Source organism: Rosa chinensis, chromosome 2 (genome assembly GCF_002994745.2).
Source record: "Rosa chinensis cultivar Old Blush chromosome 2, RchiOBHm-V2, whole genome shotgun sequence".
In the NCBI taxonomy this organism is placed as follows: domain Eukaryota; kingdom Viridiplantae; phylum Streptophyta; class Magnoliopsida; order Rosales; family Rosaceae; genus Rosa; species Rosa chinensis.
Genome location: NC_037089.1, coordinates 39,179,113 through 39,251,201, shown reverse-complemented (window position 1 = coordinate 39,251,201; position 72,089 = coordinate 39,179,113). Strand labels below are relative to the sequence as shown.

The 72,089-nt window shown below is 36.2% G+C and overlaps 2 protein-coding genes across 2 annotated transcripts; one reads left to right on the top strand and one right to left on the bottom strand.

The window, feature by feature from the left end:
• Positions 1–2,417: 2,417 nt before the first annotated feature.
• LOC112184854 lies at positions 2,418–6,933 on the bottom strand. The gene is made up of 7 exons (XM_024323081.2): positions 6,738–6,933; positions 4,270–4,350; positions 4,088–4,135; positions 3,197–3,388; positions 2,909–3,088; positions 2,776–2,826; positions 2,418–2,688 (listed from the first exon to the last, which is right to left on the bottom strand). Exons 4-7 carry the CDS (start codon positions 3,384–3,386, stop codon positions 2,543–2,545), a joined length of 567 nt encoding a protein of 188 aa, XP_024178849.1. The 5' UTR covers positions 3,387–3,388; positions 4,088–4,135; positions 4,270–4,350; positions 6,738–6,933; the 3' UTR covers positions 2,418–2,542.
• A 5,960-nt stretch (positions 6,934–12,893) lies between these two features.
• On the top strand, positions 12,894–40,330 carry LOC112188077 (ferredoxin-dependent glutamate synthase, chloroplastic). The gene is made up of 33 exons (XM_024327102.1): positions 12,894–13,151; positions 14,411–14,723; positions 16,352–16,794; positions 16,899–17,030; positions 17,787–17,885; positions 18,732–18,802; positions 19,156–19,252; positions 20,222–20,314; positions 21,973–22,118; positions 24,874–25,033; positions 25,891–26,001; positions 26,138–26,353; positions 27,018–27,175; positions 29,368–29,497; positions 30,420–30,478; positions 30,689–30,794; positions 32,094–32,190; positions 32,496–32,611; positions 32,780–32,977; positions 33,081–33,191; positions 33,531–33,770; positions 33,862–33,960; positions 34,688–34,783; positions 34,884–35,081; positions 35,495–35,569; positions 35,729–35,857; positions 35,947–36,045; positions 37,620–37,762; positions 37,867–37,960; positions 38,428–38,666; positions 38,760–38,838; positions 39,490–39,573; positions 39,742–40,330. The coding sequence occupies exons 1-33, from the start codon at positions 12,894–12,896 to the stop codon at positions 39,901–39,903; spliced, it is 4,851 nt and encodes a 1,616-aa protein (XP_024182870.1). The 3' UTR covers positions 39,904–40,330.
• The last annotated feature ends 31,759 nt before the right edge of the window (positions 40,331–72,089 follow it).

The following is a 72,089-nucleotide window of genomic DNA, read 5'->3' as shown; positions in this document are numbered from 1 at the left end:
CTGGTATAATTACATTTGGAGTTCCGAGTTTAGTTCGAGCCTTGTGTAAAATATCATCAGACATGTTTGACCAATGTGAATCTAATAGCATTTGGGGATTTGCAACATCACAGAACAAAATTATTGTAACAAAAAGTTGTCACATTTCTGAAGCTGTTGCAACATGTGAAGAATTAGTCAATGCTTCAATCCATTATTTGTCATCGCCCAATAAACCTAAAGCTCGGCAGGCTTCTTGATAAGATGGATGTGTGATACCATTAATCGTTTTTATTGAATCGAAATCACGACAACCTTTTTGGATATTTAATAGCATTCTCATGTAATATAATTCACTTAATGCAGGATTCACATTTGCTATTCTGCCGATGGTTTCACATCGTTTTCTGGGTTTCCAAGATTTGTTGCGATTGTCCCAAACAAATTTAGTTGGAAATTCTGTGTAAGTTAATCTGATTGCTTCAGGGTAAGTCTTATTTGCTTTAAACCATCCAGTGAGAGTAGTATCTTGCGTACTCCTATAATTTATTACTGATTCAAGAGATTGAGATTCGTTAAAAATGATATTTTGTTCTGAAGGCATATGAATTTGTAGATGTTCAACTGCAGGATGTCTAGAATGAATTGCATAGTTAAACAATCTCCACACATATTCATGGGGACTCAAATAAAGACAATTGAGATAGCTTTGAATTTCATCGTTTAGATTTTGATGTAACAAAACCCGAGCTCGATCTGAACCTTTATTAATATACTTGAATAGATATTTAATGAGCATAGATTGAGAGCATGATTCAACATTGATATGAGCGTTGTATCTTAATAATAAATTTGGATTGTAGGGTACAACAAAATTATTCCCGACATGCACACCATTTTTTATCACAAAGTTCGTGCCATCGTCACGTCGCCTATATGTTGGTGGCGCATTTGCTTCAAATCTAATATTTGTGTTGTATGCTTTTGGAAAAAATTTAGAACATCTTCCATCTCGCATGCAAGGAGATTTTGAATTTATTTGTCCGCAAGGTCCATGAATCATGAATTCACTAACTATTTTAAAAAGTTCGGGATTAACTTTTTTGTCTGGTAATTCTGCTGAAATAATAGAATCTATATCAGTAGCTGTATAACATTTGTAGTTTCTTTTCAACCAAAATAGCATATGGACATGAGGTAGTCCTCTTTTCTGAAACTCTATTGTGCAAACATCTGCATTAAAAATAAATAAATAAACAAATAAAAGGTTAGATGCAGTAAAATAAAATAAAAAAAAGAATAAAGTAGAATGATTTTTGAACAATTACCTGCTTCAATTTTTCCAAAAGGCTCTCCAGATTTAACATAAGCAATCATATCTTGCAATTTCATTTTAAAAATTCTTGAAATTATATCAGGCCTATCTTCTGGTTTATATCCAGGTATGTTTTCAAAGTATCTCACTATTTCGGGCCATTTAACATTGCAAGTAAAAGTTATAAATAGATCAGGATTGCCGTATTGTCTACAAATTGCCATGGCATCTTGATAATTATTTATCATATATCTAGGACTTCCATTATCGGAGCTTGGCAAAATAACTTTTTGTCCTAGATCACGACCGTCATTAATTCCAGTTGAAGCAACATTGCAAATATTTTTGTAAACTTCACTTCTGAAATTTTGTTGATTATTTCTAATCCAGTTCAAACGGTCTTCTTCAACAGTTGCATAAGAGTCAACTAAAAATTGTTGGAACAATCGCCCACCTTTTAATAAAGTGTTTTCTTCATTATTTCTATCTTGAATTTGATATGCAATATAACTACACATTGATATTCTCTCTCTTTTTTGTTTGTGATTTGCTGTATTTTGTTGCATTGGAATATCATGTTTATATCCATCTTCACCATATGGAAAAAGAATTGGATATTGTAATGACATGTACTTGGGATGTATTCTAGAAATCCGTTGTAATCTCCCATCATTGGATTCAACAATTATGTCTTTATTTGAGTTAAACTCTCCAATGTCACCGACAATTAAACCTCCAATTTCTTCATTTGTTGGCTCTTCATATTGTTTGCTATCAGTTGGTCGGCGACTGAGCATAGTCATATTGAATGAAGGCAAAGAACGATGTTCATATTTATCTCTAGCCATTCGATAAATTTGTACCAACTCATTAGTTTGATCAAACATCGTAATAAGTCCTTGCACAATCTCTGGTTTGATGTTTTCATTTTCATGAGTAGGATCAATAACATTGATATGATTTGAAACCTCATTTTTTGTATCATATACATATAATTGTGCATACTTAGGACATTCACCATCAGGAGGTAAGATAGATCCCATTAAATGATGTACCTGACCACTTATTTTGAAAACATAAGGACCTGATCCATTATTTCTACTTCGATCAATTGTTGCTCCCATTGATGTAAAAGAGAACATTGAATTATAAACTCTAATATTCTGTCTAAATAATGTACTTTCTGGAACATTTTGTGGATCTAAAATTTTCTGAAGAAAACTTGGTGCTGGATTGGATTGTTGAAGTTTAACTTGTCCATTTGCAACAATTGGTATAAATGAGATGTTGCTTTTTAGACAGTTGTTTGTTTGCTTCTTCTGACCAAAAACATGCGCTGCAATGATTACATGTGAAAACATTGTCACCCAAATCCTTATAGCTTAGATTCGATTCTGCAATTGTAATTAGATGTCATTGAATAATTTATGTCTAAAATTTTTCAAAGCAAATGGAAAAATGTGAAATAAATAATTTATAACCTTGTTTGCTTCTTTGATACAACGCCTGACCGAAAGTAGATGAGCCCTCGACTGTATCCAAATTAGAAAAAAGTTGCTTATAATATCAGTAAGATAAAATAATTTTATAAATATGAATAGAAATAAATTTTACCCATTGCACTTGTAGTGTCATTGTCTGAATTTATAGCAGCAAACAAATCTTGATTTCCAGTAACACCTTGGTTTGCAGCTATATTAACATTTTGTTGATTATTTCTAACTTGTTTGTCGTCATGTCCCAATCTGCCTACATTTTTCAAAACCCGTTTTCTTTTTGTTGTTGGCTGCACCACTGCATGTAAACAGAATTTACACAACGTAAATGCAAATTATATTGAATTTTGAAGTGGAATATAAATTTGGTTCAAACTATTGATGTAAAGTAACAATTTCTAATTACTTGTTCTGTCTTCATGAGAAAAAGGGCTTTCAGCTATAGAGGCAACAAAAGTTTGATCATTGCTCATTTCTCGCATATCTCCCCGAGTTGATAAACTTTTATCATGACTTTCAGCACAGTATAAATTAGCAGCACTGCAATCTCCTTCTAAGAACCTTTTTTTCCTTGTCGCCCGGGTCTTCGGAGCCATAACTGTATTTAAAATTTTTACACATTTTAGTACTGCTAAATGCTAATATGTACTCATACGTAAAGTTAATTTTGTTGATTGCATTATACATACTGTTCAGATGTACTGATAAGTAAAAACAGATTTTCCATTAGATTACACACAAAATATTACACTTACGGAACATAAGAAAAAAAAAATCAAAGCAATGAAGACCTCAAAAATCATGAAGATTATTGATTCTGGCCACAATTTTGAAACTGTGAGATGTAGACAGAACCAACGAAAAGCAAGAACTATTTACACTTTTAATAGGTATTCAAGTAACCATAGTCAGAAACTAAATAAATCAGATATCTCTAAAACTATCATATATCTAACAAACCGAAATTCCAAACCATATAAACATGCTGAACATAAAGGAAATAGTTTCAAACATGCTACAATTTGAGGCTTTGACAGTCATTTAGCAACCAATTAAGCATAAATCATTAAAAAAATAAAAAAAATAAAAAATCAACAAACTCTAGAAAGAATATTTAATCAACAAACTGTTAAAGCAGAATCATATGCTATAAGCGAAACATATTAGATTAAAAACATTATTTTCACCAAATAAAATCTTATGCTTAGTTTTAAAGGTACAACAATAACAAACATTCAACCTCAATTACTTATAACTCCAAAAATTGCTAACCAAAAAAGTTTAAATATGAGATTACCTGAATCCAAACCACTTGACGAATTCGACAGCACACTGTTATGAGCATCTACAAAATGGGAAACCAATATATAAAGAATTTGACATTATCATGTGTATATAAGTGTGATAAAGTAAACATAAAAGAAAATAACGAAGATAATGCACACAACCAAAATCAGTAACTGATATAATAAAACTCACCTAAATCACAATAACAGATGAAGATAGCACTAAACAACAGACAACAGAACAGTGGCGCCAAAACAACCAGTAAAATAGAATCTGCAAAAATCAAACAAAAGAACAATAAAATCCTCAAAACTAATCATAAAACTACCAAAACTAATTAAACATTGCTTCTAAATTGCTAGTAGCTTGATGAAGCAGGTTATCAGCAACCTAAGACGAAAGTAGCAGATCATTAATATTTTCAACAGTTTTGGGTTCAGGAATGAAGGCTCATAGTTTAGACTTCATTAACGCATTTGAAAAGGTCGAAAAAAAATTAAACGAAGCAAAATACAACCTATGTAAAAAAATAAGAAATAAACTACTTGACGACTTGTTACCAGAATACTTGTTCCTTCTATATACTCTCTCAATCCCAAAATGAATGTTCAAAGAATTCTGAACATAATGAAAGCTAAAGTGTGAGACCATATTATCTGACAGTTAAGAAAATAAACATGCACTCATCTTTCAGCATTCTTATAATTGGGAGTGACCATCTCTTATTAAGATGCATTAAAACTATCAAGATTGCAGCAAAGAACACACTTGCATTTGACGTCACAAAAATGCATCTTGTGAAAAATTTAAATTAAAAATGTAATTTGCACCTTGCATAATCCCAGTGTGAGCAACTAATTTTGCAAGCAACAGTAAAATCTCTTTTTTTCTTTTCTTTAGTGCTTAGTCCTTTTTTTTTTTTTCAATTTATAGCAAAAGTATGTTTCGATTTAAAAAAAAAAGTATAGCTCAATGTAAGCAATAAACTGAATAAAGACACATATAAACCATCAAAAGCCTCTTTAATCATGTTCACATCATTCAAAAATAGCATGTTGTTAATTGTACTAAAATTAAGCACCCTATTCAATACAAAGCATATAGATAAAAGATCTAAAGACTCTAGACGCGCTTGATTCAAGATTGCAGGGAGTCCATATGTGAATTTATAAAAAACAAAGACACAGGTCAGATTTAAGTTGTGCAGCACAAACACAAGAAAGCAAAACAGCATAACCAAAGCCTCACTCTTTATGATCAAATACTCAATTTTGAAGAAGGTAAATACGACATGTTCATAGGAATAGAATATAAATGAAAAAAAAAATAATGGACCTGGAAGTATCAAGAAATCATAGATATACATCCAGCAGTATAAATCTTCTCCTCAAACGAAGTACTATTTCTGTTGCTGCTCTTCTGGAGCAGAGCAAACAATTTCACCAATCTTATAAATGTTCTTAAAGAAATTATAAACAAAACCACTAATCTTTAACCCAATTTCAACAACCAAAACCAAATTGCTCACCTTTTAATGGTATTAATAAAGCCGCAGGAATACATATCTTTGAAAGTAACTAATCACAATACAAAAGTAAAAAAGTAAATCATCCTGGAGTCAACCTAGTAATCAAGCCAAACACAGTCCAACTAACTTCTACTATTGTAATGTGAATGCAAAGTAATGAAGAGAGAGAGAATAGAGTATTACCCAACAAAAGTGTAAATAGTACAACCAAGCTTTAATAATTTGACAATTCATTGAGTTCTAGAAACTCTTTAACTGATTCTACATGTAGTTGTCTAAGACTATATCCGAAATCTTACGCAAAAGACTCTCGATCTATCTTCATGGACAGAACCGTAGTTTCAATCATCTTCATAATATTCTTTTGACTTTAAGAGCAATATTTGGCTTTAATACGTGTTCTTGTCACAAAAAAAAAAAAAAAAAAACAACAACTCCAAAGATTGAAACAGATTCCTTAAGTTGCTATAAATCAATTGGAATTTATCTAACTTTGAAGACAAATGATGCCCAAAACAATCTCAGCTATGATAATCACCACCCAAAAGGAGGTTTAGCCTCAATGAGTACAAACAAATAAAGGTAACTATTGACAACTCCATCTTATCGATCTGTAGGCACACATCCAAAAATAGCTCTATCAAAGCATGTTTCTTTTTGCCAATGCTCTTAGTGCACATATTGTTGCCAGTAGAGTGAATTGTCATTAGGAATTGGCACATAGTCTTCCAGAACAGAAAAGGACCAATGTTAATTCAAACCCAGAAAAAATAAACAGATCAAACAGAGGTTACAGAGCACGAATTTGCTTTCCTTTGCAACACATACTTTTTAATAACGTCCCTAAACAGTAATATGCGTATAAACCCAAAAATCTAAACCTGTAAATTCAAATACAGTATAACTTTTGATACTCAAGAACTATCATTCTATCAAAACGCTCAATTTCCTCAACACAACAATGGACAAACTGATTCAAAGCCTCACTCTTTATGATTAAGTATTTAATTTTGAAGCATCCAATCCTTGACCCATCAAATACACGACTCATATAGAATTTCAATCAGAAAATTTGAGATCAAAAAAAGAAAAACAAGAAGAAGAAACCAACAGATTAGATTTTCACAAATACCTTCCACTCTCTCTCTCTCTCCTCCTTCTGCCGCTCTCTCTCTCTCTCTCCTCCTTCCTTTCCTTCTTCCCCTGTCCACAAATACCCACCAACGTTTTATCACTGATTCACTATTGACCTTGTAAGAGTTGATGTCGGTGTAGATAGGAAGCAAGGACCTGACACTTATGCTTATCCACCCAGCAAGAATGGCAAAGATGCAAATTATTACAAAATAAGGACAGAACCGTAGTTTCACATCTGCTCGGCTGGAGCCCCTACTGTTACTCGGCTTAGTAACAGTACCCCATTCCACCAACTTTAGTATATAGTATAATACCACTCAATATAAATCCCAACAAAATGGAGTAGCAGAAAGGAAGAGTAGAACATTTCTAAATATGGTTAGGAGTATGATATGCATTAGTGGTTTCACCTAAATTTTATGGGGTGAAACCTTAAAGACTGCAAATTATATTTGCAATAGAGCATGCAATAAAGCTGTAGAAAAGACACCATTTGAGACTTGGTGTGGTAGGCAGCCAAGTTTGCATCACTGCCATGTGTGGGGATGCAAAGCTGAGGCAAAAGTGCCAAGTGCATTGACACTGAAACTTAAGTCAAAAACAGTTAGTTGTAACTTCATTAGATATTGTGAAAAGTCTAAAGGTTTCAGATTTTATGCAGCTCATCACACTCCTAGGATTTTTGAGACAAATCAAGCAAAATTCCTAGATGACGTAGCGTGTAACTCAATCTTTGAAGATCTTTCTTTAGATTTTGAAGAAATCACAAGTGATGAAACTTTAGTACAATATCTACCCTTAATGCAAAACCAAACTACAACTGTTGAATTCACAAAAACTATAGCTTTAGATCAAAACACACCTTTTTCAGTAACTGAAGTACCACAAAACATATAGCAGCAGCTAAACAAATAGCAGAATTACCCCAAAACATAGATTTAGACCAAAATCTAGATTTGCAGCAAAATGCAGTACTTGAACCCCAAATTAGAAAATCTCAAAGACAAAGAAAACCTACTTATCATGAAAACAGTGATTATTTTGTGTATCTACAAGAAATTGATGATATTCTTGCAGAGAATAATGATTCAACAACCTACAAGCAAGCTGTTGGAAGTCTAAATTTAGAACAATGGCAATTGGCTATGGAAGCAGAGCTAGATTCCATGAGTTAAAATTCAGTGTGGGAGTTGGTCAATCCAGATCCAAAACACAAAGCTATAGGTTGTAAGTGGGTGTTCAAGACCAAAAAAAGATAAAAATGGAAACATTGAATGACATAAAGCTAGGCTTGTAGCTAAAGATTTCACACAAAAGGAAGAAATAGATTATACAAAAACCTTCTCTCCAGTCTCCACTAAAGACGTACTCTTTTAGAATCATAATGGCCCTAGTAGCACATTTTGATATTGAACTACATCAAATGGATGTAAAAACTGCATTCCTAAATGGAGAATTAGAAGAAACAATTTATATGAAACAACTTGAAGGATTTGTGAAAACTGGAAAAGAAAATCATGCATGTAGAATTAAGAAATCAATCTATGGACTTAAGCAAGCTTCCAAACAATGGTACAAGAAGTTTGATTCAGTAATTTCATGCTTTGGTTTTACAGAAAACATTGTAGATGAGTGTGTATACCTAAGAACAGCTGGGAGTAAATTTAGTTTTCTCTTACTGTATGTGGATGATATTCAGTTAGCTAGTACTAATATGAAATTGTTGAAAGATACTAAAGCTTTCCTGTCTAACAATTTTGATATGAAAGATCTAGGTGAATCATCTTATGTCTTGAGAATTGAAATAAAGAGGGACATAAAACAAGGTCTTTTAGGCTTATCTCAAAATGCTTACATATGTAAGGTTTTGAAAAGATTTGGCATAGAATCTTGTGCTTCTGGTGAAGTCCCTATGTCTAAAGGAGATAAATTTTCTAAAAATTTTAAAAATGGAGGGTAGAGTGGTGACATGGAAAGCAGACCATATGCTAGACTCATTGGTAGCTTAATGTATGCTCAGGTCTGTGCTAGACCTGATCTATCCTTTGTAGTACGCATCCTATCCAGATTTCAATCTAACCCCAATCATCAACATTGGGTTGTAGGAAAGAAAGTCCTTAGGTATTTGCAGAGAACAAAAGCTCACATGTTAGTTTATAAGAGAGTGCAAAACCTAGAGTTATATGGTTACACTAATTTTGCAGGTAACTATCCTAGCTCTATGAAATCCACCTATGGATATGTTTTTATGCTTGCTGGAGGTGCTGTGGCATAGAAAACCATGAAACAAAAACTGATTGCCACCTCTACAATGCAAGAAGTATTCATAGCTATTTATGAAGGGGTTTGTGAGGGTTTATGAATTAATAATTTTTTGATGCAAACTAAAGTTCTCAAAACTATACTTTCAGGAGCACTCAAAGTGTTCTGTGATAATGAAACTGTTGTTTTCTTTGCAAAGAACAGTAAAAGATCAAATAATTCTAAACACATTGATCTTAAATACTACAGTGTGAGACAAAGGGTAGACCTTGGTGACATTGAAGTTTTGAATATTAATACAGAAGCTCAGCTTGCTGATCCATTCACTAAAGGCTTACAAGTTGCATGCTTAATTTCGAAAGCACATTAAGAATCTGGAAATTTTATCACAATTAGATTCTTGACCTCAATGGGAGTCACCTCAGCTTATTTGTAAATTTCATTGTGTAATTTATTAATAAATTTAATTTTCCAGTTACAGTTTTATTTATGGTACCATTTTGATTCATTGGAACTTTTTTTTTTTTTTTTGAATAAAGGGCTGGTGCGGCTGCCCTCAAGCCTTGATTAATGAAACTGTCGAATACAAGGGGGGGGGGGACATTGAGCCTAAACCCCTGATTACAATAAGCATCTAGAATATTTTCCAAAATAATATCAGAAATCTCTACAGAAGACTTGTATTCTAACAAGCACCAACTAGCAAAGAGCGCACAAATAGCAACTCTATTTGCTTTAACATATCAGTGACATAGCGGAAAGATAACTCGATATGTACCCCGAGTACAACATAGTATAATTACCAGCGTTAACACAGCTTTCCTCTTATGTTGCCGCCGAAAAGTAAATCCGACGACACTTAGTCTCACCCTGCCACTAGGCGGTAGCACCCATTTGATGAAGCAAAAAGGTCACTGCCGACTTAGAGCAGACAAGGCACGTAGAGTGCATACCCAGGCATGTAGCCCGACTAGGCCTACACAATATATGTAGGATTTTATTGGTCGCATAAAGCGTATCCAACATAGACAACTTAACAAAATAAGAATTATTAAAAATAAACCAGCTTGGGCCGGACCCAAATAGCAATAAAATATAAATATAACAGTAAATAAAATTAAAACCAGAGCCCAAGCCCAGGCCCAACACGGAATATGCAGGGTTCCAGCCCAAACCAGCTACACCACAGCCATACCAACGCCGCCACCACAACGCCACCATCACCGCGCCTCTGCCGTGACCCGATCTCCGTCCAGAGCCCAGCCACTAGAACGGTCAGATCGGCGCCTAATCTGACCCCCACCGGTGAAGACAACGAACACCAGAGCCACAGAACGACGCCATGGCCACAACGACGCAAATCCTCCACCTCATTCCTCCAATCCGCCTATCCCCTGCCATCCCCTGCGAAGCCATGCGTCCTATTCCATCATCCAACACACTCAACCCCAGATCAGAACGGATCCGATTGGGATCGAGTGGATCCATCACCTCGACAACGGCCAACACTCGGTCAGCCCCATCCTCACCATATGAGAGAATCATTGCTCCGAAGGTTAGAGCCCGTCCGGCTGCACGCTCCACACACTGACGAGGCCAGAAGCCCGCGCCGACGAGGGTGCGCCGCCAGACGAGAGAACGTGGTAGCGAGGAGAAACCTAGCGTTTAATTCAACCCAGTAAAAAAATGGTTGATTGCATTCATTGGAACTATTGAAATTATTTTGTCTGTGTATTATCAAAGTGAATCTTTTCAGGTTAAGGGAGCAAGCAACAGATTCACTAATTTTCAGTGCTTGCTGATGAGATTTTGAGTTGTCAAAATCATTATGTTGGACTATGAGCAAGGAACCTTACAGGTAGACATATTATTTTTCCAATTGCTATTCTGTTTATCATTTTGAGCTTATGTGATGTACAACAATTAGTGTTAGTGGACTTTAACTGACTTGATCATGTTGATCAAAATCAGTTCTAGATTCTGCATCAGTTCTGTACATTGACCAAGCTGGATAAGTTATGAGTTTTGTCCTTGTATTTTAGTGCACACTTTATTTGTTGATTATTTTCTCATTATGGTTCAAATGCTATGCATAAAGATAATGTCAGTTCAAGTGGGAGAATGTTGAAAAATAATTTGAACTTGTCATTATCTAAATGTATTGAGATAATAGTTTTGATTTAATGCGAAACTAATGAACCTAAATATATATCTAGAACTCTATCCTATTATCAAATTGAAGTCTATGTCTCTCAATAGAAGTAGGAAACTTATCTGTTAATGAACCTGATTAACATGAAGCGTATGTACATGATAAACATCAAGTTTTTGTTGATAAAATCTTTAGGAAATCTTGGACTCCTTATGGGATGAGCACAAGGTTAATACTAGGCCTCTATATTTATCAGAATAAAGTCCTTGTGTTAACTACGTTTTTAGCATTGAGTTCAGTTCCATTCTGAAAGCTTAGAGTAGTATAACATATAAGGCTTTCTTTTGTTTTGTTTTTGGTTCTGTCTTGGTGCATTGGAGCTTTTGGAGTTTGTGGCTTCTGGAGTTGCTATGCAGACAAGGGACATTTGTGGCTGTCAAGTTGTTGCTGGGATCTTTGTTACTGAAGCTACAGAGAGATGGCTGGTCAATACGTTGAACCCTAGAATAATGGTAATCCTCAAATCCCACTATGAGACTTATATCCTTCAGTTATGCCTATTATTCTTTGTGTTCTTGTGTGATTTAGATTTGATGTATTGAATTTGTTTCATTGCATCATTTGGTCCTACATCAACTTCAACATGATCATCTCAAAGGATCAAACAAAGCTCAGGTACATGAGATGAAAAATAGTAGTGATATAGACCTCTTGGATTAGCATAGGCAACAATTGATTGTAGACATCTTTTTGTGCAACTATGTGCTGCGTCATTTAGTTGCTAGCACTAATATTTTGCTAAGATGATTAGAGCTAAATTACAGTCATACTTGAACAATTGATGAATGATGTAATGCTCTAATTTTTGTTTTTAGTAAATTAGAGCTTTTTCATAGCTTGTTGTAAATACTATGCCTTATTTTGAATGAAAGTGACTGCTTTTCATTGTATGAATTTTGGAGTTTATTGATGAATTGTGGTTTTTGTTGCTGTTGCCAATATATATATACACATACACCTTAGTTTGGAGGTATTTAGGGGTTTGGAGTGAAAATGTGAATCAATTTGGAAGGAATTTTGGGTGAAGAATGAGAGAAAATGCAAGGGGGTATATATTAGACAATTTACAAGTCACATGGCATGTAAATTGCTGAGGTAGCGTGGAATAGATTGCTATATCAGTAAATTAATGTAACAGAGTGTGACTTATATTAAGAGACTAATTCAACACAAAAATTTAGCCTACTTTATTTTCATTTGAAAAGGTGCGCTACGATATGCCAAAATATGCATTACGCACCGCTGCAGATTCGGTCTTGGTTATATAAAGTTGCAATTTTTTTTGTTTTTATTTTAAAATTTAAAATGGTCAGAGATACGTACGTAACAGATTCCTTTTGACCAACGAAAGCGTGAAGAGTGGGCGAATACGCCAAGAGTCAAGAATGGAGATGGAGGGAGATGAAGGGGGCGGTAACAAGAGAGTAGGGTGAGGCGCGAGACAGGGGATAAGAGAGTGAAAGAAAAGAAATAAGAAAAGAAAGCGAAGAAGAAGAAGAAGACGAAGACGATGAAGTAGACGCGAGAGGTGGGGCGGGTGGTTGGTTCCGAACCTCTCTCTCATCTCTTTTTATCTCTCTCTCTCTCTCTCTCACTCACACAAACTCAATCCTCAGTTCCTCACCACATTTCCACATTCTCCACAAACGCCTCTCTCAGCTGCTTCACTCTCCTCCAATGGCAGCGTTGCAGTCACTGGCTCCTGTTCCTCAGCTGCTTCACTCCTCCAATGGCCGCTCCCCGACGAAAGGACTCTTTCTCGTCGATTTCGTCGGCTACTGCAAATCAAAGAGGACTCGCCGTAAATTCAACGGAGCATCCCAGCCTCTACGGACAAGCTTCCCTCAATTCGTTTCCAAAGCCGTGCTCGACCTTGGACCCTCCTCTACCGATCACTCAACTCCTCCTCCTCCTACTACTACTTCCAAACCCCAGGTATTTTTCTGCTACGACGCCGTTTTAATCACTTCGTCTCTAAGCCACTCTTCCTTTGGCTCTCTACTTCTCTATCTTAAATGCACAACTGCTTCTAACTTTGTTCATAGAGCGCAAAACTATTCTATCACCTGTGTAGGAAATAGGAGTGTCATAGTCCAACAGTACTAATAATACAACACTTGCTCCCTTCCTCATGCTTAGATTGTTTTCTAAAGCCCCCAAGAAATGAGGATCAGTCATTTCAGATATCGGATTGCATTAGTTCTTAGTGTGTGAACTATTTATTTTTACGCCTTAGCTCTTTGGAGAAGGGGTTGAGCTGGGACAATTTGGATGGAGAGGAAGAAAGGAGTTTAGTTCAGAGAAGCAGCCTTATTTGATTAAGTTAAAGTGGAGAAGGAGTCCACAAAAATATAGAAGCTACCTGAGTTAGACCAACAAACCTGAGGTCTCAACTTTGTGAAACCTGCTTAGACAAAGAAAGAACCGTGAGTTACAACTGCTTTCCAATCTAAAACTATAGGTGAAATGATCAGTGGTGATTGTTACTGTTTCGACTTGTAAACCAGGTTGCCTGGTAGATCAGGCGACATCTTGTTCCCTGTACTGTGTTTCTTGAAAGATACAAAATAAGAGTAAGCATTTGTTAGAGACACAATATCACGTGTGGCAAAGGAATTGTAGAATCTTGGATTGCTGAGGCATGGTTCACCTTTACTTCAACTATGTTTCCACCATTGGGCTTTGGTGATCTTGTTTGTGTCTTTTATGGACTTCTTATCCATTACCTGCTATTTCTTAGTGTTTTCCGGTCATCTTGTTTGTGTCTTTTATGGACTTCTTATCCATTACCTGCTATTTCTTAGTGTTTTCCGGTGATCTTGTTTGTGTCTTTTGTGGACTTCTTATCCATTACCTGTTATTTCTTAGTGTTTTCCTAAAATCTGGACTGCTTGTAGATTTGAAATTTCTTAGTGTGTTCAGAAAATATGGATGAGTTTCAGTATAATTATTCTTTTTTTTTTGTTTCATACAAAACTCAGAAGAATTATGAAAAATTACTTCCACACGTATCAGAAATGCATTATAACTGTCTTTCAAGAAAGTTTGTCAGAAACTTGCAGTTTCTATTGCCTTCTTCTTTATTATTATTATTATTATTTTTCCATTTTTGGTTTAAGGTTTACTTGTCATGCATTTGAATGAGTTGTATTTTCAATCAGTTATCTGTAGAAATCTGATTCCATGTTCAACAGGTTGCGGACCTGAAAGATATAATATCAGAAAGAGGAGCTTGCGGAGTTGGATTCATTGCCAATCTGGACAACAAAGCATCTCATGGCATTGTTAAGGATGCTCTTACAGCTCTTGGCTGCATGGAACATCGTGGAGGCTGTGGAGCAGATAATGACTCTGGTGATGGTTCAGGATTGATGAGTTCAATCCCATGGGATCTATTTAACAATTGGGCTGACAAGCAAGGGATTGCATCATTTGACAAGTTACACACTGGTGTTGGAATGATTTTCCTCCCCAAAGAGGACAACCTTATGAAAGAAGCCAAAAAAGGTGATTACTGTCAATTACATTATTGACAATAACTTCCTTTTGTTTTAACGATGAATGATCTTATTCAATTTTGCATGAAATGTGCACCTGTCCTGACAATTTTTTATCTGATAGTTAGTATAAGAAAAGGAATCTCAAACAATAATCTGATTTCTGATTTGTCCATATTATGTGGTTATTTATTATTTGTCATAAGATCTTTATTATTCTATGTGAAGAGAATACCCAAAATACAAAGCAACTCAAGTCAACCACCCCAACCCTCAAACAAGATGAAACAGGAATTATCTCTAGAATGTTTAATAAAAAAAGATTTCCAAAGAGAAGCTAAAAGTTAATTCTATCCAGAACAAAATCCAGTCTCTCTTTCTTCATAAAAAAATCTTATGTTTCTTAAAAAAGAGTAGTTACCTCTAAATTGAAGAACTTTTCACCAACAAGAACCAACAACTGCTAGAATGTGAAGCACTGTCCCCTCTTAATGAAGCACTTAAAAGTGGGGATAAGCACATGTAAGGACTTCCTTGGATTGTATAGTATTAAGCTTCTCATGAATCCCCCCATCCAGGTAAAGATTGGCACTTAAATGGTCACACCAACCTTCCAAATTCAACAACCTGTCCTTCATAGTGTTGTTAGTATGTTCCAGTTCTTTTTGTGTATACAGTAATTAGTGTGTTTGGTAATTTATCGGCTTTAAAGATGGCTAATTCAGCCGTCTTGACAGAATTTTTTATCTGCTCTCTGGCCTCACGTTGAGTAAGCATGATGTGTGATCTGTGATCTGTGATCTCTTTCCAGATTGTTTTGCTTGCTGTAGTAGACACTGAAACAAACGTTTGTGCTCATGTTTTAGTAAGAGGGTACACTTCAAAGACTCTAACCTATCTTATGTACTATTAGTCTGGACGGCAGCTGTAGTCTAACGTTACAAACATGATTAGGTTGGTTAGTCTGCAACTTGCTAATTGCATGTGATTAGCTTTGTGGTGTCTGTCCACTTTTATTGTATCATTCTCTGTGACTGTGATTAATACATTTGTTCCTTTCCAGAAAAAAAAAAAAAGGAAAAGAAAGAATTTTTTTTTTCTAGCAAGAGGGGTAAGGAATAAAGAAACCGTCCTAACCTACAGTTTATTCTACCACATTGAGTAGTTTGTTCTCAAAACTGACTTGAGGCTTGATGGTAGTTTTCAAAAATTCTATTTCAAGACCTGTTTTTTCTTTTTTGCTCCATAATTTTTTACATTAATCGAATGACCAATATTGATCGATGTATTAAGAGCAGCAAAACTACAGGATGTGAGAGGAAAAAGGGTTTTCAATGCTTAACGGAAATCTTTGTCAATTACATTAAGAAATATTTATTTATAAGATTTGAGTTCTATTTATTGGGTTAAGTTTATTGTTCTCCTAATTTTTTCGAATCCCTTTCTCTTTGTGGAATGTGGACCTCTTGTCCCCATCTATTGTTTCATTCTACCATTTACCTTGTCTACCTTCACTTTTCGACTATTTGTCTGTTTATCCATTGCTTCAGTTTGTCAGTTGTGAGCAAAAGTTTGTTTCAATATAGTATGTGGTTTGACCGTAATATTATTTTGTTTTGTTTCTGTTTCTTTCTTTAGCTATTGTGAATATTTTTAAACAAGAGGGTCTTGAAGTGCTTGGGTGGAGACCTGTTCCAGTGAATACAGCTATAGTTGGTTTCTATGCAAAAGAAACAATGCCCAGCATACAACAGGTATTCGTCAAAGTTGTTAAAGAGGAAAAAGTTGAGGACATTGAGCGAGAACTGTACATATGCCGGAAGTTAATCGAAAGAGCAGCAAGCTCAGAAAGTTGGGGCAGTGATCTTTATTTCTGTTCTTTGTCCAATCAAACAATAGTTTACAAAGGAATGCTACGCTCAGAAGTTCTTGGTTTATTTTATTCTGACCTCCAAAGTGACCTTTATAAATCCGCTTTTGCCATCTATCATCGAAGGTATAGCACAAATACCACTCCTAGATGGCCCCTTGCACAACCAATGAGGTTACTTGGTCACAATGGAGAGATCAACACCATACAGGTTTGTATTTATAACTTGAAAAGTCATTTGAGATTTTAGGGTTTAAATTGGTTCTATGAGTTGCACTTACCTCTTTTTAAGATGACACCACATTTCTATTTCAGGGGAACTTGAACTGGATGCAATCACGTGAAGCCTCACTGAAGTCACCTGTATGGCATGATCGTGAAAATGAACTTCGTCCATATGGCAATCCAAAGGGTTCAGACTCTGCGAATCTTGACAGTGCGGCTGAAGTATGAGCTAAGCAATATAGCTGATTATCGATTATAATAAATTCAAAGAGTTCTGTTTATATAATGACCCATTGGAAATAAATCAGTAAAAAATTAAAACTAATAACTAACTCGTAAAAGACTTTTAAGTTGGCTTCCTATGTATTTATTTATTTATTTTTTTAAATTTTATTTTTCTGAAGTGGGTCCAGTATTTCCATTGCATTACAAACCTAAAGACTTTTAAGTTGGCTTCCTATGTAATTTTTTTTTTTTATAATTTTATTTTTCTGAAGTGGGTCTAGTATTTCCATTGCATGACAAACCTTGCTTTAACAACCAATGCTGTATTACTTATAACTTTCTTGATGCTTATTCTGGTATTGCTTGAATTATATATAAATGCAACTTGGTGGTTTATGTTTACGGAAATTCAAGCATTATGAGTGTGATAATTTGTTGTAGTATCTCTTTGCCAATTTTAATTGTTCATATTTGTTTGATGTTGGAAGATGAAACTAAATTCTAGTTGTTTCGAACTAATTAGAGACATTTAAAATGAGCCATGCTTGGAACCTTTTGTTTTTTGTTGCTATCTTTGACAACCATGCCTTTATTTCTGGACACCGACAATCTCACATTCCTACTGATGCTCCTACATTGTCTCGGTTATTAATAAATGGACCATCTTTATTTTTTATAGTTAAATAATTGCTTTTAAGTTAAAATATTCCCTTTACTTTGTTTTATTTATTATTATTTTCCTTCTGTTTGTAGTTCTTACTAAGAAGTGGCCGGACTGCTGAGGAGGCTCTGATGATTCTTGTCCCTGAGGGATACAAAAATCATCCAACTCTGATGATTAACTATCCAGAGGTACACTAAGATGATGCTTCACCATTTTGTTTAAAGTATAAATGGTGTTGTACTTGTATTGTACTACCATATTTTGTCTCCCCTCTCCTGATACATAGCTCTTGTGTGTTCGGGCAGCATTAATTCTTAGCACCCTAAATGTCTATGGTTTTTCTGATCACCCCCCAGCTTTTAGTTTCAATTTGATTTGTGTCACAGTTACATGCAATTGAGACAGTTACATCTCCCCAGGGTTGAATTTTACATCTTTTATTTATTTATTTATTTTTTTCCGAATCTCATTCATGGCTCAGAATTTAGGTCCAGCTCCCAGGTTATGAGCTGAGCATAAAACCGGGGAGCTACATGCTGAGCTGTAAATAGTGACTCTATGTCTCAAAATACTACCCAGATGTCCTTTGTGTCTTAAGGTCTGTTTAGTTTTAGAAGTATCCTTTTAATTCCCCAGTCTACGCGTTCTTATGTCTGTTTACTTTAGAAAGCCTTCATTATGAATAAAGCATCTGGTTGTATTAGTTTTCTTAGTTTTCACTGTTAACTCGTGAGATTCTATGGAAGTGATGTAGTCATATTACATGTTTTTTTTTTCCCTTTGTTTAACACATCATTTTTTGTTTGGTGGTGCAGTTAGATATTCATAAAAGATATTTTGATTTTCTCTATTTGCTTTGTTTAGCTGATAAATGTCGTTATTATTTTAATGAGTAGCAGAATTTGAGAATACAGAGACAGGAAAATATTTTTCACTCAACATCTAGATCTTGACCAGAATTCTTGTATTTAGAATAGTTATCCCACATTTTGAACATACTGTGTCTCTACTTAACTCTATTTATTTTCTTTTAGGTGGTTGATTTTTATGACTATTACAAGGGTCAGATGGAGGCTTGGGATGGACCTGCTTTATTGTTATTCAGGTAAAGCTTAAAGTCAACTCTCCATTGTAAAGGCAATAAAAACATCAACTCAATTTTTATTTTTGCGTATCTCTAAACTAGTAGTTGTGGCAAAGGTACGTATCTCTTTGATCAATCTGATTTACCCTATAGTTGAATTTCCTTGAATTGTTCAAAATTGTACATTTGGCTTAAGAGATGCTTGCAAATTCCGCATCAGAAACGTTAAGCCTTGCCTTAATAATTTATAATGCAACAGACTTGATTTCTGTGCAGGAAGTCACTTTTATTTGTTTATTATAGTTTATTTATTTATTTATTTTGGACTATACAGCTTTCTTCTGTTTGTTGCTAATATAAATTATGTGGTACAGTGATGGAAAAACAGTTGGGGCATGTCTTGATCGTAATGGACTTCGGCCTGCTAGATATTGGCGGACATCTGATAACGTTGTTTATGTCGCATCTGAGGTTCGTTTGGTGTTTTTTAGTTATTCTATTTGCATGAACCTTTTTAAAGTGTTAGATGAATTACTAGCTTTTGGGTGAGCACAAAATTGGCTCGTGCCAGTATGCCACTGGATTGAGATTAACTTTAGCCTGGAGAGTGATATATTTGTTAATTTTTATTGAATTTTTTTTTCCTATCCAAAAAAGAGAAGGACAGATAATTGGTAATACTGTTTACTGTTCCTGGTCATTAATGATTTCTAAAGGCGGTCACTAATAGTAGAAGTCGGATAGTGAGTTCAGAATCTGACGAAGTACGGAAAGTAACAATTTCATTTGAACTTAATGATGATGAGTTGGTGGATTTGTTTTGGAACAAAGCTAGATTTTGGTGTTGCCTTGGGTATCTGTGTTTTCCTTGGATACAAAAAACAGTCTAAGCTCCATTGGAAATGCCCTATCTCTTAGGAGGTTTTGTTTTTTCATGGCTATTGTTTGATTTATTTGCTGCTTTGTTCATTGTTGCTTCTGATGTTTGGGACTAGATTTTATTTTTTGACACATGAGTGTGATTGGATTCTTTTTATCTTACATCAACTGGTATAGAGCCAAATCATATCTTAGTTGTGCGGGTGCAAGTCTGGGCATGGAAATAACATAAGACAAATGAAAAGAACCTGAGGTACCTAATGAAGAAACAATAGAAAATGTGGCAAAGAAAGATGTGAAAAACCTTCCACAGCAAATTGTTTAGCTACTTGACCAAAAAGAAAAAAAACATACTAGGTTGGAGCAAGCCAAAATATAATCATGGATTGTATGATAGCAACAAACGGATGTCTAAAGAAGCACATCCAGGCTCTGAAAAGCATTTGAATAAATCGCTAGTTGGTTTCTCCAGTTATACATAACAAAAGAGATTTTAGGTTCCACTGCTGTTGCATAATATGTTGGATGTGATTAACATGGTATGTTCTTTATCTTGTCCAGGTTGGGGTTCTTCCAGTGGATGATTCAAAAGTTACAATGAAAGGTCGTCTAGGTCCTGGAATGATGATATCTGTTGACTTACTAAGTGGTCAGGTTTGTAAAACACTTTATTTATTTATTTTTTCTTTTTTCCTGTTGTATGTTTCCTCTATATTATTGTTGCTTGGATATGTTTGCGAGGATGGTAGTACAAAGTAACTAATAACTTAGGGTTTATTTATAGATCAAGTTTGCACGACTATATTTTGATTTATCTTGCTGCTGTTATTAGGTGGATTTTGGTTGTGAAGAAACTGTGAGTCAATAAAATCCAGAAATAAATTGAACTTGCCTATTTATATACTTCTAAAGTTTGGGAATATTTTTCCTAGAGAATTGTTTTCAAACTGCGAGTCATTGATAATTTTTTTTTTTTTTTTGGGGAGAAAATACAGTAGACACTCAATTATTAAGAGTTGGGTACTTTAAGAATATCAGAACATTTCATTCTGATCATTAACAAGTGCCACTAGATGCTTATGAGGCATTGGAGCCATCAGGAGTTAGTAGGTGATCCAACACCTGAAATAAAAGGCACAGCAGACTTTAGGTAAAATGGTTGTGGAAATCTCTGTTGGCATCAGATGCTATGTGGAATGGGCATCTTTTGTATGTTGTTGTGAGTTTGTGATGGGTGATGGGTAATGGGCAGAGGACTAGACTTCAAGAGGACAACTGGTTGGGGGGGTGATGTGTGTTGCAGGTGGTGCATTGATGTAGCACCTGTTGGAGAGAATTAAGTGGTTTTGATGCAGATAAGGGAATTAGGAATGTAATGAGGGATAGACCTGGTCAGTGGTGGTCATACTTGGTGTAATGGGAAAGCACCTGCCATTTTCTTTTACCGCCTGCTTTCCAGATTTGGAATTCGAAGGCACCCCAGACTTTTGGTGGCTTGCTTGAGTCAGTGTCAATACTTGCAATGGGGTACAAAAGAAAATGCTTTGTCTGGTCTTCCATACTCCTGTGCGTACTTTAATAAAGTAGGGGAGGAGATTGCGGATACAAAAGAATGCTTTAGTGCTTGGAATTATTGAGCATTCAGTTCAAGGCTTTGGGGAAGGGTACTCTGTAGAGGTGTTTGTTGTTGTATTGATGGAGTTTTGTAGGAGTATCTTTGAGATTTTCTAGTGGTTGTTATGGAGGAGCTTTGGATCAAGAGTCAAATTTTGGGCTGCTTTCTGGGCTTGTTTTTCTGCAGATGCTACTGAGGGTTTCTGTCTCAAGTAAAATTTTCAATTTGCTAGCTGTGGTGGAGTGAGTTTTGTTTGGTTTGTTTTTAGTCTAATGTATTTGGGTTGTTTCGTTTGCTTTTGATGTGGATTGCTTATCCACAATTGTACTGTTCCTTGAAAAGAAATAAAATTGTTTCTCTTATAATGTATCATTTACATTTTCAACTCTAGAAGTCCTTGACTGAAACGGTTTAGCTATTCCTATCATTTCTTTCAAATGTACAATGTCAATGCATGTGTTCATAATAAGAAATAGGAAGTGAGAACTGGATTTGGAATTGCATAATGCCTGTGTTTCAATCTGAGTGTTTCATATTCTTGGTCATGAGAATACACAGGTTGAAGATATTTGCTCTTCTCAGTTTTCTTCCAAAATATAATTTTTATCAAACATTCTCTTATTTTCAGCTGTAGAACTCATTATCTAGGATTGGCTCCTTTAGAGCTAATTTAAATTCTTAAGCTTTCAAATTGCAGGTTTATGAGAACACAGAAGTTAAGAAGCGAGTGGCTTTGTCAAATCCATATGGAAAGTGGGTGCAGGAAAACATGCGGACCTTAAAGACTGTGAACTTCCTTTCATCCACAATCGCGGACAATGATGCAATACTGAGACGACAACAGTGAGTCTTCTATTTCATTGGCAACAATGATCCATAGTTTCTGACATTCTACCATAGCAAAACTAAGGTAGAATTGGTGATTACAATGATAAAATGAGAATAAACTTCCGTGCGTTGGCTGTTATTTTTTTTTTGAGGGGAATGAAAGACTAATTCATTGATTGAGCATCATTACAATCCAAGATTAATATAGCCTCCACAGACAGAGGAATATTTGAAAAGAAATCTATCTGAAAATCAATATTCTTGGCTTCCTGAGCCAAGATGTGAGCCACACCATTAGCCTGTCTTCCAACCTTGAGGACACGAGCATCCAAAGCCTCATTCAACAGAGCTCGCAAGTCTTCTAGCAAAAAAAAGAGTTCCGAACAGTCCAGTGCAGCAGAAGATAATGCGGACACCAAATCCAAACAATCCGTCTCCACCATTAGGGGCGTAAGATGGTGTTCAATAGCCAGTTGCACCCCAAGAACCAATGCCAGCAGCTCCGCATGCCGAGCTGATTGAGCTATTGTTATGGAGTGCCGAAACCCATGAAGAAAAGCCCTGTCATGGTCTCTAAACACCCCACCTAAACCCGAGTGACCTGAAACTTGACTGAATGCAGCATCAACATTCAGTTTTACAAAACCCATTGGAGGCTTCTTCCACCTGGGAATCGGGCTAGCAGCCAAACCCGACCGGGTAGAAGAAAGAGCAGCTTTATATTCTTCCAACCAACCCAAAGTCAGTGGGACAATCTGTGAAGCTTGTTGAAAATCGCCCTCCCAAACCTTAGCATTTCTATTCCTCCAAGTAGCCCACAAAATCATCAAGAAAGAGGCAAAGATCTTGGGGTATGACGAAGAGATTAACAGGAGCCAATCTGCAACACTTGTAGGGGCCAAGAATAATGGGAGGTTGGCACCTTGAAACAAACTAGAAGCATGGGGACAATCACGAACCGCATGAAGAGGAGTCTCTATTTCTTCGTCACAGAGTGGGCATTGGGTATCCAAATCAATACCACGTTCACTAAGCCTACTCCGAGTAGGAAGAACATTGGAGGCTGCTTTCCATGCACAGATCTTGACACGACCTGGGACTGGCGCTTTCCACAGCTGACGCCAAAGTGCCGCACTTGGGTTAGGTGTGGAAGAATCCTCAAGAATCCGATCTCGAGCTATATGATAAGCCGATTTAACCGTGAACCGACCTCTTTTATCACCACCCCAAATCCACCTATCCTCATGGTTCCGGGGGCTAAGAGGAATGGAGAGGATCCTCTGAACAATATGAGCAGGAAATAACTCGGATAATAATGTAGAATTCCACACACCTGGAGAACTAAGCAGATCAGCCACAAGAGTCACTCGATTTGAGAAAAAAGCACTCAAATCCTCATCCATTAACCACGGGTCCAGCCATATATTGGTAGTCAAACCATTCCCAATATGTCGTTTAATACCAGCCTTTAGAATATCACGACCCTGCAAAATACTTCTCCAAGCGTAGGAAGGCTGTGTGCCTAAAGTAGCCTCCCAAAAATTACTATGGGGAAAATATAGAGCTTTGAAAAGCTGGCCAATCAAAGAGTTAGGACTTTGAAGTAACCTCCACCCTTGCTTAGCTAACATAGCCAAATTGAAAGCAAAAAGATGTCGGCAACCCATACCTCCCATGCTTTTGGGTTTACAAAGTTCATCCCAAGCCCTCCAGTGCATAGCCTTCTTCTCTTCTGTACTCCCCCACCAGAACTGGGCGCAGAGCTGATGAAGTTCCTGAATGAGATTCTGAGGCTGTTATTTGGGTTCTCTGGATAGAAAGAAAAGATCGTTTATTTCTTTAAAGGTGCATAGAGGTGCAGCTGTGTAGAGGAGTGCTGGTGCTGGCCTTGTGGCCCCTATGCTCTGGTGGATTTCCAAGTCTAGTTTTTTTTTTTTCTATATTTGCCAGGCAGCTGTAGGTTACGGTTTCTGTATTGAGTCTTGATAAGGGTGTTTTCTTTGGGGATTTACCAAAAATGGCACCCAAACATAAACCATGAGCACAGACGTTTCTTTGGACATTGCATAGAAATGACACTTGGCCTCAGAAAGACCACACTGCCTCTTAGGTCAGGTTACTGAAAGGTTTGATGTGTTTTTCTAATTGCTTATTTTGTGCTATGGACCAGAAGAGCACAATTTCTCTAACTGTAGAAGTAAATGTTCTCGTTTTGTGGGGTTTCTTTTACTATAATTGTTGAATCAAGATAATGGGGTCTGTAAATGTACTTAATCTCTGTTTTGCATATATGTGCAAGAAACAATACATACAGGAAAATACAATCACTTTAGCTTTGTTGAGTTCACCTTTTGTCCTGGTTTGGAACTGCTTTATCATCTTTTGGAACACAAATTCTGAGCATGTAATAAGTCTGATCTATTTCCACAGGAAAAGTAATACTTGCATATATAATGTCACATTTGGGCACTGGAACCTCAGAGAAAATTTTAAGGTTTAGTTTGCAGGAACTGGTAAGAACAAAAGCTTAGTAAACAAAATTGCATTTTGGAAAGTAGAGAGTGAAAACTTAGGAGATAATATTGCATTATGAAAATGGAAAATTAATTTCTATCTATTGTATCCTGTTGATGCTACTGGGTTGCTTGATTTCACTAGGTCTATTTGACCGTCATGTCCAGTGTTTTGTGATGGCCAAGATTTTACTTTGTAACGGTTAAATAATCATTTTCTTGAGTTGGCTTATATATTTTGTACTTCACGGGAGCAGGGCATTTGGTTACTCGAGTGAGGATGTCCAAATGGTTATCGAGACAATGGCTTCACAAGGGAAGGAGCCTACATTTTGCATGGGCGATGATATTCCATTGGCGATTTTATCTCAGAGACCACATATGCTATATGACTATTTCAAGCAACGGTTTGCGCAGGTTTGTTAATTTGTTTACATATGTAATTGAGTCTGGAAGCTGGCTGCCAATCTTACCTCTGCTGACAATAACTGCCTTTTTAATCTGAGCAGTCTTTTTTATTCTATATATAAACTTTCTTATCATTGATCTAAACAAACATCTTTGAGTTTAATTTGGTTATATAGATACTTAAAATAGCTTCTCGAATGCGTAGAACAGAATCAGTCTTTCATAAGTGTGGGGGTTGTAAATAATAATTACTGTTAAAGAAATGTACATAGTTTCATATGAAATTATTAAAATTAAACAGAGTAGGACTTCCAAATCAGATTAGGATTTATATTGTTTGCGGTAGGTTTGGTACTTAGCTTCATAGTTTTCTCTACTTTAGCATTGTATTGTATTCCCTTCTTCTTTTCCGTTTTAACATTTTCAAAGTGCCTCCTTGTCTGTTTAGGGATAAGAATACACTAATCTGGATGCAGTTACTATGTCTGTTCTGTTCAATATGTCCTCTTGCTAACCTTGGAGAACTATTTTGGTAGCATTTCGACACCAAAACAATTTTGGCTGACATCTCCTAGCAATTTTTGTGCTTTCAGGAGCAATAGTAACCTAAATAGATATGATAGCTTGGGTTTCTGTTTAGTTCTATGACTACACATGTTAGGCCCATTTTATTTATAGCATGAACCCACATCCTAATAACTTGAGTTTGAAAATCATGGTAAATCAACATAATTTTTATAATATACTACTCAAGTGCACACTGGAGTAGTACCATCTTGTATATTGCATCCCAAGACATATCTAACGACTTTGATTCTGTTTGGTGTTATGATCTAATAAAGTCGTGTATAATTTGTTCTTTGCAGGTTACAAATCCAGCCATTGATCCTCTAAGAGAAGGGTTAGTTATGTCTCTTGAAGTCAACATTGGAAAGCGACAAAATATTTTGGAGGTTGGACCTGAAAATGCATCGCAGGTTTGTTAAGCTCTTTCCTTAGTTATACTTTGATTGCAACCATAATATTGTTGAAGTGATTATAGCGAAAACTTCCCTTTTTATTTTTTGGATGTAGATCTAGCAAAGTAAATTTATTTATTATGTTTTGGACCAGGTTATCTTGTCCAGTCCTGTGCTCAATGAAGGAGAACTTGAGTCATTGCTTAAGGATGCTCAGCTAAAACCCCAAGTTTTACCTACATTTTTTGATATTCATAAAGGGGTCGATGGTTCCTTGGAAAAAACGCTGTATAAGCTTTGTGAAGCTGCTGATGATGCTGTTCAAAATGGTTGCCAATTGCTTGTTCTGTCTGACCGGTCTGATGAGTTGGTGAGGATCCAATTTAGGTTCACTGTATACTAATGCAAAACTTGTTCTGTAGTTCTTTATTCAACTTTTGCACGATCTATCCTGTACAATGAGAGTAAATTCATTTTATGATTGATAATATGTTTCAACTTGTTCTTTAGTTCTTTATTCAACTTTTGTATGATCTATCCTGTACAATAAGAGTAAATTCATTTTCTGATTGATAATATGTTCATATATCTTAGACTTTCCTGAAAGATGATTGCATTAAAGCTTTTTTTGTAATTTTTTGCTTTTCTTTTGCAGCACTCTGTTCTGTTACTTTTTCCTCTCTCTATTTCTATTTTTTTTTTGTTCGTTTGTTTTGTTTTTCATTTGAATTTTTTAATTTATCATTATTATTATTATTATTATTTATCTATTTTTTATTTATAGTTTTAAGGGAGTAAGACCTTGTTGTAATATGGGAAGTCTTTCTCTGAATGTGCAACCAAGGGACAAAACGTATGACTTTCTCTATTTTCTAAAATGTGGTGAGCTAGAATAGGTTGCTCATGTGTGAAGATTTTACTAAATAAATATGATTTCTTTATGTGATTAGCTTTTTTTCTTCATCAGATTGGCATTGCTCTCTATAGATATTAAAGCTTTTAATGATTCTGTGATGATTACCCTTTTACTTCAGGAAGCAACTCGTCCTGCCATTCCAATCCTTCTTGCTGTTGGTGCTGTTCATCAGCATCTTATTCAAAATGGGTTGAGAATGTCAGCTTCTATAATAGTGGATACTGCTCAGTGCTTTAGCACTCATCAATTTGCCTGTTTGATTGGATATGGTGCAAGGTCAGTTCTCCTTAAGTGAAATCTTTGTGAATGACTTCTGTGATGTTCCCATGCTTGTTTTGGTGGTGTCTGGGTCAATGGACATATATAGTTTTTTGTTGGAAGTTGGAATCCATAATCATATAGTGATTTGACAGCAATGTTATGTGAGTATTTTTATTAGGCATGTGATACCAATTAATCTGAACTCTCGTCTTTGTCATTTAATTGAGATTACAGATCTTTGCCAAAATTTTCTTAGTCCTATCACTCCTATGCAAAATTTTCTCTACTTTAATACTTTTTCTCTATTATTTGGTTCACATTACATCTTTGCATTATATGAAAAGTTTGTACCAAATAACTGTGCACCAGTTCTAATTGTAGGGAGTGTTTCCAGCATCGTATCTGCAACTCTTCCATATTCTAAAAGTTATATGAAACAAGGATTTACTTAAAAAAAAAAAAAAATCAGAAATGATACTTTCATTAAAAAACAAAAGGAACAATTTAGTTATAATGGATTTTACTATAAAACAGACCTTTGCAAAACATTGACAAATACAGCTCAACATAAGATAGACTAGGTGCCTGCATTTTTTCATTAGCTCTCCATCAAAAATGCATTTGTTCACTCTCTTTAATAACCTTGGGTGAGTATATGTGTTGATTATCATAGTATGCAAACATTTTCAGTACATTGATCTCTTGTTGATGTTCACTTTTAAGTTTGTTTTATATGTTTTTAGAGGTTAACTTTGTGATGGATTCAAAATTTTAGGAATTATTTTGACTCCAATAAGTACTGGATTTGAATACCTTAAATTGTCCTAGTGGTAAAATTGGTACGAAGAAACAGCAGGGCAGAGTTTTGGTGTTAGAGGTGAACTGAAGTTTTTGTTTTCCTAGTAGAAATGAAATTTCAAGAACTTGAAGAAAAATACAACTAGTGGGTGTTCACATCCAAAGAAAGAACGTGCAACTAGTCCTTTTTCAATTCAAATTTGGTGGAGATTTGTCAGTGACTCTAGTTTAAGTTGGGTTAATCCAAGTGGGTGCTGTGAATTATTAAGTGTTCGTTTTAAGTGTTTCAGAAGGGGTAAAAGGCTAAAATTATATGGAGATGCAGAATGTTGGCTGTCTTTTGGGTAAATTGGCAGGAGCAAAATAGGAGGACATTTGATGATTTTCCTGGTCTGTGTGGAAAAACTTTGGGAATGAGTGAGCTTCTGGTCTGCGCTATGGGCTTCAGTGACCTTAGAGTTAGGAGATTATTCCCTATCAGCCAGCCTTAATGCTAGATTGGGAAGCTGCTCTGACTTGATTAAGTCACTTGAAGCCTTTTTTCTGGATTTCTGATTCTCTTTTCTCAGTTTGAGGATTTCTTGTCCTCTACTGTACTGTGCTTAGTTCTGTTTCTTCTGGGATAAAAAAAAAATAAAAACATCCAAAGAAAGGAACAAGGAGTTAGCAGATCCTGCAAAGTAGTCATAAAGAAACCCTCCCCCAAACCCCAAATCTGCAGTAATGGAAGACCATAAACCTGACCGATCATTTAAACTGATCCCCAACCCAAGAGTCAGGTACTCTTGATCCAATTAACTTTAAAAACTGCTATCAACAAACAGCTCCACAATCTTTGAGCTTTTTGTCCTTTTCCGTAAGCTTTGAACGAATGCTCAGCAACTCGAAACATCTTTTTGAGTATATGATGCATATGAAGACAGAGGACTGGGGTTAAATCACCCCAATCTAATAGATAGCAGGCAAAGAGTAATCATTAAATTCTAAAGATGCAGCTGCCCAAATGGAACCGAAGAACAAACCCTTTCCCATAAATGATCCACCTCCATGCCCTTCACATTATCATATGCTTGTCTTCCTCTCCACCCACACAGCCCACAAAATATCTCTTTTCTTTCCAAGTTATCCAAACTTTTTCATTTGATAACACATTACATGAAAAGCTTAGCTGTGTAGGATTTCTACATTCTTAAAGGGTGTGTATATTTTATATCGTTGTAAGATTTTCTTGCTCTTGTCATCTACTTTATGCTGTGGATTTCTTCTCTACTATTACACATTGTTTTGTTTAATACTTAAATATTGCCGTTTCTTTTCAAAGAAAGCTTTTGTTTTGCTCGTCTTGTTGTCACTTTTTCCATATGTTAAGTTCATTGCCTGTACATTACACATTTTGATGATTTTCTCAGTGCTGTGTGTCCATACTTGGCATTGGAGACATGTCGGCAGTGGCGTCTGAGTAATAAAACAGTAAATCTAATGCGGAACGGGAAGATGCCTACTGTAACGATTGAACAGGCTCAAAAGAACTTCTGCAAGGTCAGTACATTATTGTACATGAAGTAAATTGTGTGAAAAGTGCACTTCTCTTTTTATATATAATTTCTATTCAAGTGAAGCCAATTCTTTGTATAGTTTGATTGTTACTTTGCTAAAGCAGCATCACAGGTGATGCTAATTTAAGGGGTAAATACTGGTTAATACCTTGTGGTTTAGGTCCCAAATCAATTCAGTCCCTAGAGTTCTAATTTCATCAAAAACACCCCTGCACTTTCAATTTTGATCTAATAGGTCCAATTCGTCAATATTATGTTATGGATTCAAGTTATAGTTGAATTATTTGTTGAAAAAACTATTTATTTTTAATAGTAGGACTCACTCCTAAATTGACTATGCAGGCCACCTCAACACCACATTATAAAACATAGGCCATATATGAGTCACGTTAACAAGTTAAATAACTCAATTGTCGGAAACTAACAAATTTGACGTATTAGATCAAAATTGAAAGTGCAGGGGTGTTTTTGATGATTAGAAGTTCAGAGACTGAAATGATTTTAGACCCAAAGTACAGGGTAGTAATTTGTATTTAGCCCTTCTATTTTATTGTAACTTTTCTTGTTCACATATTAATTTCCCAAGTTTTTGAGTTTATGCAAAAACGTTTCCAATAACTTCTGCAAACCATATTTTGGTCAATTTTTTATGCAAATTATGTTGGAAATAGTTTTAATTTTTTTCTTTTTATCTTATTTCTGTCTTGTTCTACATTCTGCACATTATTCAATAGCTGAGCCACAACTCATAAGTAAATTGATGATCATAATGTTCTTGTAGAAAATGCGATATATGCTCTTTCTTGTTTGCTGAACTTACTTATATCAAGATGACTATTAATTGCTAGTTTTTTGCATATGTAGATATTTTAAACTGATAAACTGGTTCTTTCTTACCATGTCAGGCTGTTACGGCTGGTCTTCTTAAAATTCTTTCCAAAATGGGGATCTCGTTGCTTTCAAGGTAAAATTAAGATAAACTATTTTCAATTGTGTTGTCTTCTTTGTATGGTATTAAATCAGTTTTATTTTTATTTTTTTGTTTTTTCCTTTTAATTGTAGTTTGTTTTTGTTCTGTCATCTTGAACTTGTCATCAGTTGTTTTACTATATGTTTCATCGTCAGTGTTATTGGTTATTTCTCAAATCCTTTAATACCTCTTTCCTGTCTATAGTTATTGCGGTGCACAGATTTTTGAGATTTATGGATTGGGGAAGGAGGTTGTTGATCTTGCATTTTGTGGGAGTATATCAAGTATTGGTGGATTAACTTTTGATGAGGTAAGAATCATAGAAAACAAAATATGGTTGCATATTAAACTATAATAAGATCATGCATGCATTTGTATAGATAAGAATTTTGTACTACTGTACATAAACACTGTACATGTATTGTTCTGTAAATTGTCAATACTTGTGTTGGACAAATTTAGTTCGTATCACAGTCGTTACTTATCGGTAAATCTTGATATTTACTTTAGTTGGGTTAAATGATTATATAATGGAACAAGGAAACTGAAAGAACATCCAAGTTGTAAACAGGCTTAAATACCAAAATTACATCCAACAAGCTGGCAATTCAGTGAAATTTTATTTCTTAAATGACCCTAAATCCCCATGTTCCACTGTCAAATCCTTTGAATACCATCCATACTTCCGTATACGTGAGGTTGCCTGTGTGGCACCCACTCACTCACTATTATGGCAAAAATCAAAATTAAAACGAAGTCACAAACCTTTTCCAACACCACTGCCTCATAGTTACACTTTGAACTCCCCATATCAAAACCAAATTGATGAGGCTTTGAATATTGGAGTGGGGTCTGTGTGTAATAAAAGTTATTTAATTTGTTGTTATAGCATCCTTCTCCAATTCAAAATGGGTATGGGATTTAATGGCTCCATAATGTGATTGACAATTAGGCTGTGCTATATTGGTTTCAGGTGAATCTTGTTTATTTATTTATTTTTTCTTTCAACATTTTAAATTGCACTAAAGCATATAATTAGCATCCACATTAGTAAATGTCCTGCACATGGCCGACATCACTTATGGATATTGGATGCAAACTCAGGATTGGGAGGAGAGGGGCGACACTGGCAATACAAGAATAGGGAAAACATGTTACAGAAAGAAAGTTTCGGGGAGACATTTTGCCGTTTAAGCATGAAAAAGACATAGCTCTAGGATTGCATTTTTAATGCTGTGTTAATATCCAGTCATTTATTTTGATCTCAAGAACCAGGAGACCTATTTACAGCTATACGTTCATCTCTTGTTAGGGGTTATGTTGTCATCATCTAAATAATTTTATAGACAGTGGGATGCATACTGCTTCGTAGTATACAGTTCAATTGGTAACACCGTAACACACTTCTGATTTACAAAATTGACAAGGATTGGTATTCCATTTGATCCAGATGAACATTAAGAGTGCATGGTTACTGAATTCAACTGTACAGCCAATCTTAGGATATTATGGGAAGACTGTCACAACAATATTGTCTTCAAATTATCGTACTCTTCTTACTCACGTATCCAGTGATTTTACATTTTGCATCTTTTTTTTTGTTCTATAGCTGGCGAGGGAGACTTTGTCCTTCTGGGTGAAGGCTTTCTCTGAGGATACAGCTAAACGACTGGAAAATTTTGGATTTATACAATTCAGACCAGGAGGTAACTGTTATGTTTATGTGTTTATTTCTTGAAGTGCTGTTACCTTCAACATTGTGTCCTGACTTCTCTTAGTCAATTATTTGAAAAGTTGGGTGGTTAAACTGGTTGAGTGATCAGAAAGCATTGCAACTTCTAGCTAATAATGTCATCTTTGGTATTGTTAAATGCAAATTAGTAAGATCCCAGAAAAGTATATACCAGCATATATAAACTCGAGAACTAGTTACATGCAAGTAATTTTGTTAGATCAAATTTTTATCAGCCTCAAAAGCACTAAAGGCTACTTGTTATTTCTTTATTTTAAGGGGAGTATCATGGAAACAACCCAGAGATGTCGAAATTGCTACACAAAGCTGTTCGACAGAAGAATGAAAGTGCCTTTTCTGTTTATCAGCAGCATTTAGCTAACCGGCCCGTTAATGTGAGTACTTTTGGTTAAAAAACTTACTTTTAATAAAAGAACAACACGAGACAAGATGTCCTCTGAAAATGCTAGCTAGAAGATGAAGGCTACAACTCAAGATAGCATGAAACTTTTCAGCATTGGACTATCATTTGATATTGACTATACATTGTTATTTGATGTTAGGTTCTTCGCGATCTCATTGAGTTCAAAAGCGATCGTTCTCCAATCCCTGTGGGAAAGGTTGAACCTGCTGTGTCCATTGTTCAACGATTCTGCACTGGTGGGATGTCACTTGGAGCTATTTCCAGAGAAACTCATGAGGCTATAGCCATTGCAATGAATAGAATAGGTGGAAAGTCCAATTCTGGAGAAGGTGGTGAGGTAAAGTGTCTAGGTTTTACATGCAAATTATTGTGCACAGTTGTCTTTTATTGTGTTGTTTTGGACTAGCAGTTCATTGTTTCAATGTGTAATCATTCTTCAGGATCCTATTCGCTGGAAACCACTTGCAGATGTTGTTGATGGGTATTCACCGACCCTTCCACATCTAAAAGGTCTTCAAAATGGAGATACTGCTACAAGTGCTATCAAGCAGGTCACCCTTTTGAAACTTAACTCTGAAATAAATAGAGATCCCATAATGCATCAGTTAAGCAATTCATTATGGCAGCATCTATATATAGCATTACTTCATGGCAGTATAGGCAAATCACCATTTCTACCTTATTTCAATAGAAGGGAAATATTAAAAAATGAAACTGAAAGTGGACATCTTTCAATCTTTTAGGGTGTGCATCTCATCTTTCAATCTTATTAGGGTGTGCATTGCCTAGATAATGGTTAGTGAAACAGTTGATCATGCATTTCCTATGAGCTATCATCACAAAAGGCTACATTTTCTTACATTTCCTATAATTATTTCAAACAACTTCAGGTTGCTTCAGGACGTTTTGGAGTCACTCCAACCTTCTTGGTCAATGCCGATCAGCTGGAAATCAAAATTGCACAAGGGGCGAAGCCTGGTGAAGGTGGCCAACTGCCTGGTAAAAAAGTTAGTGCATACATTGCGAGGTTGAGAAACTCGAAACCTGGGGTTCCACTTATATCTCCACCCCCACACCATGACATTTATTCTATAGAGGATCTTGCCCAATTGATCTATGACCTTCATCAGGTAATTGTATCATGCAAATTGGTTGGGTTTAATTTCTTATTTAGATGTTGAAAGATTTCTGATAAGATACCAATTTCTGCTGAATAAATAGGTGAACCCTAAAGCTAAGGTGTCGGTGAAACTTGTGGCTGAAGCTGGAATTGGCACTGTTGCTTCTGGGGTTGCAAAGGGTAATGCTGATATCATACAGGTACTTCTCAGGGACTTTTATCTTTTTGTACGGAGTGTGTTGCTCTTTAGATAAAATAAAAAAAACTAAATATCTTTATCTGTTATGTACTTACCTCAGCATCCTTATGCTCTTTCTGCATCTATTAATGGCTTTATGGTAAAACTTATGCAAAATGTACCTGAAGCCATCATATATTGATTACTTTTGTAGTTTTGTTTTCCAAACATCTTCGGTTTTTCTTCTTGAAATGAGGACAGAAAGAGGAAAAAAAAAAAAAAAAACCCTTCCCTTGTATTTTCTACATTCTCTAATGACGGTGTAAATTAGTTGTATTACTACCATTACTGTAACAGTGCACTTACAGTTTGATCCCTATAAACCGATAGATTAAGAAGGTTTGGCCACAGTTCCTTTTTCCCTATTAATTTAGATCGGAGAGCTGTCTTTGTCTTTTGTGGCTTGCTTGGTTCCTCTTTAATTTTGTAAGTTTCTTTTTCCTCTTAATGAACTTGGTTTGACCACCAGTATTCGTTCATTTTCTCCTTAATAAGAAAATATGGCATTGAATCAACAGCTTGTTCGAGTACTTGCTTGAAAACATCACTTACATTAATTTCTAAATTGTAAAAGTACTTGCATAGTTGCTTTATCATCAGATGGGAAAGGCACTGAGGGAGACAACTCTATTGATCATTTTCTCTTTTTTCTGAGACAAAAAAAAAAAAAAACTCTTTATACTGTGCAGATATCAGGGCATGATGGTGGAACTGGGGCCAGTCCTATAAGTTCCATTAAGCATGCTGGTGGGCCCTGGGAACTAGGACTCACAGAAACACACCAGGTGATTCAATGAAACTAAATATGAGAACTAAATTGATGACTGCTCTTTGATTGGTGCTTTTTGATCATGATCTAATTATTTGGTATTCAAATTTTTACAGACACTCATAAAAAATGGACTTAGAGAACGAGTCATTCTTAGAGTTGATGGTGGCTTTAAAAGCGGAGTTGATGTCCTAATGGCTGCAACTATGGGTGCTGATGAGTACGGGTTTGGGTCTGTGGCAATGATTGCTACAGGTTGTGTTATGGCCCGCATTTGCCATACGAATAATTGTCCTGTTGGTGTAGCCAGCCAGGTATCAGGACTACTTATTTTGATGAGAGTAAATGATACTGTTCCAGAATTCTTACAAGCTTGCTCTATTGCATGACATGGCATGCCATGTGGCTTGCCCTTTAGTTTCGTGCTATACGTGACAAATGCACAGGGTGGGTGTGCATGTGAGGGAGAAACATGGCAAGCAACACATCAGCAGCCACATTATGTGATAAGTTCTGATCTTGGGTGATGTAGGACGAGATTCTAGTCAGTTTCAACAAGGAATATCAAAAAGAAATAAGTGGCAAAATATTAAGAAGACCAAATCAATCTCGTCCTACATCATTGGGAATATGTTGTGTATTTTCCATTTTGTCTTTTATTATACCATCTTTCTTTCTTTCTAATGGAGATGGGGTTTGCATTTGTTATTCTATTTCCCTATTTTAGAGAGAGGAACTGCGTGCTCGATTTCCTGGCGTGCCTGGTGATCTAGTCAACTTTTTTTTGTATGTTGCCGAGGAGGTAATAACTTTTATTTACTTTTTTAATTTAGGATTAGTGCTTTCCTGTTCAATTTAATTTTTTCTTTATAGTGTATAATTGCACTTTTAAAACATCCATATCGTTAAACCTGTCAAGGTTGATGCATATGTTCCTCTTCCTAATTATTATCTTTCCCAGGTAAGAGGCATGTTGGCACAGTTGGGATATGAGAAGTTAGACGATATAATTGGACGGACAGATTTGTTTAGACCACGAGATATATCTCTAATGAAAACACAGCATCTTGATCTCGGTTATATTCTATCAGTATGTGGTTGAATAATTTCCTACTCTTTGCATTTAATATTCTTAACCATGGTTTTTCCTTTTGGTATAACTTCTCCTTTTGGTTCCAGAATGTCGGGTTACCAAAATGGAGCAGTACCATGATCAGGAATCAGGATGTTCATACTAACGGTCCTGTTCTGGATGATATTTTACTAGGAGATCCAGAGGTAACACTTGCTATCTTTCTAATCAATCTCTTGTTTCTGCTTCTCTAAACAAAAAGCTTTGTGAGCACTATGATAGGATGGGATTTTAATATAGGTTTACGTGGATGGTTGAAGTAGTAAATGTTCCATTGCCCTATTTATTGAAGAAAAACAATTTTTTTTATTTGATCTAATGGAGCATAGTGCCCTACCACAGATTGCTATTATAATTTACATGCATATCCATCGCTTATGTGCATGGTTATATATGTTAGAAGTTTAAATATAAAATTGAATTTTTTATTTTAGTGAATGGAATATTGGAAGGGTTATACCTGTTGGAATGTGTTTGAAAGGTTGGTAACATATGAAATGTTTCATGCTTGGCTTTTCTGAATTACAACTTTTCCTAGCAGGTGGATTCTCTCTTATTGATAGAAATACCTTTATTGCATTCAAATATAGATTCCCAGTAATTTCATGCCTAGTTTTCTCTAGTTTGATAGTGCATTTCATACTTGGAGATTAAGAGTCTTTTGAGAGAAAGTTCAAACAGTTTCTGGATCGCTGTTTCTTGCTTATCAACATTTTCTGGGAGACACTTGCCAAACAAACCTTGAATACCTGTGAGGGCAACCTTGTTTTAAGGCTATAGTTTTGTAACACTAGCCTCAATCTATTGTTATTGTTTTCCTAGGCATTTGTGCATTTATCTAGCATTATTTATGAGATTTAGTATGCATTGAATTTCTGAAGTTAATAGCATTAGTTTTTTATTTTAAATATAGAAATTAGACCCTATAAATTTCCAACGATATATTGAGAGGAAAAGCCCAAGAAGAACCAAATTATCGAGAAACTAATCCACAACTTAAACTATCGGCTCCTATTTTCTTTGTATTTGTGATGGCATGTGCTGGTGTTGCCCATGTGTTATTTTCATATTTTGCATTGAGTTACAGTATGGCTCATTTGATATATGTATTGATGATAGTCTCTGATTAGGATAACTATATACTAGTAGGAGCTTCATGTATTAACTATTGGTTACAGAAGATTCTAGAGAATAGAATCTAGTATTTTGTGGAAGGCAAAAATTGGAGAAGAAATCTACTACAGATATGTTTGTTATGTTTATGGCGTGGGAGAACTATATCCCCCACACTTAGTAGTTTCCAACATGGCATCTTTGTTGTAGTTAACCGTCACAAAAAGTTACAATCTACTACATGTAAAATCTGAAATCACAAAAGAACAGAAAGAAAACGGATATTAGCTTTTAGAAGTACAACTCTTGGGAAAGATTTTTGCAATAAAGATAAAAACAAGTTATTTGACCTGGTAAAGAGGGCCCTCGAAACTTCCCTGGCTGAGGTACCACATTGTGCAAAGGATGGCACTCTTCAGATTAGAAATCTTCAGCGCACCACCCTCCAAGATAGGTGCTGGACCATTTGTTAAAGTTGAAGGCTATTATCTCTTAGACCAAGTACAGAAAGGAATTATTAGCTCCGCAATTTTAGCATTTTCTATCAATAACAATGTGTAGCCAAAATTAGCCAAAATTTGAGGAAATTTTGTATGTTATTGTACAGATATCAGATGCAATTGAGAATGAAAAAGTTGTTCAGAAGACCGTAAAGATATACAATGTGGATCGTGCTGTTTGTGGACGTATAGCAGGGGTGGTTGCCAAAAAGTACGGTGACACTGGTTTTGCTGGGCAGCTGAACATAACGTAAGATGTGGCTTTGTCATTACATATAGAAATATCATCAGTATCTGCCCGGCATATCTGTTCATTTGGATGCGAGCTAATTCATTTGTCTTCATTGCTTTCAGCTTTACAGGGAGCGCTGGGCAATCATTTGGTTGCTTCTTGACTCCTGGGATGAATATTCGACTTGTTGGAGAGGCAAATGATTATGTGGGAAAGGTATCTTTCTATAGTGAAATCTTTATATCTATTTGAGGTTCAGCTAAGCTAGAAACTTGATTTTCTATTAGTTCAGTCAGTTAAAAAATTTCAGCTATAAATCCAGCAACTACTGCAGTTTTTGGTGTTAACAGGACACTATTGGCCTAGCAGCTGTTTATCACTTTGTGTCTTGCTAGTCTATTGTTCAACAAGATTTGTTGAATTGTCTGCATTGTCTTCGGAACCATTTTTTTTCTTCTATTATATAAGTTTTAATCTTTAGATAATTAATATTCAAGTTCGCTTGGTTTTATTTCTAACTCTACTGGCCACCCATTTTCTCAAGTGCTATATTTGAGCAGCTACTGCATAAGATGATTCAGTTTTGCCAACTGGTGTTCTTGTTCTATGTTTGAGCAGTTATTGCATGATTCAATGAGTTTTACTTGCAACAGTCTGATACATGCATAATGATTTTTTGCTAGAGTATTTCGGGGGGAGAATTGGTTGTCACTCCGGCAGAGAATACGGGATTTTGCCCTGAGGATGCGACTATTGTAGGGAATACCTGCTTGTATGGTGCAACTGGGGGTCAAATCTTTGTTAGAGGGAAAGCCGGAGAGCGATTTGCTGTAAGAAACTCTCTTGCGCAAGCAGTGGTTGAAGGCACTGGAGACCACTGTTGTGAATACATGACTGGTGGCTGTGTAGTTGTACTTGGAAAGTGAGCATCTCTTTACATAGCATCTTTATAGTGACACAAAAATATGGAAGTAAAGAGTTAATACTTAAGGTACTCCTACATTTGAATTGACAGAGTGGGTAGAAATGTTGCTGCTGGAATGACTGGAGGTCTGGCATACTTTCTTGATGAGGACGATTCCTTCATCCCCAAGGTCTTCTTTCATACTTTTTTTATCCCTCATACCGTCCTGCTTAACATCCTATCCTTTGTTATTATTTGAAATCTATATACGAAATAAAATGTGCATCCATTTGGTTGATGAAGGGTCTTCTGTAGCTCATTTCTTCTCCATGCAGCTGAAGATTAAGGGCTTTGCACTTTTCGTCATATTTTTAGATAGCTTAAATGTATATCTGTCTGTTACATTACTTTGAAGTCCAACTAAATTACTGTTCTATCCATAACAAATGTACAAAGCTCATGTCTCAAAAGATAATTATGTTTAGGCAGGTTCTTAAATTTAGCTGTTGATTTTTTTTTTTCACTTGTTGAAAAGAGAATATCTGGGTTGGATATGGATTTTCCTAAAGTTAGAATGTCCTTAGTTTATACAAACGTCAGTATGTGTGTTATTATTTTTTCGAATGGATCATTTGTGAAATGAAATCTACTTAAAGATATGATGAATTTCTGTAAAATGGGAAATGCTAATCTGTCTTGTTGACTCCATCTATTGGCCAGTGTCATAGAATTCATGACAGCATGGTGCTATCCATGATTATAACTTTTATAGGTTGTTGTTTTTGCATTCCAATTTATTTACATAGCTCTGTTTAACATTATATTGTAAAACTCTGAACAGGTAAATAGGGAGATTGTGAAGATCCAGAGAGTCAATGCTCCTGTGGGGCAGATGCAGCTAAAGAGCCTTATTGAAGCCCATGTTGTAAGTGCAACGAATTAATGCTTTTATGATTATAACATATGCCCACTAGTCCCTAAGATTATCGGCCTTGCACGTTTTGCCATTTTAGAATCTTGATTTTCGGTGAGGTCCACGTCAACAATTCCAGTACTCAAATACTCTACTTATTTCACTGATTTCTTGTTGAAGGAAAAAACTGGAAGTGGCAAGGGCTCTGTTATTCTGAAAGAGTGGGACAAGTACTTGCCACTCTTCTGGCAGCTGGTTCCCCCTAGTGAAGAAGACACTCCAGAGGCGTGTGCAGACTATGTGAGAACAGCTGCTGGTGAAGTGACTTTGCAGTCTGCTTAGAGTAATGTTATCACAGTGCTTTGAGTCAGATAGAAAACCTAAAAGCTCCAACTCACCCTGTATAGATCATAGAAGAAACTTAATTGTTATATTGGAAAACCCTGTGCTGATTACACTGGGATTTGGGAGAGGGCCTTAGCAGAGATGGTCACCAAAATAGAAGAGGAACACCATTCCCCGGGGGACAGTGTAGTGCAGTTGTATAGTGAGTGATTGTGGCCTAAATTGTAAATTCAAGCTTGTTCATCATGTTCTTTTCTAAACAAAGCTTGATGTTGAAAATTCAAGCATGGTGCAATGATTGTCATCCTTAGTTGATTTCTGTCAATGAAAGGAAATTCACTTTGAGATCGTGTTCTCATTCGGAAACTTGAATATTGAATTCAATTGATTGAATTGCTTTGGTATGAAAAAAGGGGTTTGGGTATGGAACTTGTGCTATGTTGGCTATGTTCTAAGGCATCTCCATTCTCCAGCTCTAGAAGCATTTATTTATGAAGTTGGCAAACTTTTGTAATTGAAATTTGTTTTGTTTGTCTATTTTTAACTTGAACCCAGGGATACGCCCACTGCGTGGGGTGGTCCTGGGCTTTTATGAATAAGTTAGGGCGGACTTTGGTCCATACCCCTGACATTGTCTTGGTTACTGGAGCTTCATCCTAGGGTAGTGCATTTAGGTTGCTTTCAGGTAGCCTTGCATGACTTAATATTGATGTAGCGCGTGAGGGTGGGTCATGGTTTTTTTTTTGGATAGATGGGGGCCAAAAGGCCCGAAAAAAAAAACAAACAACTAAAGATCACAAATTACAGTCCTAGATCTAGGACCAGCACACAAATCATCAAGCAATGCATTGATAACTTGCGGAGGAGGTTACTCCGTGAAATGCACTCCAAGATCAACACCAACACCATCTTTAGACAGCAAATCAGCAACCAAGTTTATTTCTCGATAAACATGTCGAATGTCACAACTCAAGAACTGTCCCTGCCACTCCCTACAAAAATTGGCAGCTACATAAGACCGAAGAGGATGTAGGTCATTAACCCCATTGTTGATTAAGTTCACTAAAACCTCAGAGTCACATTCAACAATAAGATGTTGGCAGCGATTTTTGCTAGCCAATTGTAGACCAAGTAAGAGCCCCCAAGCCTCAGCTTGTAAAATAGATCCGTTACCAAGACTAGCAGAAAAGCCAGAAATCCAAGTACCACTGTGATCCGTCAAAACCCCTCCTGCACCAATAAGTCCATTTCGTCCCCTAGCTCCATCAACATTAAGTTTAAAGTAGTGGTCAGGAGGTTTAGACCAAGATAAAAATATAGTAGAAGTTCTACGACTGGCAACAGAACCAATATTAGCATTCTTCCAATCATTAGCAGCATCTAAAATGATTTTGCTAGAAATTGAAAGAGGGTAGTAGTTACTATCAAAAACTGCCATGTTGCGCCATTTCCATATGTACCAGCATGTATATACAAAAACACCACACCATTTTAGACCTTCAAAGCAAGGTCTATTGCAATGAGTGTTAGCAGCCAACCAATCATACCAATCTAATTGCATAGACCTTGCAATAGTATCTAGGCACATAACACCATTCCACACATTCTTAGCAGAGGAACAATCTCTAAGCATGTGAATAAGAGTTTCTGGATGTTCATGACAAATAGGGCAAGAAGGATCAGAAGCTAACCTTCTTTTAACTCTTTCAACATTAGTGAGAATTCTGCCTTGACATAACAGCCACATAAATGTCTTTAGTTTAGGAGGAATAGGGAGTTTCCAAATAAAGTACCAGGGAAACACATCATAATTTTCTTCCTTAATCAAGGCCAAGTAAGCTGATTTCACAGAAAAACACCCATTAGAAGTCTCACCCCAAATAATTCTGTCAGGGCCACTTCCTTCAAAACCAACAGGAATATGCATAATCATTTTGAAAATGTCTTCATCAAAGTAAGATCGTAGCAAACTTAAATTCCATCCATTATCTTCCCAAAAGTCACAAACTTTCCAATTAAGATCAACACTGGGAGGAACAGAAACAACATTGATTAAAGGTCCAATAGGCAACCAAGCATCTGTCTAGAAATTAATAGTAGTACCAGTTCCAATCCTCCACAACAAACCTTCTTTCAGAAGCTGAACGCCCGCCACAACACTTCTCCAAGTACTAGACCATCCAGAGGGACTAGAGTATTGAGGGTGCAGAAGAGGAACATCACTAATGTACTTCTTATGTAGCACCTTGCTCCACAGGCCCTCATCACCCTGAGATAGTCTCCAACCTAATTTAGTGAGCATAGCCTGATTCATATGTTTTGTAGCTTTAATACCCAAACCACCAATTTGCTTAGGTCTGCACACAAGATCCCAATTAACTAAATGGATTTTCTTTTCCCCATTGCAATCACCCCAAAGAAAGTTTCTGTTTATTCGATCAAGCTTATCACAAATAGACATAGGGAGCTTCACAGTTTGCATCGTATAAACTGGCAAGGAAGAAGTGACTGAATGGATAAGTGTAAGCCTTCCAGCCAAGCTAAGCAGTTTACTTTTCCATCCTGAAAGTCTACTTTGGACTTTGTCAACAATAGAAGCATAAGTATGATTGGTAACTTTAGAATGAATAAGAGGCATCCCCAAGTATTTACCAAGATTAGTAGTGAGATTAGAACCACAAATTTTGCTAATATTTCTGGCTAGAGACTTAGAAACATTGGGAGAGCAAAACAGCACAAATTTAGAATAACTAACCTCTTGCCCAGACAGAGCACAAAATAGATCCAAGCATCTCTTAAGAATTTTAGCTTGAGCACAGCTAGCCTCGGCAAAGAGAATAAGGTTATCTACAAAGAACAAATGGGAAATGAAAGGACCAGAACGAGAGGCCCTAACAGGCTTCCAGTGACCAGCTTGCACAATAAAAGTAATCAGATGCGATAATTTTTCCATACAAAGGACAAACAGATAAGGAGACAAGGGATCTCCTTGTCTAATGCCTCTGCCAGCCTTGAATGTATTAGAAAGCTCACCATTGACTCAAACCTGAAAGCTTGTGGAAGAAACACAACTCATAACCAATTTGACAATATTCTCAGGGAAGCATGCTTCATATAAAACTGACTCAATGAAGTTCCAATTAAGCCTATCATAAGCTTTGGATAGATCAATTTTCCAGGCCATGAATCCTTTCTTACCAACAGAGAGTTGAAATTTATGCAAAACCTCCTGAGCAATAATAATATTGTCAGTAATATGCGTACCAGGTACAAAACTTACTTGGTTAGGACTAATAAAATTCTTAAGAAGAGGTCTGATACGAGCAACCAACACCTTGGAGATAACTTTATAGAGAGTATTACAAAGGCTAATGGGTCTGAAGAGAGCCATACTTTGAGGACTAGCTACTTTGGGAACAAGAGTAATTAGAGTGTGTTGATACCCAAATTTCCACAAGTTCGAATTTAAGTGATAGGCAAAGGGAACGAGTCATCGACCTCATAACCTAATTGGGCCTTCAAGCAAGCCCATTTAGCGGCGAAAGGGAATTCTCTATTTAACAAGCGATACGAGATGCCTAAATATTCAAACAATTGACAGGGATTTCCAAATGGACCGACACGCTTATTTACCACGCGATACGCGTAGGCCCAAGCTACGTTTGGGGCTTATACGGCGGGATGTGGTGTGGAAGGTAACGGATCGTGCGAGGCCCATTGTTATGATAAGGTCCGTCGGTAATTTTGGACTTGGGAACCAAAATTCATGCTTCGAGGGCCAATATCTTAACATGGGCTAGTAGAGAGATGAAGCAAGCCCAACAAGACTTAGAGCCCACTAGAGTCATTCCCTGCCCAAGGTCCACTACACTAGAACCCGTAGCCCAAAAAGACATTGGAGTCGTCTTCCCCAAATCAGGAACGTTGTTCCATCAAGTTGTTGCTGGGATTACTACTCCATCCTTTTCTGGTAAGAACCCCAAGTCTATACAAAAGCTTCCTAACTCTCATCCTCCGAAATCCTGCCTCAATTTCCAATAATCCTTAGGTATTTGTGATCACAATTTACAATAGCACAAAACAAGGGATTATGGTTTCTTAAAAATCACGGCAGCACGAAATCTGGGATCCCCATCGCCATCCTATACCCGCGCCACCAGTCTTTACCCACATGGCCAAAGCAAGCCTTCATTCTTTTGATTTCATGGGGAAAACAAAAGCTGAAGGTTTTAGAATGATCCCATCAAAACTGAGAATACCCTTTCAAAGCCTCTGGTTCTTGGCGCAAATCCTCCCCGTCTATCACAGCTATAAAGGGCGAGTTCATTGTCGTAGGAAACCAAGCCACAACAGCCCAGAAACATCAAGCAAGAGATCAAGCTTTATCTCTGAATCCCCGCCATCAATTCATCCCAACCAACCTTAATCCAAAACCCAGAAATCATGCCATTGCTGGAACTCTCTCTCTCTCTCTACTAAACTCCCAGGTATCTAGCTCCCACACCACATCTACCTGTAAGTTCTGTTCTCATGAAATCTAATCCAATCGCTGCTGTTATCATCCAATCCAATCACTGCTGTTATTATCTAGTGCAATCACTGCCGTTATCATCTAGCTGGTCACAACGAGGTTGTTCTCAGATCCAACCTTTGATCAATCTTGGGCCTAGTCTCGCTTAATCAAGAGGGTCTTGCTGCAAAAGATCCAAAACGCAAAAAATCCCTCACAGAGTGTGGTTGAGCCCATCAGGAATTTTCCCAGAACGCATAGCAGAATTAACCAATTGAAAAATTTCCTTAGCAAGGATATCCCAATGGCGATGATAGAAAAGAGCAGGAAATCCATCAGCTCCAGGAGATTTCAAGCCCCCAACATTGAACACAACATTTTTAACATCATCCCTGGAAATGCATTTATTCATCTTTCTCAAATCACAACTATCCAGAGTAGGAAATAGATAAGGAATAATGAATCTCACATCTTCAGTAGAATCATAAGAAAATAAATTCGCAAAATACTCAACTGCAATAGCTTTCATACCATTTATTTCACTACATAAAACTCCATCAATGTCAAGAAGAGCCTTAATTTTGTTTTTCCTTCTTCGAACCATGGTTGACATATGAAAAAATTTGGTGTTTTTATCCCCGTTCTGTAGCCATTTCACTCTGGACTTTTGTTGCCAATATAAAGTTTCCTGGTCCCGCACAGCTTCATACTCCTGGATAAGTTGTTGCTCTAGATTAATAAGAAAAGAATTAGAATTCCTATCCGTACATTTCTGAATCCCAGCAATACGAGCCAGCAGTCTTCTTTTCTTCTTAAAAAGATTACCAAACACAGTGGAGTTCCACTTGTTGAGATCACAGGCAAGTTGAACAACTTTATTTTGCAGGGTACCATTATAGCTTTTCCACTGATCATGAACAAACTGATTATAACTAATGTGTCCCATCCACATCGCCTGGAAACAAAACAGCCTATTCGCACCAGTGGTAATGACAGAAGAATTAGACTGTAGAAAAAGAGGGCAATGATTAGACTTCATACGTGGTAAATGTTGAATAAAAGCTTTAGGGAAGGCAAGTTTCCATAAATCATTACAAAACCCTCTATCAAGTCGTTCTTTAACCCTCTTATTAGTCCAAGTGAAAGCAGATCCATGAAACCCCAGATCAATCAAACCATATTGATCAATCCACCTCTTCATCCTACCAATTTTTCTAGCCATTGAGCCCCCATTTTTATCTGCACTACAATATAATTCATTGAAATCCCCAATAATTAACCAAGGAAGCTGACATCGAATAGCAAAGGCAGATAGATAATTCCAGGGTTGGCATCTCATAGAGGTTGTAGGACTAGCATAAATAGCTGAAAGGAACCATTCCTGAGTACCACTAACAGAAACTTTAAGAGTGACAGACTGAGAATTACTATCAACAAACTCCACATTCATTTTATTCCTATCTAATAAAACCCAAACTCCTCCAGAAAAAACCCACTGCTTCAGACACTTCAGCATCAGGAAACCCTTGTCTTCGAAGAAAATTTTTAACTCTAGAGAAAAGAACTCTAGGCTCGCATATAATTAAAATATCAACCTTATATAAATGGACAAGACCAGGAATAGATGATTTAAACTTCTTACCCCCAGCACCTCGCACATTCCAACATAAAATTTTAAACAATGGAAGATGAAGATAAGGTAGGGAGGGATCCCTTAATTTTCAGAAATAACACCTTCCACAAGAAGGGAAGGCACCTCTTGAACTTGTGTCAAAACACTGTTATCTGCAAAGGTCTTCTCAACAAAAATTTTGGCTGCATTTGACACTGTATCCTTCATTGAACAATCCCCATTCGACATTTTCTCCTCTGGAGGACAATGACCAAACACTGCTGGTACACAACAACTTTGCACGTTATTCTTCTGACAAACACTAGTACTAAAACTCACACCAATAGTACTAGTACCAGGATTAGTTAAAACTTTGCTCTTCCTCTGATACCGCATAGTGGATTTGGGCACAACTCCACTGCTAGAGGGCCCAATCAATTCATTAGACATATCTTTCATCGGAACCCTTGCCGGAAGCTTATCTTTCAGCCTTTTGATTTTTTCATTCATCACTCTCTTCCCATTGCTCTTATCAGAGGCTTTATCATCAGTTTCTTTAGACACCTTGGTCTGCTGAACTTTCTCTTGTAGGTTCTTCCAAAGCTTAACAATTGGTGGATCAGAAGGAGGAGCTGGTTCATTGCTAAGAGAAGCATTTGTCTCATTTCCGATATTCTCCTCTCCAGAAGCCTCCTGAAGCACTGCAAAACGAGATCCAGAGCCTTGAACTTTCTTAACGTCCCCATTGTCAGCATTAGTTCTTCTTTTATTCTTGTATGTCATCAACATCCAAGGAACCATGTCCTTCTTCATAACGGGCGGAGAGGGAACCACATTCACTTGGGCGGTATCCATATCTTGCTGAATATTATAATTGGGATCATCACGACCACTACCATCATTGGATGTAGGTTTAGCATTCGCAGAAGCATTTACACTAGTAACATTCTCAGTGCGGATATGGGGACATTTATCCTTAACAAGACCATAGCAGCCACATTCAAAACAGATCATAGAAATTCCTTCATAGACAACTCCATAAGCCACACCCTTGACTTCTACAAATGATCTCAAAGGTTTACTTAGGTCAACTTCAATACAGACACGGGAAAATTTGCCTCTAGCTTGGCCAAGAGTCACCTGATCAATCTTCACAACATCCCCAATTATCCTACCAATCTTAGCAATTGTGAATTCCTTAAAGTATTTCACAGGCAAACCACAAAGTCTTACCCATAAAGCCATTCGACTTATTTTCTCCTCAGCTGGATCAAACTCAGGTCTCCATTTCTGTACCACCAATGTTTGCCTAGCTAGGATCCAAGGTCCACCACAAAGAACCTGATTCATATCTTCATCAAGGTTGAATTTAACAATAATATAGTCATTAGGAAGATCAATCAAATGCCAACCACCATTTAGCTGCCATTTTCTCCTTAAACCCCTTAGCATAAAATCAAACGCATTAGTAGAATTTGGCTTCCCCATCAATTTGACAATTATAGCACTACGCCAGTCATAATTGAGTTTATTATGAATTTTTTGAGAAAAGGAGGCGTTGAGACCATGCTTACCAGCAGAGTAAGAATAAACGTCATCAGTCATCTCGAAGTCTTCTACCATGGTTTCATGGAAATGATCAACTGAGTTTTTCAATAGACTTGCATAGCTGGGCACAGGTGAAGGAGGAGGAGTCTCAACCCGTCGCGAATCCAAGTCTTCCATTTTGAGAGCCGCCAATTCAGAACTCAACTTCGTACCGTTTCGATTTCATTTTTGTTGGAACAAGGAACCACCTACTTGTCCGTTGCTTCCCTGTGGAAGGGCGGAGAAGGTGAACATCGGGGACGCCACCAGGAAACAAGAATAATGGCTCAATAGATGCCGGAGATAAGAGGTCAACGCCGATGAGCACCACAGTCAATTATCTCAAACGGTTGCTATCACAGAGAGAAAAGGGTAAGGCGCGTGAGAAGAACTCTTCCTACTTTTTTAATTGCTTCTGGTGGGCCATGTTTTGTAATTACCTACATTCTTGATTATTAATGGCTTGATCCCTTCGAAAAAAAAAAAAAGTTCATTTAAATAAATCGTCTTTTAGTTCTAAGAAGTTTCTTTGTAAAGCTTTGTGAAGGAAGCCCTACTTTGTATTGGTGGATATTTTTATTTTTGTTTTTTATTTTTTATTTTTTTAAGTGAACATGGTGGATCTTATTGTTATTCTGTTAGTTTCACCTTTATTTATGCATATCTTTCTCTCAAATAAAAATTTTCAGGGCCTTATTGACAAGTCAAAAACTGTCTTCCTTGTACGCGCCTCACGCGCCTTTCCAAAAAACCCTTAGCCTCTACCAAACTCTCTCACCGATTGACCGTCGTCTTCACCTTCTCTGGCATCTCTCTGGTTGTTTGAAGGTACTGGTGGCGACCCCGGCGTTCATCTTCTCCGCCCTTCCATTGGGAAGTGGCGGAGCCAGCGACTCATCGATGATTCAGCGAAAACGTACCAAAAATGGTGGAGATATATCCTCTGATCTTGAAGCTCTACGTATGGAAGACCTTGATTCCACCTTCCAACCCACTCCTACACTACAACCCGACTCGAGCTATGCTAGCAAACTGAAAAATCCTGTTGATCGATACTGACAGACCATGATGGAGGATTTTGAATTCACTGATGATGACTGCGTGTATAACCAAGGCAAGCACGGTCAAAACGTCTCTTTCTCGGAGAAGGTACACAATAAACTTGACTATGACTGGCGTTGTGCTGTAGTTGTTAAGCTTATGGGCAAACCAAATTCTACAAACACCTTTGATTTCATGCTTAAGGGTTTAAGAAGGAAGTGGCAGACCAAAGGGGGCTGGCAGCTTATTGATTTGCCTAATGACTTCTTCATTGTTAAATTCAATTTGGAAGAAGATATGAATAATGTTATGTGTGGTGGACCTTGGATTTTGGCTGGTCAGACCTTAATTGTTAGGAAGTGGAAACCTGATTTTGATCCTATGAATGAGATTATCGGCAAAATGGCTTTATGGGTTAGAATTTGTGGTTTGCCTGTTAAGTATTTCAAGGATTACACTGTTGCTAAAATTGGCAAGATTTTGGGAGATGTGGTTAAGGTCGATCCAGTTACCATTGGCCAAGCTAGAGGAAAATTTGCTCGGGTATGTGTTGAAGTTGATCTAAGTAAACCATTGCGCCCTTTTGTGGAAGTGGAATCTGTGGCCTACAATGTGGTGTATGAAGGAATTTCCCTTATATGTTTTGAATGTGGATGTTTTGGTCATGCCAAAGATAAGTGCCCTTCTGTGCATATTGAGCCTAATATTCCTACTAAACCTCAGGACTCTTGCATCAACATTGAGGATCAAGTTATGGCATCTACTGAAAAGGTTGAGCTGCAGCATGAGCTGGACACTTCTAAAGTTCAACTTGGTGTTCTTAAAGAAGATATGGGACCATGGATGTTGATGAACTATAGGAATAAAAAGAAAATAAGTGATACTGGGGGAGTACAGAGAAATGCCAATAAGGGTTCCAGATTTGTAGTTTTACAAGATGAGGATACAATTACTGAAGGTGAACCTAAGACCATTGATGACAATTCTGCAAAGACATTGACTCCTTCTATAATAAAATTGTGGACAAGTTTCCAAGATAAGAAAAAGAATTTGAATAAGGCCACTTCCACTAAGACTGGTACGTCATCAGTTTTCAATGATTTTGGAGTTGGTAGTTCCGCTTCAGGGGCTATGAAAGTTCCTCCTAGAGCTCCAATGCAAGATGTATCTAACAATATTGTTAGTAGCAGTGATTCCAAGTCTGCTATGAAGTATCAAAGGAAGACAAAAGGTACCATCTCTTCTATTACTAAACACCAGCCTAATGTTTCCAAAAAACTTTCCTTTGATAATATTGATGCTCATGTGCTTGGTGATGGAATCTCTGCTATCTTTGGCCATCGTCCTCCAGAGGAGACTCTAATGGATGATGGGAAACACCCTTCCATACGCCAAGCTTCTGACTGTTTTGTTGAAAAGACCTTTGTTGATAATAGTATGTTGACTATGGATGATAACCAACCTTCCCAAGTTGGGGAAGGAATGGTTGATGCTTGATTTGGGTTTGTACCCTCCTCCCTCTTAATTGTTTGTATGGATCACATCCTCTTTTGGAATGCTCGTGGAGCTGGAGGTGAGAAATTTAGGTCCTCAATTCAGGACTTAGTTAAGATGCATAATATTGACTTGTTAATTGTTTGTGAACCTCGTATTCAGTTCAAGGGTGCTAAGAAGTATCTTCTTTCCCTTGGTTTCACTGATTTTAAAGTTGTGGAAGCTAATGGATTTTCTGGTGGTCTTTGGTTTCTTTGGAATAGAAGCAAATTTACTATTGATATTATTGACACGACCTTTCAATCTATTTCTGTGAAAGTTGTCTGGAATGGTTGTCAAACTTGGATGCTAACTGGAATATATGCCAGCCCATGTAACACATCTAGAAGTAATCTTTGGAGCTACTTGGATAATCTTTTCGTCCAAGTTAATCTGCCTTGCATGCTTGTGGGAGATTTTAATGAGCTTCTATCTTTCTCTGATAAAATTGGTGGTTCCCAACACTATAGATTTGGGGGTATGCAAGACTGGGTCTATAGGAATGGTTTGATTGATATGGGCTACCAAGGTGCGGACTACACTTGGAAAAACAATAATGTTAAAGAAAGATTAGATAGAAGCTTCTGTACTTCTGTATTTCCCGATGCTTGTGTGGTCCATTTGGCTAGGATGAAGTCTGACCACTGTCCTATCTTAGTCAAACTCAACCCCGATAATAGAAAGACAAGAAGAAATTTACCTTTTAGATTCCAAGCTATGTGGATGCAACATGAAAAGTATAATGATTTGGTCACTGATTCTTGGAATAGTTGCTCTGGTGATCTTTTGCATAAAGTGACTACTCTTTCTACTTCTCTCAATAATTGGAATAAGGAAGTGTTTGGTAATATCTTCAAGCAGAAGAGGAATCTTTTGGCCAGAATTTGTGGTATCCAAAGAAGCTTGGGAAGACATGATAATCATTTTCTTCAGGACCTTGAGAAGGAGCTGATTTCAAAATATGAGGAAATTAGAGATGCTGAAGCTATTTTTTGGAAACAAAAATCAAGGGATAAATGGTTGTGTGAAGGAGATAGGAATACCAAATTCTTCCACTTAACTACAATGATTAGGAGGAGAAAAAATAAAATTGATGGATTGTTTGATGATGCTGGGGTTTGGTCTGATGACCCTACTATCATGAAACAAATTGCTGTCGACTTCTTTAAAAATTTGTTCACTGCTGAAACAGGACAGGACTTGAGGTTTTATATTCCTATTTTGTTTCCTGATGTTGATGCAGGTGAACTCCAGCTGATGGGCAGGTCTGTTTCTAATCAAGATGTCTATAATGCCTTGTTTAGGATTGGTAGGTTAAAAGCTCCTGGTGTGGATGGGTTTCCTGCTCTTTTCTACCAACAACATTGGCCCCTTTGCTCCTCTGAGATCATTAATGTTGTCACCACTGCTTTTCATACTGGTAAAATCCCTTCTGGTCTAAATCACACCTTAATAACCTTGGTTCCAAAAGTCCAAGCCCCTCAGCATATGCACCTTTTTAGGCCTATCAGTTTGTGTTGTACAGTTTACAAGATTATATCTAAGATTATTGTCGACAGAATCAGACCTATGCTTGGTAAATGGATCAGTCCAAACCAAGTGAGCTTTGTTCCTGGAAGACATATTTCAGATAACATTATGATTGCTCAGGAAATCCTTCACAAATGCAAAAATTCTAAAGGTGCTAAAGGGTTTATGGCTTGGAAGGTGGACTTGTCAAAAGCGTATGACAAACTTAATTGGCATTTTATTGAGCAGGTTTTATATGAAGTGAAAATCCCTGATAATCTCATCAAACTTATTATGAATTGTGTCTCTACTGCTAGCTATCAGGTCATAGTTAATGGCGAGCTTTCTGACTCCTTCAATGGTGGTAGAGGTATTAGACAGGGAGATCCTCTTTCTCCCTACCTGTTTGTGCTTTGTATGGAAAAACTATCTCACTTAATTCGATCTGCTGTTGAGGTTCAGCAATGGAAGCCCATTCGGTCTTCTCAATCTGGTCCTTATGTGTCCCATTTATTCTTTGCTGATGACTTAATTTTATTCTCTGAAGCTAATACTAAACAGGCCAAGGTTTTAAAGCATTGCATGGACATATTCTGTGGTCTTTCTGGTCAATCTGTTAACTTTGATAAGTCTCTGGTTTACTGCTCTCCAAACATTAAGAATGACATTGCTAAGGCAATTAGTGGAATTTGTGGATCCCCTCTTACTAATGACCTTGGTGTCTATCTTGGAATGTCTATGCTCCATTCCAGGGTGACTAAGAATACTTATGTTGGCATTGTCGATAAAGTTCAATCCAGATTGGCAAGTTGGAAAGGTAAGACTTTGAATATGGCTGGTCGCTTGACTCTTATTCAATCTGTTAACTCTTCAATACCCATTTTTGCAATGCAAACTGCCAAGCTTCCTGTTCAGATTTGTGACAAACTAGATAAGCTTAATAGAGACTTTTTATGGGGAGACACTGAGCAGAAAAGGAAAATTCATCTCACTAATTGGGATTTAGTGTGTAGACCTAAGTGTAATGGTGGTCTGGGGATCAAAAAGTCAGTTGACATGAATAGGGCCATGCTTGCTAAGGCAAGTTGGAGAGTGGTCCAAAATGACCAGGGGCTATGGAATAAAATTTACAAGGAGAAGTATCTTCGTTCTGAGTCTCTTTTGCAGGAGAGTTATAAAAAGCCTCTTAATTGCTCTAGCACGTGGTCTGGTATTGTCTATGGTGCTGGTCTTTTGAGGAAAGGGTTGAATTGGAGAATTGGGAATGGTGCTTGTGCCAAATTTTGGATTGACAAGTGGTCTCCTTGTGGTATCCTTAAAAATTTTGCTTTGAATCATGATTCTACTAATATTCACTTTCTGGTTCAAGATTTTTGGACAAATAGATGCTGGAATCTGCCTCTCTTGCTTGCCAACCTCCCTGCTGATATTGTTGATATAATTGCTGCTATTCCTATAGCTAACAATGATCTCCCTGATCAGGTTATCTGGGGAGGCAATTCTTCTGGTATTTTCTCTGTTAAATCTGCTTATAAGCTTCTTTGTGATGAACAAGGCTTTCAAACCTATCCTTGGTTGAAAAATTGGTCTCTTCCTATCCCTCCTAAGCTCAAGATCTTTCTTTGGACCTTTGTGTCAAGTAAACTTTTAACAAATGAGCAACGTTTCAAAAGAAGACTCACAACTAACTCATCCTGCCATTTCTGCACCAATATTCAGGAAACTATGCTACATCTCTTTCGAGATTGTCCAATGGCCAAACAGGTATGGCAAACTTTTGATATCCCTGCAAATATGATGAACACCTTTAATTTAAATTGGGAGGAATGGATTTTAGCTAACTTGATGCAAAAAGGTTACTACAAGGAAAATTTGAGCTGGAACATTTTCTTCATTTTCTGCTGCTGGTTTTTGTGGAAATGGAGGTGTAAAAGAGTTTTCGATGTGAATTTTTGTTATCCTCATAATCCTCCTGAGATTGTTTTTAGCTATGCTACTGAATGGTTTAAGGCTACTGTTAAGCCTAATGTGAACATGAATTGTCATGTTGAAATGCTTTCTTGGATTAAACCTGCTATGGGAAACCATAAACTTAATGTGGATGGCTCAAGAGCAAACAATGGCTCAATTGGAGCAGGTGGTGTTATAAGAGATGATTCAGGTTGCTGGTGTGGTGGTTTTATGGTTAACATTGGTACTGGTGAAGTTCTACAAGCTGAAGCCTGGGGTTTATATCATGGCCTTCACCTTGCTTTGAGTCTAAATATTACAAGATTGGAAGTTGAATCAGATTCTTCTATTTTGATTAGTCTCATCCACAGTGACAATGTTGGCTTACATCCTTTGGGGACTTTGATCATGAACTGCAGAAACCTCTTGAAAGGCTTTGACTTTATTCAGATTAAGCATGTTCATCGTGAACGTAATATGGTTGCTGATTTATTAGCCAAGAATAGTACTTCGCATGCCAAAGGAGTCTGCATTTTTCATGATCCTCCTGCGTTAGTGACTGAAGACCTTTTAGATGATATTGTGGGAGCTCCTAGAGCTAGAAGATTTAATGCCAGCAGTGCTGGCTAGTTTTCCTTTTGTTTCTTTCTTTCTGGGCTGATTGCCCCACTTATACCAAAAAAAAAAAAAAAAAAAATTTCAGGGCCTTACAAATATCCTCTTATTAATCATATTAATGACTCAAATATTCTCTTATTAAACCTATTAATGACTCACAAGTCAACACTCCCCCTTAAGTTGGGGCATAAATATCCCTAACACCCAACTTGCCTAGTGAGTCATAAAACATCTTGCTGGATACCGCTGTAGTAAGTATATCAACAAGTTGTTCTTCAGTTGGAACAAAAGGAAAGGAAATCAACTTTGCATCCAACTTCTTTTTAATGAAATGTCGATCAACCTCCACATGCTTCGTACTATCATGCTGTCTGGGATTCTGAGATATTTCAATTGCAACTTGGCCTATCGCAATATAATTGCATAGCTAACTTGAGCTTCAATCCCAAATCTCAATGTACATTACGTAGCCATAAGAGTTCACATACTCCATGTGCCATGCTTCTATATTCCGCTTTTGCACTTGACCTTGCAACAACCTTCTGCTTCTTACTTCTCCAGGTAACAAGGTTTCCTCCCACAAAGGTGAAGTACCTAGATGTAGACTTCCTGTCTGTGATAGAACCAGCCCAATCTGCATCTATATATCCAATAACATTAAGATGATGATGTTTAGAGAACATCAAACATTTTCCTGGTGCTGACTTTAAGGATCTCAAAATGCTTACCACTGCCTCCATGTGTCGTTTGCTTGGATTGTGCATAAACTGACTCACAACACGAACTGCATAAGCAACATCTGGTCTAGTGTGTGATTAATAAATCAGACGTCCCACTAACCTTTGATATTGTGGTTTATCAATTGGAACCTGATCAGGATACTCTGCCAGTATACATGGTTATGTTCAATTGCAATTGGACAACAATCCAATATACATGTCTCTACCAAGAGATCCAGTACATACTTCTGTTGACACCACAATCCAATATCTCTTCTCCTGGCTACCTCAATCCCCAAGACATACTTCAAGTCTCCCAGATCCTTCATTTCAAATTATGAGACCACATTTTCCTATAAACTTCTAATTTCCACTAAATCATCTCCAGCAATCCCCATATCATCCACATATATAATAAAAACAGTTACCTTCCCCTTTTGGTGTTTTAGAAACAAAGTATGATATGAGTGACTTTGTTTGTACCCAAAACGCCTCATGGATTGAGTGAACATGCCAAACCATGCACTAGGGGACTGTTTTAGTCCATATAAGGATTTCTTCAGTCTACACATAACATCAACAGGTGTGTCAACTATATATCCAGGAGGAAGATTCATGTAAACTTCTTCTTTTTACTCTCTATGATGATGAAATGCATTCTTGACATCAAATTGATGGAGTGGCCAATTCAAATTAGTAGCTAAGGATAACAACACCCGAATAGTCCCCATCTTGGCTACTGGAGCAAAGGTCTCATTATAACCAATTCCATATGTCTGAGTAAATTCCTTAGCCACCAACCTTGCCTTATATCTGATCACTATGCCATCTGCATTGTGTTTCACAGTGAAGACCCACCTACACCCAAAAAGCAACACCCATGTTGAGTCTTTTTGCCACGCGGAAGTGGTACAAGTTCTCAAATGCGGTTCTTTTTTAATGCATCCATTTCTTCCTCCATTGCCTTGGCCCACTTAGGATATCTCAAAGCCTCCTGCACCTTATATTTGGTACATATATATAGAGGATAGTTGATGGACAAAAGATTCATATGACTATGACACTCTATGGGTTGACACAAAGTTTACAACTAGATATTTAGATTTAGCATGAATAGTGGGCTCATACTTCTTGGTAGGTTGTCCACAAGTTGAATGGTTAGGTAAGACCCCCACACTTAGCTTTTGCTAGCCCCTTAGCAAAATCAAAACAAAACACTCAACCAAAATATACAATTCACTACCAAACTCTACACAAATGACACACAAAGACTAAATTCCCTTAACATTTGTCTCATAAATCCGTACTCTTATGGCATTAAAATTAGCACTTAATCAAGAATCAATATTTAGATATTCGAGAGTTAATTGAAGCATATAATCCACATATAAATAAGTAGGACTTGGTTGTAACAATGGTGATGGGTGGAGCTCAGCATGTTTCAGACAAGTATGATTCATATCCTCACAATGCATATCCACTCTTTCTTCTTTCAGAACATGGCAATGCTTAAAAGCTTATAATTATTTAATTATATGTGAGAGAAAATATTTTGAGGCAATCGAATAGCTCACATATATAAGAAATGAAAAGCACTTTGTGAATAATTTTTCAAGATCTCATGAAAGATATCAACTACTTGCACGGATGGACCCAAGCCATAGGTTCAACTCTTATAACTCATCTCCACAGATCAAAGGCTGTCCCATCTTAAGGATCAAAAAGGACTTTAAAGGGTTGAAATGGGGCTAAGGTTCAAGGTTTTAAGAAACAAAGGTTAAGGAATTTAGCAAAGCGTCCTAAAAACCTAGCAGAGCTTTTGTTGATGTAGAGAGACTTCTAGAAATCCACCAAGGCATACAGAACGTTACATCCCATAGAGGCAAAATAAAAGGGCCTAATGTCTTCATGTTGGGCCCAAACTTCCTTTGAACTCTTGTGAACTGGAAAAAGACCAAATTTTCAATAGTGGGCTTTCAATTCAAAACAAACTCCAAATTCACCATGTATGGGGGACTAAAATCCATAGAATATTTTTGTTTTTCTTTTCTAGCCGTACACAATTTTTTTTCTTTCATTGTTTTTTTCTTTTTCACGGCTTTCACATAAATTTTTTTCTCATGGGCAAGTCTACCCCCACACTTGAACTTTCACCTCTTCTAAATCTTCATCCTTGCCACCAAATCCTTGCAGTAAGTCTCAAAAGATAGCTCTACCAAGTCTTTAGAACAAAGGGTCAGATTGTAACTATACTAAGGTTAAGGATTAAGGATTTTAAGGGTGATGAAAGAATAGACTTAATGTAGGCTCAAAGTGGTTTATCTAAGGGGGTCCCACGACGGGTGATGTCGCTTAAAGCAAGCGCATAATTTAACCCTGAAATGTCGTTAGTAGTATAAGTAAGTAGGGATCGTTCTATTCCGGGGATTGAGGGTACACTTGTAATTGTGAAACAAATAAAGAAAAGTATTATTTACAAAAATAAAATAAAGAATATAAATATATACAATTGTATAAACAAATAAAGAATTAAAATAATAAAGTATTATTTACAAAAATAAAATAAAGAATAAATATATACAAGTAAACACAAATAAGGGGGATTAGGATTCTTAAAATTAAAATTAAAATAAATAAAATAAAGAAAACGTAAAAACATATATACAAGGGTGGATCAAAACCACATCCATATGCAAGAAATCCAATTACAATTCCTATAGTTGATTTTAAATGTCATGAGAGAGGAGTTGATCATGTGAAACATTCGAAAGCAAATGAATTCCCATTTTTTACTTTTCAATGCTAATTAACCTAAGCGAAAGCACCTAGATTAATCCTATCAAACATGCAATCAAGCCCTAGAAAGCTAGTCAATCATGACATGTTCAACGCATTAGACATAGAGAAAGGCTATCAACTCAAGTGTACAACTTAGTATGGAAAAGTCCACCTAATTGCAATCCTCTTTAATTAAATTCGGTCTTTGCACAAAACCTTTACTACTTTGATTCAAGTTTACACAAAACGAAAAGTCGATTTCATGTTCTTAAACCTAGCACCAATTATATCAAAACCCTAAGTGTTTGCAACCACATAAGATTAAAATACAAAAGTTTTCTATCATGCAAATTTAATTAAACAAACCCACATAAGCAACATAAAAATCAACATATAGAAATCACAACTTTATCTCAAAACATATAAACGGGCTTTAAACTTTGCCCTTAACATTATTTGTTAACTATAATTCATAGTTCTATTGAATTCAAACAAGGAAAACAAAAGATCATTACAAGGAAAAAGAATGAATTACACCGTGAGGGGAGATGGAGATGGAGATGGAGAGCTAGATGGTTGGATCTTGAATCTTGGAAGCAAGCCTTCAAGGTGGATGATGGAGGATATGATCTTCACGGCTCCTTCTTCTTCTTCCTCTCCTTGCTTGAAAACGCAGAACTTTGCAACTAGAGAATGGAGAAGGAAAATGGAAAGGAAATGGAGAGACAAAGAAGATGAAATGGATGAAGGAATATTTATAGAAAAATGGAAAGGAAATGGAGAGACAAAGAAGATGGAATGGATGAAGGAATGTCTGATTGAGAGTGAGAGGAGAATGTGTTTAAATAGGGAAGAAAAAGAAGAGTGAAATGATGAGATGAAGAAAAATAATGAAAGTGGAGTATGAAAGTGGTTTGTAAAATATGTAAAAGATGAGGTAATGATGAAAGCAAAGCATGAAGGTGAAGAAATGTGGAAGTGATGATGATGTTTTAGAGTAGAAAAAATGTATCCAAGGAAAAAGAAATGCTTTCTTCATATGGGTGGGAAACATGAATATGTGATGTTGAGCTGTTTTCAGGTCAGTTTCTTCCCCTTTATTCCTTCAATTATTTCTCCATCAAAACTTCAGAATGAGTCTTCGACTTCTTCATAAAAAATGTTCCACTATGAGTGTAGATCATCCTGACAAATTTTCAGAGCTTTATTCCATGTGGTTGGGCCGGAAATGCTGCTGGACCTCTTACAGGTCCAGTTTTCCGGTTTTACTTCTGTAGAAAATTGGGCTGATTGTTTGAAGGCCTTCCACTCATATTTTTCTCTGGAACTCTTCATAAGAAATGATCATTTGGGTGTCTAGAATGGATCTGGAGAGTTTCACCTCATTTCAAGTTCATTTGGTCAGGTGGCCGCTCCTTCTTCCTTGCTTGGCTCTGATTCTCCTAGCCGGAGTAAGAAAATATTCAAGGTTGACTTTTTAGTGCATTTTCATTCTTCTCCATCATTTCTAGGTAATTATGGACGTAACACTCATTTCTTCTTCATCTACTCCAATGTACCTAAAATTAGAAATTAAGTTAAAAATCGATTCGTTAAGGAATAACTAAGCAAAATGTGAGGAATTAACATTTAAAATATCACATTAAAATGCGCCTATCAACGGGCACAAATAGGGAAACAAGTTAATTTGGCTATGATGGTAATTCCTAGGATGCCTCTATCCTTTCCAGAATCAGGGACATGTATTGATAAAAGTCTCAACAAGCACAAGAGTGAATTCTAGCATTCTCTAGTCCATCAAACTTAATCTATGGCAAGCAATCAATCAAATGAAGAATAATGAGATCATCAAAACATCGCCAAGAAAATAAGAATATATTTTTCAGTTATCACTCCAAGAAAAAGGGACATGGGCTCAAATATCTCACATGGACTTTTATGAATCAAAACTCATCTTAACATGCTCATATTCTGTACCAAGGTTACGAAATCCATATCCACTACACATGCATATGCTTTTTATATATCTCAATTAACCAAAGAATAACATTTAAAATCATCTCAATATTGTGATCCTCTTTTAGCCATAATTTCAGAGATATTGAATCATCCTAAACAGTTAAGGGCATCCTAAGACTCAAAACAAAACAAAAGACTAAGATTGACGCCAAAAAGGTTTTGGACTAGGGTTATTTCCTTTCTCCTTTCGGTAACTCCTTTGGGACATGACCAGGTGAAGAAGGGACCGATTTTGGCGGAGCTCAGCTCACTTGTTTGACAGGGGACGAGACCCTTTGTCAGCACTTCTCGGATCCAAACTAGACCTTAGACATCACATCCCATCAGATGCGCCTACTTTGAAGAAATTATTTCACCCAAAAATCATTTTGACTCAATAAATGAAAGCAACGAAACTTTTTTTAAATTTTTGACATTTTTCGATTTTTTTGTATTTTCAATATATATGACTCAAGACAAAAGTATAAATCCCTTCCCCCACACTTAAATATTGCATTGTCCTCAATGTAATCAATCATAAGCATGCAATGGAACAATTAAGCATATAGGAATGGAATTTACGAAAATAAATACGAAAACAAAGAAGCAAAAACGAAAATAAAAGACACAAGTACAATTCAACCTAAACAAGTGAAGGGATAGAAATGTCAAACTCTCGTTGATGGCTCCTCCACAGCTTCGGTTGAAATGGGTTGCCTCCCATGCAGCGCTTAATATTTACAGTCCTTCAGCCTGGACTCTTCTCCTTACTCACAACAATTTTTTTTTTTTTTTTGAGTTAATTTTTTTTTTTTTTACACACTTATAACAATTAAGTATTTAACGAAATTCAAAACAACCTAAGTATATTAATCTAAGTGAAACACATACAATTTACAACATGCTAAAAAAAAAAAAAAAAAACTTCTATAAATTGCACAACAATTATAAAAGACATGCTTAATTTGGTAACACTCATAAAACTTAAACTAAATCACAATTATAGCTTGGCCTAACATAAATTGCGAATTGTCACCATTCCACAAGTGTAGTACAAAAATTTAGCATGCATTCTATATAAAAAAAAATAATAATAATAAAAATGACATTTTAAGTGTTAGAGATTTTAACAATCCCCGGCAACGGCGCCAAAAATTGATGCGGCTGAAATAGCCTCACAATTTAACCCTGCAAAATGTAATTGTCAGTATAGGATAAGCAGGGATCATTCAGTCAGGGGATTGTAGGGTACACCTACACTAAAAGGTCAATTAACAAATAAAAGAATAAAATGGGGGGTTTTGAGATTTGGTTTCTAATCTACTTAAAATAAAAACAAAACAAATAAAATTATCTACAATGATCGACTTCCGTAACCTAGACCACTACCACTCGGAAATTATTAAGTGTAAAAACAGAAAATTCATTTCAACATGCAACAAAAACTTGCCCATCTTAAATGCTAGATAAGAGCCCAAATGAAAAGCTGTCACGGTCCAATCCATTTATCTGATCCGTTCTTTGAATCAACTCACACGTGCAAATTAACCATTACCCATAGCAATTAACACGTAATTTCCAGAATCGTATTTTTACCACTCTTTAGAACTAGTTACTACTTGTTTAACTCAGCGTCTTAACAAATAATAATTACTCTTGGCAAATTAAGCAAACACACTTGAATACTCAGCGTGATTCTAGCATGCAAACTTATTAACATAACTCTGAAAATTACCTAAACACATAAAAGGGCACAAGATTATAACATGCATCATGAAAGAATTCTCGAAATTAACTCAATAATAAATTGAAAATCTCAAAAATATTAATAAAAATATTCTGAAAATCTCATGTCTCCAATTACACAACTCACAAATCCAAACACACAAAACCGAAACAATAATTATACGTAGAGTCATAGTTACACTTTTGAAGCTTTCCTCAGCGACTTAGCAACAAGGTGATGAACTCGTCTCTGCTATGGTGGTGGAGCGTCCTTGACTCAGCGCCTAAGAACTTCGTAGATTGATGGAAGGATGATGGTCACGGTCTTGTATGTGATGGAGGTTTGAGAAGCAAATTGGGCAGAGCTATGGAATAATTTTTAGCTAGGAACTGATAAGCTAGGAAGTAATCTTGGTCAGGAAGTGATGATTTTGGAGTAGAGAATGGCTGCTATTTATAGTGGAATTCTCATCTCTTGTGATGCAATCATGGCCAATCATCTTGAGGTGATTTCTCCTCCAAATTTGCTTGATTTTCTCTGGACAAAATCATGAATTTTCTGATTTCTTTTCCCCTTAATGGCTCATTGTATATGCCTTGAATAGCGACCAGATACATCCCTTATTCTTCTCCTTTGATTTGCACTAATTTCTTCCAAGAATTGTGCACACAATAAACTCCTACAATCAAGAAAAATCAGAATTTAATTACAGTTTATAATCAATAAGAAATAAGATAATTATGAATAAATATTGATTAACAACAATCCATTTAACTCCTCGAATTCTTCCTGATTAATCCTTCAATTTTTTCTTGATTTCATCACTCAAGAGTTTCTAATGGGATGGACTCTCATTAAAATAGGAAAATCAGAAATAGAAAAGTTCAAATGAAGAAAGTTTCCTAAAACAAAATAGGAAATATTTCCTAAAATGAAAGAGGAAAGTTTCTTAAAATGACTTGTCCTTAATTTATGCTCATTTATGCCCTTTTTTACCTATTTTCACCATTTCCGACCTTGAAGTAACTAAAAACATAAACTTTATTATAATTATTAATTTTAAGAGAATAACTTAGCCAAATGAGGGAAAATACATATTAAAAATATCACACTTTGTGCTCCTATCAGATATATCTGGTAGGGCTAGACTCAACATGGGTGGGTTCAATATTATTATTGGACTCATATATGGTTTCAGAATATACCTCTAGATGATCTTCAGAACTTCAAAAATCTTGATCAATAAGGGATAATGGAAAAGGGGGAGTCACTGTCAAAGGTTCTTCGGCTTGATTTTCTGATTGGTCAAAAAAGTTTATGTGTTCTTCTGCCACAAAATTCAATTGCTCGATACTGTGCTCCTTTGGATTTGACTAGTCGATGGATAGGTTTGACCAGTCAATCAAGCTTCTATGTTGCTCCAAAATTTGTAATCGACTAGTTGATTTGGATACTTCAACCAATCAAATCATGGTCCTCAGTACATTCTTCTTTAGCCTTCTGATTCTTCTTCAATGCTCCATCAACAAACATCTTGACAAAAAACTCATTCTCCCCTTGAACAAAATTGTTGTTGGGGGAAAAATAACATAAGTCCTCATAAAATGTCACATCCTTTGTGATATAGAACTTCCGAATAGGTGGATGATAGCACTTGTAGCCCTTCTGATGAGAACCATAACCTATAGGCACACACTTGAGAGCTTGAGCAACCAACTTTGACCTCTGATTTTTAGGTATGTGTACAAAAGCAACACAACCAAAGACATAGGATAGTAGATTATGAAATGATGGAATAGGTACATGGGTAGACCAAACCTCAAAAGGAATACGATCTTGACTTACACTAGATGGAAAATGGTTAATAAGATGAGATGCAGTTTGAACTGCTTCACCCCACAGATTCTTAAGCATATGAGCACCAACAAATAATGCTCGTGCGACATAAAAAAGGTGACGGTTCTTTCGCTCTGACACTCTATTTTGCTCAGGTGTCTGAGGTCAAGTAGTTTAATGAATAATTCCTTGTGTTTGGAGATAATCCTAAAACTCATGGCTCATATACTCCTAAAATTTGATTGGTCAATACTGTGCTCCTTTGGATTTGACTGGTTGATGGATAGATTCGACCAGTCAATCAAGCATTCAAGCTTCTATGTTCCTCTGAATTTGTAATCGACTGGTTGATTTGGATAATTCAACCAATCAAATCATAGTCCTCAGTACATTCTTCTTCAGCCTTCTGATTCTTTTTCAAAGCTCCACCAATAAACATCTCGTCAAAAAACTAATTCTCCCCTTGAAGAAAATTGTTGTTGGGGGAAAAATATCACAAGTCCTCATCAAATGTCACATCCTTTGTGATATAGAACTTCTGAATAGGTGGATGATAACACTTGTAGCTCTTTTGATGAGAACCATAACCCACAGACACACACTTGAGAGCTTGGGCATCCAACCAAAACCTATGATTTTTAGGTATGTGTACGAAAGCAACACAATCAAATACATGGGATCGTAGATTATAAAATGATGGAATAGAGACATGGGTAGACAAAACCTCAAAAGGAATACGATCCTGATGGACACTAGATGGAAAACGGTTAATAAGATGAGATGCAGTTTGAACTGCTTCACCCCATAGATTCTTAGGCATATGAGCACCAAAAAATAATGCACGTGCGACATCTAATAGGTGACGTCTCTTTTGCTTTGACACTCCATTTTGCTCAAGTGTCTGAGGACAAGTAGTTTAATGAATAATTGCTTATGTTTGAAGATAATCCTAAAACTCATTATATGGCCATTGTATTGGGTTTGAATGAAACTCTTGAAAGCTTGAAAGATAGGGAAAATGGCATCTTTAGTTATGAGCAACACCACCAGAGAAAATCTAGTGAAAAGTACAAAGTAACACATGCCAGTAGGAGTGGATTGTCGAGAAGTTCCCCACACATCAGAATGAATAAGTTCAAATGGGGTGGCACTTTTATTGAAAACACTTAAAGGATAACTAGCACAATGACTCTTGGTAAGAACACAAGTTTCACAACATAAAGTAGACTAATTTATCCCAAGAAACAGAGAAGGCATGTTTTTTTTTTTTTTTTCATGTTGCTAAAAGAAGGATGCCCAAGACGGGGATGCCACAACCATACCTTACTAATTTGACCAGAACTTGTTGTCAAAGCAGCTCGGGGTGTCTTTGTTGGCTTCTCTCCACCATACATGAAATCAAGATGGATAAATCTCCCCCTCAAAATATCCACGAGCAATTATTTCTCTAGTGAGAAGATCTTGAAAAATGACATACATAGGGAAGAATGTTATCGAGCACTTAGACTAAACATTTAACTGTGGTACGGATATTAAGTGATGGGATAAAGCTGGAACATATAAAATATTATGGAGTTCTAAAGCAGGAGTGACTCGAATTGTACCTATTCCTATTACAGGGAAAGATAGGCAGAGGCAACAAATGGGAAAAATGAGATTTATCATAAGTCATATGATCTGAGGCACCTGAATCAATTATCCAAGTATCTCCACCAATAAAGTCAGAAATTTGTATAGCAACACCAACCTTACCCCAATTTCTATGAGCAACTAATGCAGAGATCTTACCACCAGATGCGGAGTTGTTAAAGTAGCCATGTGGATAGCCAACCAATTTGTAACATGTTGCCTAGGTGTGTCCAAAGTTCTTGTAGTAGTTGCAGATAAATTGAGGGAATGCCATTTCAGAAACAGCATATGATTATGCAGCGGAATTGAGACCAAATGTCATTTGACTAGTCGAGAATAGATGATTGACTAGCCGAAAATAAAGTTTTTGAAAAACAAGTTCGTTGCGAACAATGAAGAAGGCCTTCTGAGAACAATCAAATTCTCTGATTATGAGGAAGGAACAAGGATCTAACCTCTGAATAAGAGGAAAGAACAATGAGAAAAACAAAGAAACAAAGTTCTTTCAGATCTTTGCTCTGATACCAAGTCAAAATAATGAAGAGAGAGAAATTATTGAGAGTGAAAATATTCTGTTATATCATTCACAATCGCGTAAAGGGTTTATATACAACCCTATTGTATTATACATCACATTGTGCTATAAGTCAGTACAAGGAAACTACTAAATACAAATATTCTCTTATTGATCACTCAAATATTCTCCTATTAATCATATTAATGACTCAAATATTCTCTTATTAAACCTATTAATGACTCACAAGTCAACACTTGGCTCGGTGTAACTTGCAGCACTAATGAGTATTGTTGGTCTTGACATCAGCAGTGAGTCTATCTCATGCAACATTGACAACTCTAGAAGTCTGTTCCAACTTCAACATCCTCATAGACTCAATTTAGCCTATAACAACTTCAATGACTCTTCAATTCCATCTGTAATCGGAAAGCTTACATAGTTGAGGTATCTGAATTTAAGTGGTGCTCGTTTTTCTGGGAAAATTCCCATCGAGGTTGCTCGCTTAACAAGGCTAGTAACTCTTGAACTCTCTGATAATTCCTATGCCTTTTTTGCTGAGAACTTTAATTTGAGCATGCTAATTCAGAACCTCACAGAGCTTACAGAGTTATATCTTGATCATATAAACCTATTAGCTGAGGGATCTCACTGGGTCCAAACCATATCATCTTCACTTCCATAGTTGAGTGTGTTGACCTTGTCTTATTGTGATCTTTCAGGCCCTATTCATGAATTGTTTGCCAGGCTTGATTCTCTATCTATGTTAATATTGTATGGAAACAACATCTCTGATCCGATTTCGAAAATTCTTTGCCAATTTTTCAAGATTGATTTCCTTGAGTCTCTTTGCTTGTAACTTGTGTGGAGCATTTCCCAAAGATATATTCTAGGTACCTACACTACATTCTGTTGACATATCATCTATTTCAGAGCTTCGTGGTTCCTTACCAGAATTTCCAAAGAATGGATATCTTGAATCCCTAGTTCTATCCGGGATTAAGTTTTTAGGAGTCTTGCCAGACTCTATTGGCAACCTAAAAATGCAGTGCGTGCTACCTCTGGTTCTTCTTCTCTAACTGGTATGCATTTCCATTTTGGTCAATGTGAAGGTCACAACTCAAATTCCACTAGTTGTGCCCTTGTCTCTGGCCATGATATTGTTTGTGCCTCCATCTCAATGAGCTGTGAGGGAATTACCTTAGTCTAGTGAGGTTTCTTGTTAGAATTATCTAACCTTGCCTGAATTCTAATCTTAAGGATGTAATCGAGCCATTAGATGCCAGCTTTGTCCGTTAAGAGAGAATAGTGTATTCGTAGACACCATTACCAAATTTGGAGGTTGTAGCTTCAATTGGCTTTTAAAATTTCTAAGTTGTCAGTTTTTTTTTTATAGTTGTGTGCAAAGAAAGATGATTCAACTTTTAAAATTTCATATTATAATCAAGGACTAAATACTTGTTACTCCCTCTACTTTGCTCCATAAAACAGTTTAGTCCAAAATTTTAAAATTAAACAGGTTAGTCCTTATTCTCTCAAATTCTCACACAACATGTCCTAAATTGATTATTATACTCCTCAATTTCTTTTTTTAATTTTTTTTAATCTTTCTCTCTTTTTTAATTTTTTTAATTTTTCTCTCTTTTTAAATTTATTTTTCTGCTTCTCTCTCTCTCTCTCTCTCTCTCTCTCTCAATTATCTCAAACTCATCCAACGACCGACCACCTTCCAATCCACTAGTCACCACACTCAAACTCATGCTCCTCTTCCAAGATCGAAACATTATCATCCCCAACGACCACAACCACTTCAAGAATCTTTTTTTTTCTCTGTCTCTCCCTCATCTTCTTCCTCCACCACCATCACTTGATCTCCCTGATCCAACTTGCCCTTTGTTTCCAACCTCGCAGGCCCGAAATCCCCAATCATGGCATTGAAATCTGAGTCCAGTAGCACATTGCTGGGCTTCACGTTGCCGTGAATCATCGGTCTAGCAAGCCTCCTGAAAGCTCCGTTTTGGCATGAGCTTGTATGACCAGAAACAGTTTCTAGCTGATAGGAGAATAAAATGTGATGTTTATAATGTTTAAACCCTATATTTTGCTAAGTTATTTCCTTTATCTTGATCAATTTAACTTAGTTAGTGTTTTTACAGGTAAAATGGAGATCTACTCATACTAGGAGACCTGTGGAAGACATGTGGAAGCATCTAAGAAGTCTGATGAAGATAATTACCGAATTGAACACAAATTGTGCTTTAAAAATCAAATCTACTACAGATTCGGAAAACTGCCACTGCAGATCAGTCAACTTCAACGGAGTGTCAAAAATCGTTCAGAGCTCAGAAAATTATTATCTTTATATGGATGGAAAGCTACGGATGTCTAGTTTCCAGAAAATTTTACAGCTCGTCGATATCTATTTTCTAGAAGAAGTTATGACCGTTTTAGTGCACTGAGGTCAAGTCTGCCGGAAATCTGTTTTGTGTCAAAGGAGTTCTAACTCAATTTTGCTTCTTCATCATCTATCTTAGTTTGTTTTCAAACTTGAGTACCATTTGGACAGAACATTTAGACTGTTATAGTATAAATATATTATAGTATAAATATCTACATCTTGTAATAAGTACTTGAGTGTATAGATAAGTACTTGAGTGTGTAAATATAGGTATGAAGACTTGTGTGGCATAAAGTACATGGGGAAGCAACAAGCATGGCAGCTCTCATAATTTCAGCAACCATGTGGAGCTGCAGCAATGATCATTGAAGCCACTATAATGGACTTCTTACCATTACATTCACACTACAATGTATTCCTATAAATACCCTCTTTTGTGAGAATAAAAAGAGACCTTCCTTCATCAATTTTCCATCTTCTTCCTCTTTCTATTTTCTTACCATAGCAGTTTTCATATCTTCAAGGAGCTTAGCTGTGCCATCCACCCTCCTAACTGTGATCACCACCTTGTACCGCCACCTTGGAGCTGCTTTGGATCTTTGGGACGTAATCAAGGGTTGTTCATTCCACCGTTATCATCATATCTTCACGGTTATGTGTAATTGTAGATAGAGAATTCTGTTTTTATTTTTCTTTGTAAACTGAAATTATGAGTTCATAATCTTATTTTTGGAACAATTTTGATGCTCTTTTCAAAGTAATATTAGTTTATGTGTTCTTGATCTTTGTGTGTTTCATCTATATGAAAATATAATCTGATTTTGTTTTAAAGAAAACGTTTACATGTTTTTGGTTCTTTGGTTCGAAACATAGAGTGATTGCATGTAATTGGAGCTAGCAATTAGGTTTATGCTTTGTAATCCTAATTCAAATGAGTAGTAAAGGCTTAGGACATAAGTCGAAATCAGATTGTTTATGCATTGAATTGACATGCTTTGTGTACATGGATTTGCATAATTATTAACCAAACTTTCACATGAACTTAATGATTTGAAACTTGAGTTTGCATGATTGCTTTGATTGTGTGAAACCTGTTTTCAAAATATATTGGTTAGGTGCTTTGCTTGATCAATTGTGTAAAGGGAAGTAAAATAAGAGACATTGTTTGCTTTTAACTTTGTTTCTTGGTTGATAACTTTTCATGGTATTAGTAAAGGATTAAGGATGCATGTAACAAATTGATCTTGAATTGTAGTGGATGAATTGTTACCAAAAGTTTCTGTTCATGTTTCCATTCATCTTCAACTTTTTGTTTTATTTTTGTTTTCCAAAATTTTCATTCCAAAACTCCCCAAAACCTTTATTTGATTTCGTGATATGTGTTCTTGTATATAAATTTGTGTTTTTAGCTTTTCGTACTTGTAAATATTTCAAATATAATTTGAAAATACCTTAAAAGAACTCGTGAACTTTGTTTAAGTTTTTAGGATGTTAGTTTCAGTTCATGTGTGTTTTTATAGTTAGTTTTGTGTTAGAATTAGTTTTTATTTAGATTTTGTGTTTGTGTTATATTTATTTGTATTTACTTATATTCCTGTTCTTTGTTTTAATTTTTGTAAATAATACTTCTTATTGTTTAATTTCTTTATTTGTTTACACAATTACAGGTGTACCCTCAATCCCCGGATAGAACGATCCCTATTTACCATATACTAACGATGACATTTTAAAGGGTTAAATTGCGTGCTGCTTTGAGCGCGTCAATTTTTGGATTATGAGTTCATAATCTTATTTTTGGAACAATTTTGATGCTCTTTTCAAAGTAATATTAGTTTATGTGTTCTTGATCTTTGTGTGTTTCATCTATATGAAAATATAATCTGATTTTGTTTTAAAGAAAACGTTTACATGTTTTTGGTTCTTTGGTTCGAAACATAGAGTGATTGCATGTAATTGGAGCTAGCAATTAGGTTTATGCTTTGTAATCCTAATTCAAATGAGTAGTAAAGGCTTAGGACATAAGTCGAAATCAGATTGTTTATGCATTGAATTGACATGCTTTGTGTACATGGATTTGCATAATTATTAACCAAACTTTCACATGAACTTAATGATTTGAAACTTGAGTTTGCATGATTGCTTTGATTGTGTGAAACCTGTTTTCAAAATATATTGGTTAGGTGCTTTGCTTGATCAATTGTGTAAAGGGAAGTAAAATAAGAGACATTGTTTGCTTTTAACTTTGTTTCTTGGTTGATAACTTTTCATGGTATTAGTAAAGGATTAAGGATGCATGTAACAAATTGATCTTGAATTGTAGTGGATGAATTGTTACCAAAAGTTTCTGTTCATGTTTCCATTCATCTTCAACTTTTTGTTTTATTTTTGTTTTCCAAAATTTTCATTCCAAAACTCCCCAAAACCTTTATTTGATTTCGTGATATGTGTTCTTGTATATAAATTTGTGTTTTTAGCTTTTCGTACTTGTAAATATTTCAAATATAATTTGAAAATACCTTAAAAGAACTCGTGAACTTTGTTTAAGTTTTTAGGATGTTAGTTTCAGTTCATGTGTGTTTTTATAGTTAGTTTTGTGTTAGAATTAGTTTTTATTTAGATTTTGTGTTTGTGTTATATTTATTTGTATTTACTTATATTCCTGTTCTTTGTTTTAATTTTTGTAAATAATACTTCTTATTGTTTAATTTCTTTATTTGTTTACACAATTACAGGTGTACCCTCAATCCCCGGATAGAACGATCCCTATTTACCATATACTAACGATGACATTTTAAAGGGTTAAATTGCGTGCTGCTTTGAGCGCGTCAATTTTTGGCGCCGTTGCCGGGGATTGAAAAATCACTTGCTAAATTGTGTCATTTATTGTATATATTTGTTGTATATAAATTGTTTAAAACTTAGTTTAAATATTATTTATATTATTGAACACGAATTTTAATTGTAGGTTGTAAATTGAGAGGAATAGGTGAAGTCTCTTTTGTTAATATTGGCCTAAACCCCTTATTGGTACCTAGCTCAGGTCCCTTAAGGTTGAGGGCGACCTTTATTAACACTTGTTGAACTGTCTTCACACTTATGAACTTTTTCATCTTAGTAAGTATAGCCTATGTGGAATGGTGTCTAGGAAGGGGACAACGTTCATGACGGGTTTTTGAATCCAGAAGTGCTTGCAAATGGGCCTAAACCACTATGTGGGAGTAGCTCATGCCAAAATGGATTTTTCCTCTCGTGTTCGTCCTCCCCCACCTGGCCATTTCAGTAAGGTTGCCCAAACGATTTGAAAGGGAGTTTGTGTCTAGGCGACTATACTTGGGCCGCACGTCCACTTGATTTACCGCTTGGAATTTGAATCGATATCAATAATGTTTATAACAAAAGAAATACTTGTGAATACTCTATACGTGTAAATTATTTTGTTGTTAAACTTGTAAAATACTTTTCACGTTTTATACTCACTTGTGTCTTATGTACAATATACTTGTTAATTATACTTTTAGTTTGTAATTAATAGTTATACTTGTTTTTATTTTGTATTTCTTTGTTAATTATAGTTACTAACTTTATTTAATGTAGGTACCGTCTGGCTGCAAGACGTAAAATACAAGCGCTACTTGGGAGGCAACCCAATTCAGAATATAATCAGATTTGCTTTCTCTTTCCCTATTTCTTTTTATTTTTCATTTTTTTTTTCTCTATTGTTTTTATTTTAGGATTTGTTTTCGTAAATGTCTTCTATCTATGCTTACTTATTTCATTGCATGCTTTTAATTGATTACATTGAAGATAATGCAATATTTAAGTGTGGGGGAAGAGATTTATATTTTTGTCTTTCATTTTGAGTCCTATATATATATTTGTCTTTTATTTTTGAGTCCTTTATATAAAAAAATAAAAAAATATATAAAAATAAAAAAAATTTGCATTCATTCAGTCTTATTAAATTCAGCTATTTACAAAAAAAAAAAAAAAAAATTAAAAAAATATATATATATATAATAATAATAATAATAATAATAATAATACTAAGCCATGTCTGCATCTCTGTAGGAGTTGAGACTGAGCTCAAGGGAAATGTGAGAGCCACCGCCATAACCGCCACCTCCCTCGGAAGTAGTCTTCATGTTGCCCAAGATGTCCTCACCATGCATGGGGAATAGTGGAAGGGTTTCAATCTCCTGGTGATATTCTCCTCGTTGTTCCATGA

Excerpts from the sequence above, each read along its gene's own strand:
- LOC112188077 (XM_024327102.1), top strand. The coding sequence starts at position 12,894 with ATGGCAGCGTTGCAGTCACTGGCTCCTGTTCCTCAGCTGCTTCACTCC. Across the intron at positions 16,795-16,898 it reads GAGAGATCAACACCATACAG|GGGAACTTGAACTGGATGCA; the intron begins GTTTGTATTTAT and ends TTTCTATTTCAG. Across the intron at positions 20,315-21,972 it reads TTGACTTACTAAGTGGTCAG|GTTTATGAGAACACAGAAGT; the intron begins GTTTGTAAAACA and ends TTCAAATTGCAG.
- LOC112184854 (XM_024323081.2), bottom strand. The coding sequence starts at position 3,386 with ATGGCTCCGAAGACCCGGGCGACAAGGAAAAAAAGGTTCTTAGAAGGA. Across the intron at positions 2,827-2,908 it reads TGACACTACAAGTGCAATGG|TCGAGGGCTCATCTACTTTC; the intron begins GTAAAATTTATT and ends ATTTGGATACAG. Across the intron at positions 2,689-2,775 it reads GTATCAAAGAAGCAAACAAG|AATCGAATCTAAGCTATAAG; the intron begins GTTATAAATTAT and ends TTACAATTGCAG.